We start from the raw sequence: 72,089 nt of genomic DNA on the forward strand, positions 1-72,089 counted from the left end.
TCTTTGTTGTGACTTATGTGTCTGACCAGGAAGGTGTTATTGCAGTTGATTATGTGTTAGGACTGGATTCTCTAGACACTGAGGTGGTAAGGATAACATTTTTGGGACAGAATCCAACTCCATGCACATGGCTCTTCAGGAGCATGTATCCAAGAGCATTTACATTTGTGAGCAGATGGCTGCTAAAAGACCAAAATACAGATGGTCTTTGACTTACAAAGTTCCAACTTCAGAGTTTTTAAGTTTATGATGTGTGAAAGTGATACACATTTAGTAGAAACCATACTTCAAAGTTCAAAGTTTGATCTTTTCCCAGGCTAGGATGTGGTGGGGTACTCTCTCAAGAAGCTGGGTGTCAACAGAGAACCAAAGTTCCCAGATGTCAAAGAGATCACAACACTACAGTATAAGGGGCTACTGAGTTCTGATAGTTGTGATATATGTGCAAAGTGTATCTTCACCTTCCCTATGACATTTCCAATGTGTGGTGAGTTATCAGGGCATAGCCCTCTGAATAAAATGGCATCTGCATGTGAGGAGACATGTGGGTGGGCAGTTGTGAGAACAATGGATCCTTTGAAGAAGAGGGGAAATGATAGGGTGGGGGTACTTGCAATGGAAAATCCAGGGTCAGGGACGAGGAACCTTACCATCATGGGATGCGTGATTTTTCCTGCAAGGTGCCTTTACTTTCTTAGGTGAGCTCTCGATTTTAAATCATGACTGGTCGTTACTCAGTTTCTTCTCTGCTGTGACTGAGTAGTTTGTATGTGGAGTCAGCGTGGCTGATCTCACCTCTCCATTGGCATCTTTTCTGTTTGGGTTCCTGCTAATTCTATGTTCTCCTCTCCTGTCCTGTCCTCTTCTCTCCCCTCTCTCTCTTTTCTCCTCTCTTCTCATTTCTATGCTTTGCCTTTCTTCTTTCTTCCTTCCCTTCCTTCCTTTCCTCCTTCTTTCTTTTCTTTCTTTCTTTCTTCCTTTCTTTCTCTTTTCACTTCTTTCTATTTTTTTTGAGATAAGATCTTTCCATGAAACTCTGGCAGCCTTGTAATTTCACATTTCAGAAAATAAAATTTTGTGTAAGCTACTTACCAGCCTACAAGTCAGTTTGGTCTTTGTTTATTTGCTTGCTTGTTTTTTCTTTTTCTTTTTGACTAGGAATTCAACATCTGGCCCTATCAATTAAGGCCTCTCTCTCTCTCTCTCTCTCTCTCTCTCTCTCTCTCTCTCTCTCTCTCTCTGTGTGTGTGTGTGTGTGTGTGTGTGTGTGTGCGCGATATGGGGTTGGTTATAGCTTCCTGTGTTTCTGTTCCATTAGCAGTGACCATAGCCTGGGCAGTCTTGTCAGAGCACTCAGGAACTAGAACTAAAAGCTGTAATATAGACTCAAGACTTGGGGTATATGCGTTGCGGTGGTCTTGGTGGATCCTGGGACTCTGACAGCAAAGGAGAGAAGAGAGAACTTTGGCGTCAGCTAAACCCATGACTCATGAGAAGGTGCTGGCAGAGCAGAGAGGAGTCCATGTTGTTGCTGAATTTTCTTGTCTAAGCCTGGTCCTGCCACCCTTGAGCCCCAAATTAAAGCACACGGACAATATATTAATTATAAACTGTTGGCCGGTGGCTAGGGCTTCTTATTGGTTAGCTCTGTTTTAATTATTAACCCATTTCTATCAATTTATGTATTTCTACATGGTCTTGGCTCCTTTTTCGATTACATGACAACTGCCTTTGGCAGGCTCTCTCTGCCTATCTTTCCCAGAATTCATCCTAGTCTTGCCTATCTTCCTGCCTCATTGGCCAGAAAGTGTTTTATTCATCAACCAATAAGAGAAACATGTATACAGAAGGACATCCCCCATCACCAAGTTGTGAGAAATGAGTTAACTTTGGCAAATGTTGCTTTGTAAAGAAGGCCTGTCTCACAGAGCAGAGTCCTTCTGTCCATTTCCCCTGTGACAGAGGCTTTTCCAGACCCTCAAGTCCTCATATTTCTTTGCATTGTGACCCTTAGCATTGCTTTTGTATGATGCTGCATTTTTCTGATTGTCTTCGTATAGTTTGTAGGCTTCTCTGGTGTTTTAAAATCCCTAAGGAAAAGATGAGCATGAACAGGTCTTCTCTGTTGCTTTCTTCCAGCATCATTCCAAGAAATGGCATGCCTGGAAGAATGCATGGAGTTAACACAGAAGATGGCACCTGGTGATGTCTACACCTAAGGTGAGACCCAGATTTGACATTGAAAAATATGCACGGAACTGGTGGAAATTCACTAGAGGCTGTAGCAATAGGTATTTTGAATACCTGTTCGGCTTTAGACAGAGAAGTTCCTCTAGAGGGCTTTGACATTGAAATCCATATGTGTCAGGAAGTGAGAGTCACCTTCGGTTCCATCGAAAGCCCAGCTCCAGCTTCTTGCTTGTGGTCACAGCGCTTGGCCTGCCTTCTTCTGCTAGCCTAACTTACCTGAAACAGGCTGTTATTCTTGATGCAAAGAAACCAAGCGAGGCAGATGCCTTAGCTTGCAAATTATCTTGCTACAAGTAGCTCTGGATGACAGGTGACTATTCTCCTTCTTCTGGGCTGTGCCTGTCTGGGGAAGTTACTTCTGGAAGTCCTTCCATCCCTTAAAGCCTCCATGATTCTCTTCCCACGAGGACCACTGAGCTCAGGAGCTGGAGAAGGAAGAAATGGTCAGACTTCACCTGGGATGTGAGCCATTCTCAATCTGTAGAGCAGTGTGGTGGTGCTGCAGGTACAGAAGTTGGATACACTTGTGCTGAGCCATGTGGTAGGAGCTCACAAGCAATCAGACACTTGTATCACTGATTTTTCTCACAAGGCAGAGGCTGTGGATGACAGAGCCTGTATGTCATTCTAAAGACACCAGCCAAGCCTGTGTTTTTCTCTGCAAATCCCAGGACTGCAGTAGGAAAGCTTTCTCTTGCTGAGCTTCAGCTGATGGAGGGGGAAAGAGGCTTTTGGACCAGTATTTTCCTTAGCGTTTGCAAGAATGATTCTAAACTTCCCTAAATATGAACTGCCTCTCCCACCTCTGGTTAAAATACAGGGCATAGAGTGTCATTGTCAGGGAAGAGAGAATCTGAAAGGGGCAAGGGCTCTTTCAGCCTGTGGACTACAGTGATGAGCAATGTGTGTAGAGCATCGTTTCTCTGTGCTGCCCCAACCCCCTCTCTTGCAGGTTATGGTCCAAAGCTGCATCCCTCTGTGAGCAGTTCAATGCAGTTTCTTGTATGTGGGTTCTGCTTGTTCTCTCCTGAAGGAGTTGCAAGGTGGCTGCATCTAGGTCATGGTACTGTGTGACTCAGTTTGTATTCCCAATGTCTTGACAGGACATTCTCTACTCTCCAGCAGGTGCCAAGGTCTGTTGAGATCTACTGATCCTATCAGTCTCCAATAGCGTTCTCGCTCATTCTGAAATGGCATTGTCCACATGTTATCCCCCGACCTGTCCCTCATGCTATCCTAGTCTTCAGAGTGTGCCTTATCTTTGAATCCTCTCATTGACTTTTTTCTATCACCTCTCCCCATCTTACATCTTTTAAAAATCCAGAAGTTTAAGAGAGATGTTATTGCTTTTAAAATCTAAAAATTAAAATTAAGAATATTAAGAAAAAATATATGAATGCACTGAAAGCAAGTTTTTTTTTTTTTTTTGTGTGTGTGTGTGTGTTTTCTTGGTGGTGGTGGTGGTGATAGGTGATATTTTTCCCCCAGAGCAGGAAAGAAGATAATAATTCATGAAGATTATCACTGAGAAGGTTTTGGAGGCAAGGGATTCTTCTGGGCTGTTGGTGTTTGAGTTAGTGGAAAAAGGCATTTTTAGAGCTGTTAATGGCCTCCACTCAAATCTTAGGTTTAGACAGCAGAAAGCAATCACCTCTAGATGGGTTTGGTTTCTGAGGGCAGAGGGGACACACAGCTCCCTACTTGAGGGGGCTGAGACATCTCAGCATTTTATGAACTGTACCAACGTGGCAGCCTCTGAAGTCCAGGCAGCAGAGACTGGTGAGTTCAGACTGAAAATAGAACCTGCATTAGACATCCTCCTCCTGTCTCTACCCTCCTTATCTGGCTCCTGAGGGCATGGTGCAGGGGTTTGTATAAGAAATGTCTTGTGTGAGCTCATGTATTTGAATACATGGTCCCAGGTTGGTGGCTGTGGTGATGCTATGGAACATTTGGGAGGTAGAGAATGGAGACAGTATATCACTAATGACAGGTTTTGAGGGTTTATTGCTTTACCTTATTTTATGTCCTCACTCTCCCTTCACTTCCTGTGTACAGATGAAAACATGACTAGCCAGCTTCCAGCTCCTGCTAGCATGTCTTGCCTTCCTCATTCTTACAGACTCGAGTCCTCAGGATTTATAAGCAAAACACACACTTTCTTCCTGAAGTTGTTTCTGATCCTGGGACTTTATCACACCCACAGATAAGTGACTAATACACAGGAGAAGATGGAAAAAACCTTGTGTCTCTTAGGGAGTCTAGAAGCTCAAAGCCCAGTGGATCAGGCTCTGTCCTGGGGCAGGTGCTGTCCTGCAGCCATCTCAAGTGTAAGGATGAATCAAGGGAGTGTGGGCAGAACTGAGAAGATCAACAGAGCAGTCAGGACAGAGGTGTGTACCGAGATCCTTTGGAGGAGAGAAATCTAAGCACTTACCTGGAAACCCAGTCTTTTACTAGGAAACAGATGATAAACAATAGATAAATCTATCACTTGATTATGAATTATGGTCACTGCTGTGAATCGTAAGAGTGTTTCATGACTATAAGGGTATCTCAAGCATCACATTGCTGGAGGAACAATGATGGTGGGGGGGGGGGTGCAGCCAACCAGGATGGTGCAGGGGATTCCGGGAGTCCCGAGTACAGGTGGGCTGGAAGGAACCGAGCATCTGAGCAGTGGAGTTTTGACAGGAGGCAGCTGAGGCAGGCCTTCCTTTTGACGCTGGAACTGAGTTTTCATGCCTTTTCTCAGTGCAATGGCAAGCTATCAGAAAGGTTTGAGGAAGTCTATGGCAGGGGGGGGTCTGCCTTTTGCAAGATTACTGTGCTGGCTCAGTGTAGCCCAGATAGTGAGGAGAGCAGAGAGAGGACCTATCCTACACAGGGACATACAGGTTTCCCTTCTTTTCACCCAATTGCCCTGGACATCTTTTCTGTTCCGGCTTTGACAAGGGACTGAGCTACCCCCAAAGTCTTCCAGGAGTTAGGTTCAATTCAATACAGTCATTAAAGAAGTGTGTGTGCTTATTCCCACTCTGCTGGGTTGTGTGTCCCGTAAGAGAAAGACGTGTAGCTGGCTGCTAAGAAAATACGTGCTGTTTCAATAATATGAGCAAAATTCTAGTTCCCGAGAAAGGGGAGCAAGGACTGGTGCTGTCTATACTACAAAGTGTTATTTATCATGTCAGTGTTTTTCTTTTTTTAATTTTATATTAATTTAATTTTAATTACTTAATAAGAGTATGTGTATATAAATAAAATGTTCCATAATGCCTTTGCCCTTACCTTTCATTTTTTTAAGTTATTTATTTATTATTTTACATGTCGATCCCAGTTCCCTCTTCCTCCAGTGTTTTTCTTCTGTAGAGCAATGAAGACATGGCATTAGATGTGTTAGTCTGAGGCCTTTGAGAAGTAGATGGGATGAGGCATCTAGTGAATTTTTAGGGGGGATTCCTTGAGAGACAGTGATGGTCAGGAGAGTTATTGGGTACAAATGTGACAGACATCTAAAATAGTTGGGTGGAAGCATTCTGGACAGCTGTGCAGGCTAAGGATGCTCAGCAAGACCTATGCAGAGTTCGGGAGGCAAATGAATGGAAAAGAAGCCCATGTTTTCCAGGATTTAGCATCCTGACATGCTGAGCCATTAGGTAGGGGCAGCCTGGGGGTATCATGGCCTCTGCAAACATAGATTTCTGAGAAAGCAGTTGGAGCCCTTGACTGGTAACTGCAGTTTGGACACTGGAGGACTCACTTCCATGGCTGCTTCCAGAGGGTGACTTTGGCAATGGAAAATTCCTATGCATATATTTAAAAGGCATATTTAGCCTCAAGAAGTCTCACGGGAGACTATTTTTAGCTGGTAACTTATTTGAATTTGTTTTTTGGTGTGCTATAATCCAGAGATACTGACAGGAAAGAAACAAATGGTATTTTTAAGTGGCTTTCAGTCTCCTGACATGCACTGTGATGGCCATTTGCACCTGTAACTCTAGAGCCTGGCTTGGTGGTGATGCTTATGATGACAATGCTCCCCAGTTCCGGGAGGCATGCGAGCTGAATTTTAATGACAACCTGCTTTAGTTAAAGGACTCCGCTAATACTGTGTGTGGGTGCACACATATGTTTATGCATGCCTAAGCAGGTCAGAGGTCAGCTTTAGATGTTACTACTCCTTGGGTAGAATATCTTTTGTTTTTTTTCCTATCTTCCCCTCCCTCCCTCCCTCCCTCCCTTCCTCCCTCCTTCTCTCTCTCTCTCTCTCTCTCTCTCTCTTTCTCTCTCTCTCTCTCTCTCAACTCTTATTGTCCTGGAATTTTCTGGGTAGGGTAGGGTGTTTCTGCCTCCCCAGTACTGGGCTTGTAAGTGGATATTAACATGCCCAACTTTTGGTGGTTTTCATTTGAGTTTTGCAGATCCAACTGAGAGCCTCATGCTTTTGTGGCAAGGATGTTACCTGCCAAGCTGCCCCCGCCCAGCTCTGGGCCCTGCTAATATTTAAGGAGGCATTAAAAAGCTGCCCCCACCCCCAGTTCTTGACCCTTCTAATATTCAAGGTATTGTATTTGGAATGACATTTAGTTTATATTTGAATAATATTTGGTTTGTTTTGGATCCGGTTTGTGGAAGATAGAGTTGGAACAAACACCATCAAACACTTTCTGATGAGCAGAGTTTTGCAAATGTGGGCTAGGTTTGGTTAGTGTTGCTGACACCTAGCTGGGAACCTGGCAACCAGGAGCAAAGGTCAAGCCAAAGCCAGGAAGGGTGGCTGTGGTTTTGGAGGGGGGGGGGTGTCTCAAGTCCTTGGGATTCTGTGACTCAAAGAAGACTTGCTTGTCTTACAGTATATATAGAAGGAAGTCACTCCAAGAAAGGGACCCGCAGGGAGTTTGTTCCCCTCAGTCCTCAGCTGTACCCTAGCCAGCAGTTTTCACTGATGGTGAAGACAAGTGAACCCATTTCTTGAAAGGGCTAATGTCATTGCCCAATGTGTAGCAGGCAATTAAAAGCCAAGAGTCCCAGCCTATGTGGCTCTTTCTCTGGCAGAGTGCAGAGCTTTCCATTATCATTCTCATGGCGCTTGCAAAGGAGGTGAGGCTATGGACATGCAGGGTGTCGTATCATTTCAGCAGAGGCCTCTCAGAGATTTCATCTTCCTGCAAAGGCCTCCCTAGAGGCTTGACAAGTATCTGAGAGGAAACACATGGCTAATTAGCAAAGAAATTAGATTACACACATTCTGACAATATCCATTCTTAATAAAGTCAGATACCAGTTGTTCAAATCTGATAGGAGAAGTCACAATCCAAGGCTGTATTCATTTCAGAAGAAAAACCAGAGGAGGCACTGCTGTGAGGGCTTCAGAAATGACTCAGAAGGCATTTAGTAATTACAGTGGCAAGGGTGATGTCTCAGCCCAGCTACTACTTGCTGTGTGATCTCGGGAAAAGGTGGATGTTTCTGGGCCTGTTTTCCTTACTTGTAAAACAAGAGTTAAGAGCCTATGCTTTCACCTGGTAGAGGTTAACTGCACTTGTCTCTGGGCTCTCCCTGCAGGTTTGAAACTGCAGGTGTGAATATTTGTTTGTTCTTCATGGTGAAGTCAAGAGCAAGGTCTGTCCTTTTTGTGTTTAAAGGCTCCTCAATGAAAGGTGCTCCCCTCAACAGAAAGGTTTGAGATACTGGCTGGCCAAGCACAAAACAAATGATAAACCACTACTATATAACTTCTTCAGAGTTTGTGGAATAGAGGAATATACGGGAAGGACTTCGTATGTACACTTCTCTGCAAATGTCAGGAATTGCTGGTGCTATAGTCATCATCCTACAGACTTCCTTCTCCCAGGGACACCTTGCCACGTATTTGATTCAGTTCACTTTTCGGGAGACTCTCTCAAGCCCTTTGCAACTGTCCCTCTCAGAGTCTAGCCTCCCTGCATTGCCTTGATGCTTCAGTTTCTCTGGTTAGACTTCAACAATGGAAGGAATCACTTGCACGGTTTTTGGAGTAGGTTCCACAGATGACAGGGTTTGGCCTCTGCAAGAGCTATTCAGGGGACAGGTATAGAGAAGACTGAAGGATGCTGCTGCTCACAGTATTGTCTGTCTATTACATAGGAGCCTGGGGGTAGCATGGCCCTTCACAGTTACCCTGTGGGAGGGCCAGGTTGGTCCAGGTTAGCCAGACCATTGTGTGCTGCATCCATTAGTCAATGAATGTGGACCACACAGGAAAGGGAGTGGCGCCTTGGCTGGAACATTTGCTGTAGCTGAAACAGTTCCCCCAAGACTGGCTAAGGCTCTTTTCTGCCCTGAGCCCTGGCAGGCATGACAAGCCCCTCCTTGAGGAGCAGTTTGGGTATGACATGGCAGTGCCTGGCACAGTATTTCCTATCCTGCTCTTCCATCCGGGTTCAGCACCACAAAGGCAATTTGGATGTGATCTGTTTCCCAGATGATGTTTTACACAGAATCCCATTGGAGAGATGAGTTCTCTTGTTAAAAACAAAATGAAACAAAATATTTAGACATCACTGCTCATGTCCAAACCTATTATACTTTAGATGGGAAACAGAGCATCTATGTTCCTGGTTCCTGACACTAGAATTTAGGTTATACATGGTGATGGCTTTATGTCTTGATTTTCTTCCTTTATATTTAATACCTCTTAGGTCAGACTGAATGTGGTAGACACTGCCAATTGCTGTGGCAACCTGTGTCTCTTCCATCTGACTAACCAAACCTGAATTTATGCTCACAGTAGTAGGGCCCTATAATAAAAATTTGTCTCTTGGGACAATCTGATGACCTTGGGGAAACTCTTACTTCTTTAATATCAATACTTTACATTCCCGTTAATCGTCTCTCTTCCTTAAAATTTAGGCACCATGGGTGGAAGTCTTGTGACTGTCCTGAGAGAATAAAGACAAGATCCATACTCTCTGACTTATAGGGCATTGTGCCTCAGCCTCATATAAACCACTGTTTACATCTGACTGCTCTGGATTTATGTTAAATCAGGGAAATCAAATCCCTATTGAGTTAGAATACTGCTATTTAGAATTCTGGGTTGTCAAACTCAACTATAAGTTAGTATTAGAAAGCCTGATGTGTTGAATTTGATACGTCCACATCAAAAATTGCCAGTTGTGATCTTGGAGCCACCGTTGGCTTCCTGTACAGAAACTTAGTAAAGAAAAAGGGTAAAAAATTTAGGAAACTGGTGCTTCATTCACAAGGTGGGCTAGCTACACAACTCAAATGCTTGTCTAGGAGACCTCCTAGGGGAGAGTTGGAGCGAACCCCACAGTTTCCCAACAGTGCCTCTGGCCACTCTTTCTCTTGTCCTCAGACAGAGTGTGCCCTGGGATAGATCCAAGGAGACACAGTTTTGGTAGGAAGTTATAAGTGGGATGTGACATGTGTCTCTGCTTCAAAAGATTGCTTCTTATAAGTATCATCCGGTTTACTAAGAATTTTCTTCATGTGAAATCTTTGTAATTTTCTGGGTTGATTATTGAGTTAATTAGTATAATTAAGCACAATTACAAAATGAGTCCAAGTCTGGATAATCAGGTACTAACAATGTGTAATTAAGTAACTACATCTTGCAATTAGAAGCTTGGAAACCACAGTGCCTTTTTAGAATATTCATTTTAGTTTATTAAAAAATTGTCCCAAATCTATACATGGATTGTTTCCAAGAGACTCACCTTTACCTACAGTGGAATGGGTGTTTTTATTTCTGTAAATTATTAACAACACTTTTTTTTGAGGTCTTTTGTTTTATCTTTTTTTAAAACACTTTTCTTAATTGATTCTTTGGGAATTTCACATCATGCACCCCAACCCTATCCATTTCCCAGTCCCTTCGTATCAGCCCTTCACCCTTTTAGTATAACCCTAGAAAGGAAAACTTAAAAAGAAATAAGAAAAACAAAATAAAAATAAGAAATAAAAAATTCAAACAAGCATATCAATTAAAAACAAACAAAAGAAAAGAAAAACCAAAACCCCCAAACAAACAAAGCAAACAAAAAACACACTTCACTCCTCCATCTTTCCCTCTTCCTCATGGCCTCTTCATTCACCTTAGGGCATTGGGAACTGCTGTGTATCATGCAGTATACCCTTTTGTCCAGACAGCTTTACTTTCAAATGTTCACTGTGCAGTGTGTTGCTGGTCAGGTTTAAGGCTCTGACTTCTGGTACACCATTAATACTGGATCCTCACCAAATCTCTTCTATGATATCCTGCAGTTACCTGGAGTCATGGAGACCCTCCAGCTATGGTTCCATAGGACCAGTCCCTTCACACTCTCCAGCAGGTCACAGATGGAACTGATGTTGAGGAGTGTCAACTCAAAGCCTTGGATGTGTGCCTGGGTGGTAGCTGAGTTGGTCAATCCAGTCTGCTGGAACCACCCCCTCAGGTGAGGGGTGGAGTCAGCTCTCCCACACCCCTGGTGAGGGGTGGGGCTAGCTCTCCCAATTGCATGGGCCAGCTCTCCTGTGAGGGGTCAGACCAGTTCAGCATCACCCTCTTACTTCAACACATGATTGAACTTATGGTTCATATGAGTCCCTGTGGTAACGCTGGCAACGGAAATCAACACAGATCCCAGCTATAAAAGGACAACAGACCCAGACATGGTCCTCAGCTGCAGCTCAGGTCTGCATGTCACCATAGCCCCAGGTGGCAGTGTAGGTTGCTCAGATCTGGATGGCCTTGGTGGTAGCATGGCCCTTGGGCATCAGCATGGCCTCAGGTGTCAGCTCATGGTCTTTGGTGGTAACAGGAGCCATGGAAATCAGCACTGATCACAGCTGCAGCAGGAACATGAACCCAGATATCACCTTTGGCAGTAGCCCAGGCTCAGATGCCATCGTGGCCCCAGGTGACATGCAGGCTACCCACAACAGTCATTTCCCACTACCTTCAGCTCTTCAAATCTGCCTGTCTCTACAGGACATGAACTATTCTGCCACTCTCTCCCATAACCCACCAGAAGATTGCTCACCATAATGGCACCTGTGGTTTCCTCTACTCACCCAGGGCAGGTGGTCCCTGGCAGGTTTCTGGATGTCCATCCCCCACCCAGTCCTAATGTTACCAGGCAGGCCAATCATACTACCTTTCTTGTTAGTGAGTTACAGCTACCTTTTTTTCTCAGATCAAACTTCTTTGGGTCAAAGAATTAAAATAAATATCTTTTATATTTTTTGTTTGTTTGTTTGAAAAAATAGTATATGACTCAAGAAATCAATTAGGGGGCTTGAAAAATGAACAGAGTCTTGGTTTCATTTCAGAGAATGTAAAATAGAAGGTGGCAGGCTTGAAAATGGTGATGCAGAGTTTGGAAAGGCAAGTCCAGTTGTCGCATTTCATGAATAATGTTGAAGTCACACCATCAGTCTTTGGAATTAGACTAATTTTCAAAGGTATTTTGGATCCAAATAAGTTTTCTCGTTTGACATGTTCATTATAAGGCTTCCCAGATGATTGGGACTACCCCATGTCTGTGAGGTCCCCATATTTTACATGGAGGAAACGCAAAGAGCACCCTTGGCTTTTTCCTCCCGTAGAGCCTAGCCTGTTGTTCTGTGAACAGGGCAAAGGCTGCATGTGTCTGCAGTACTGGGGAGTAGACAGCTGTGAAGAATGACTTAGCTTCAAGACTCATTGAGGCAACACAATCGGCTTCATATGCGTCCCATCCCTTTCTTAAAACTGAAGAGCAGCTTGCAAGAGAAGCAGCCCACTGTAAAATTGATGCCAGTTTTGTCATTAACCAGCAGTGGGATTTCCTGGCTTCTCTGCTGGGGTGTGTACTAAAAAGTATTTAGTTTATTTAGTTGTAAGGGTCACACGGGCAAAGGGTATGACAAAGTAAAAATAATAATAATAATAATAATAATAGTAGTAGTACATACAGCAGTATAGTTGTATAGATGTAATTTTCTGTTATTTTGGTGCCCTGCCATTTTCATTATGTAGATTACTATTTATTCTTGTATTATGACTTCAATTTTGAAAGCTGTCACAATATGTTTTTCCTTTTAGTTTTTTCTCCTTTCCCTTCCCCCTTCTCTCCCCCTTCCTTTCCTCTCCCCCCCTCTTACTTTCTTTCTTTCTTTGTAAGAGAGGGTCTCTATTCATAGCCTTGGCTGTCCTGGAACTATGTGGACAAGTCTGACCTCACAGAGATCCACCTGCCTCTGCCTCTTGAATGTTGAGATTAAAGGTGTCCTGCCATGGATTTTTGATGCAAGAATGTTGCAGGTGGAACTCAGGCCCAGAGGGTCCAGTGGCTTGTCTAAAGGTAAAAGTAAGCTAGCAACAGAGTCATTATTTGTCTATTTTGGGTTTCTCAATACAGAGTTTCTCTGTGCAGCTCCAGCTGTCCTGGAACTCATTGTGTAGACCAGGCTGGCCTTGAACTCAAAGAGCTCTGCCTGCCTCTGTCTCCCTAGAGTTGGGATTAAAGGCATTAGCCAGCACCACACATTTTAGATTGCAGATTTTGGGGGGATTTTCCAGTCAATGTTCATTTCTAATCATTGTTACATGTGGCTAGTGCTATCCTTGGTGGGGGGCTGTGGAATTGGGGACTCCATAAACCCTCATTGCTATCTCTCTAGGAGGATAGCATATTCATCCCCACATTGACATTTCTTCTCCAGAGAAGCTGCTCAGTAGCTCATTGTCCCCAAGGTTGGGAGGAACAAGCAATGCATTTGATGGATGCAGACAAAGCTTCCAGGAAGGAATGGTGAGAACCTGAGATGAAAAGGTATCACAGGTCTTGTCATCTCCATCTGCATCTGGGTTCTAGTTCGACTCAGTGTTTATGTATGGGTGTTTGCTTCTGTTTCCAACAGGTATTGGATGATGGCTCCATGGATAAGTTAGTTGTTGATCTCACTATCCAGATGCTGAAACACATAGAAACAGCTGACCTGAACAAGGAGGAGCTAACGAGCCACCAGACTGATAGCTGGGAAGCCAGCATGGGACTGACTCAGGGACTGACCCTGAATATGGGTCTCAGCCAGAAGGACTGAACAGTCTAAGGGACCTCAGACAGTGGAGCCAGGATGTATCCCTGGTGCACAAAAGGACCTTGCAAACACATCCCCCATGGAGGGATAACTGCCTTAATCTAGAGACAGGAGAGAAGCCCTAGTCCCTACTTCACATGACCTGTCAGATCTACATGACCCCAACTGGATGGCATTGCCCTACATATGGAATTGGGGTGGGGGGATGGGAGGGAGGGTGGTTAGGGTGCATGTGAGAGGGTAGAGAGGGTAAAAGTGAGTGAGTGAGTGAGGGAGGGAGAGGGAACTGGGGTCGACATGTAAAATAATAAATTATATAAAATAAAAAGAAAAAAGGTATCACAGGTGAACTTTTGTGTTATGTCTAGTCTGGGGGTTTGAAGAGAGAGAAGAAGGTGTGCAGGAGAGATGTTAGACACAAACTGCTTTCTACCCTCTCAAGTGAAGTTTGTTGGCTTTGTGTGTAGCAGGCTGACTGGGAGGTCTAGAGCTCTGGTCTTCCCGGGATGCTATGCCTTCTGTCTCAGCCTGTGATGGTTGCTCCTTGCTGGTTCCTAAGGGAGATGGCTGGGAATGTCTGTCTGTTTCAGGAGTCTTGGGATTCATGCAAAGAGTACTTTCCTTTCAGAATTTAATGAAGATAATAAAGAGATTCATTTTGGATGACTGAACTCACTCCACGGAATGGATGGATAATTCACTGAGGAGCTTACTCAAATGTAACTTATAGGCCGAGCTACAGCACTGCATTTCTCATTACCTTATCTCTCCTTACAAAGAAATGTGAAAAAATGTTAGTCTGGTTTCTGATTCACTTTGGTTTTCGTTCTTTCAGCACTGGTTTTTAATCTCTTGCCTGGGCTCACTGCAGTTCATGTCCCACCCCAAACTGTCTTAGAATGGCTTCATTGTTGAATGATAGACTTTAATATCAATTACAGGGACTGTGTAGCATGTTCAAAGTGATTACTCAAGTTCAGGCTTTATTTCTTAATGGACTACATCTTCAAAGCTCTAGCTGACTTAGTTCTCACTCCCCACTGTTTCATGTTAAGCTAAAACTTCTTTTTTACAATTTCTTTATGATAATATTTTTATTTAAATTTGAAACAAGCTTGTTTTACGTGTCAATCCCAGTTCCCTGACCCTCCCCCAACCTCCCCCCTACTCCCTTTCTGCTCCCCAGGGAGAATGAGGCTTTACATGGTTTCTTCAAAGTCTGTGATATGATTTGGAGCAGGGCTCAGGCTCAGGCCCTCCCCCATGTGTCTAGGCTGAGAGAGTATCCCTCTATGTGGAATGGGCTCCCAAAGTCCATTCATATACTAGGGAGAAATACTGATCCACTACCAGAGGCCCCATAGACTGCCCAGTCCTCCTAACTAACACCCATGTTCAGGGGTTTTGGGTCAGTCCTATGCTGGTTTCCCAGCTATTAGACTGGGCTGCATGAGCTACCCCTTGTTCAGGTCAGCTGTTTCTGTGGGTTTCTCTAGCCTGGTCTTGACCCCTTTGCTCATCACTCCTCCTTCCCTGCAACTGGATTCCAGGAGTTCAGCTCAGTGTTTAGCTGTGGGTGTCTGCTTTTACTTCCATCAGCTACTGGATGAAGGCTCTATGATGGCATATAAGGTATTCATCAATCTCATTATTGGGGAAGGGCATTTACGGTATAGGCTAAAACTTCTAATTCACCCTTGAAAAACTCACTTATCTGATTCCAAGGGAACCTGTGGGGTTTCCTGCCTGTGTAGGTTTGGACTGTTTAGACCTGTACTGTGCCAATAGGAGACAGTCCTAGACTTTGCTGGGCAAATGAAGGCAATGGCTGGGACGTTTGATTTTTGTCTGTAGCAGAGTGTCCAAATGTGAAAAATTCTTTTATCATTTGGCTTTGCTGAAGAATGACAGCACATATTTAGCCTATTATGGGTCAACACGTGTTTTCCACTTATTGCTTTAAGCCCATTGTATTATTAAGTTAGATATAGTGAAGGGTCTGGGTTTCTACTCAACAAGTAAGCTACCATGTTAGGCTGCAACTATGTGTACACACACACACACACCCACACCCACACACACACTCCACACAAACAAACAAACAAAAACCAACCAAACTAGAAATCTCTCAGTTGTAAAAAAAAAAAAAAAAAAAAAAAAAAAAAAAAAAAAAAAAAAAAAAAAAACAAAAACCAAAACAGCTCAGTTTTCCAGGCCCTCCTGACATGGAGAGGGCCAGATAACAGATAACTATATCCACACTAGCAGAGAAGAGAGAGAGAGAGAGAGAGAGAGAGAGAGAGAGAGAGAGAGAGAGAGAGAGAGAGAGAGAGCACACCTTTTTTTTTTTTGCTCTGAGATCCACTTTCTCCTAGGTGAAGCCTATCTTCACCACTCTGCCCTGACTACTCTGGAGGTCTTTGGAGACCCATAGAATAAAACCCAAGTTCTTAGGTTTGGCATTCAAGCCTCAACCGAGTTCATTTTTACAGTTTTGTGTCTCTGAACCTGTGCTTGGACACTTTGAGTTTCAAGGCCTAGAAGACAAGATGTGTGCACATATGTGAAAACTTCTGCAAAAGTGGTTTCCCCAGGAATCCAGGAAAGGAACTTACAGCTTCTGACCATATTACTGTCTTTAAGTTTCATCTCAGAGATAGGATTTTTTCTTTTACAACCAAGAAAACAGATTGCAGAGTAGGCCAGCCTCTTCCTGAAATAAATCGAAGTGTCATGTACTCATTTCCCCTTGTTGCAAATGTTAAGGCCACACTAGGCATTTTGGACCCAGTGACTAAGAAGTGGGGATAACACATTACTCTCAGCTGGGAGGTCCCAGGCCAAGCATGGCAAACATGGCGCCGGCAGGCTCCCCTCACTTCACTTTCTCTTGTTAAACCTTTAGATTCCCTTATTTAGGCATGCCCGTATTCCTGAAGCTAGCCACCAAGGTCTATTCCCTTATTTGACCACTTTCTTACGCATGACTCATCCCTGAGGCAGATCACCAAGGTCCAGCTATCAACACATCAAGGTCCAGCAACCAAGAATCCCCATTTAGCTACCTGACTAACATGTCCCATCAGAACTTATCATCTCATCCTAGCTAATTCTAGCAGACCTCCCCATTTCCCTCCTTAAATTATTCCTGCAAAGCTATCTGCTTCTGTCTCTGTCCAGTTTTGATTCAGCCACCGTGTCTCTTTGCCTTGCCTAATATACAGTCTCTTTGTGTTGGAAACTGGTGTCTGGGTCTGGGTGTGGTCTGTGCTTTATCTGGGGTTCAGAAGGGCACCCTGAAGTGCGTGGATTGTTTCAAAGAGGCCATCCAAGGCTATGTGGTTATGACCATCTAACTGTATGAACTCATGAACGGCTCACACTTCACGCCTTGTGGAGGCCAACACCTCACACTGAGAATCATGCTGAAAACTGCATAGTGCTTTTCATCCACTCTGCAGTTTTCTACGTTTCCCAGGCCATTTAATCCTCTTTAATTTCCAAAACCTAATAGCTTTTAAAGCCTTTCTCAGTATTTATTTATAGCTTTCCCGATTGGGGTGTTTAGCTTTTAACAAAATGGCATATACAGGTGGCCAGTGAAGGCCAGGAAAAAGAACACTTCTGGAGCTAGACCAAGTGCCACTCTTCCCTAGCTCACCCCAACCTGTCACCTCAAAACCCTTCCCCCAGTCACCTTGGGACTACCCTATGTTCTCATGGGTAGGCCCATCAGTGACTCACAGAGAAGGGACATCTGATGTTCTGTTTTCCACATGTGAGACTCCCAACCAGGGTTGTCAACTCCATGAAGGGCCCAGAGGGAAAGCAATGTGGTGGTGGTAGACTCTCAGGTGAGTCACATGACAGCTACTCAAGAGCCTCCTAAAAATATGACTTCTCAGCTTTACCCAGACACAGATGCCAGGGCTCTCTGAGTGAGCACGACCACACACACACTTTGTATTCAGAAAGGCATGTTTGCAGTGGTGACACAGCTAATTCTTTGACCATGATTCAGAAAGAATACTCTTGCCTCAGGTTGGCAGCTGGAGATAGATGTTATCACTACCCATCTTGGGGTTCTTGGGCACATCTTCAACCCACCCAAGTTCCCTGTTTCATAACCAGCAAATGAGAGGTGGGCTAGATAACCCACTGGCATCTTAGAGTTTTCATTCCTCCCACAGAGGTTCTGCTCTGGACCCAGAGAAATCTTGTACTGCCCTGAGAGTCACGCTCTGTCATGGTCCTGAGAGAAGACTTGGGTTGAGTCTTTGCTCATTCTTCCCTCCTCAGGTGAATACAGAACAGCTTCCTTTCAAAGCTTCTGCAGTCTTACATGGCTGGCATTTGTCTCTACCTCTAATGGTACTTTCAGGGGGTAATTTTTAATTGGCTTAATTCCCCCGAGCTCACACTGTCCCTGCATTCTGTCAGCGTTCAAGGGCTATATAACTCCTGTACATGTTGCTTGACAGTGGTTTCCTCTCTCTCTCTCTCTCTCTCTCTCTCTCTCTCTCTCTCTCTCTCTCTCTCTTTCTCTCTCTCCTCTCATTCAAAGAAACTTATGTGGGGAAAGGGAAGGGAGAGATCCTCTGGCGTAACATGACCTGAGACAATGCAACCATGCATACCTACATCATACGCTATCAATGTATCAATATAATCATTATAATCATACACACCCATGGGGTGTGAACACACCCAGAGGAAGAGCTCTTATTTCAGGGTTATAATCTAGGATAGTCGAGGACATTGTCAGGTCCTGGCCCTGTGCCAGCATGATTCCTGAATTGTCTGACTGTTTCACACCTGTTCACCATCTTTTCTATGAGCACACTGAACCCGCCAAGAGCAGGGAGAGACTGTCAAGCCACCATCATGTACTTCCTGGGTCTACACCAGTGCTTCTCAACCTTCCGAGTGCCAAGTCCCTTTAATATAATTCCTCGTGTTGTGGTGACCCCCTAACCATAAAATTATTTCATTGCTACTTCCTAACTTTAATTTGCTACTATTATGGATAATGATGTTAATATCTGATATTCAGAATATCTAATATGAGACACCTGTGGGGATTGTGACCCATGAGTTGAGACCCACACTGGTCTATATAGAGAAACTTGTGAATGTGGGCTGACAAAATTAATAGACGCCTCCCCCTTATCAGTCATCTCTCAACTCTAAAGGAAATAGAAGCCACAGGAGGAGATGAACTTGATTCAAAGCCAGAGACACCCTGGAAAGATGTCTTTGCTTAGGATATGGGAGCATGTGCTCAGCGTAGTGCAACCTAGCAGATGGAATGCAAGTCATGACGCTGTCTTCAGTTTTCTAGAAGCCACACTCCAAGGAGTATAATGAGGCTCTTGCCACTATTTTTCACTATGCTTTATTTCTTCTAGTACATTCAAAATAATACCATTTTGACAGATGATTAATGTTGTATTATTATAATATGAAAATTATTACTGAGGCCTTTTCACCAAATTTTTGAGATCAGGAATATATATTCCATCGTGTGTGTGTGTGTGTGTGTGTGTGTGTGTGTGTGTGTGTGTGTGTGTGTGTGAGAGAGAGAGAGAGAGAGAGAGAGAGACTCACTATATTACATAAACATGGCATGTATTGTGTGTGTGTGTACATGTGTTTGCCTGTGTGTCTGTGCATGTAGAGGCCAAAGGCCAATATCTGACATCTTCCTCTATCATGCTTCACCTTGTTGAGATTGAGTCTCTCTGAACTTAGAGCTAGAGTGGCTGGCCAGCAAGCTCCTTGTGTTTTCCCATCTCTGTCCCTGGTGCTGGGGTGTTGTTCTCCATATTATTATTGTTGTTGTTGTTGTTGTTGTTGTAACTAGCTATTATTATAATTATTATTATTTGAGACAGGATCTCTCATTGAACTTGGAACTCACTGGAGTCATTGACACAGGCTGATGCCCTTGGGTTTTATGTGGGAAATCAGGACATGAACACAGGTCCTCCTGTGTGAATGGTAAGTGCTTTCCACATTGAACCATCATACCCTGAGTCCATGTAGTCTGGAGTACATTTTTCAAGTGCAGCACATCTCAGCATGGACTAATCGAAGTCCCGGCCTTTGGTAATACGGAGGTTGGGTGGATGGGCAGAAGTGTGGGCTGCACCACCCTTAAGAGTCCTCTTAGGCAGATGAGATGCTGGAGGTCAGGAAGGTGCCTTAAGGAGGACTCCCTGCAGCTGCTCCTCTGGGAAGGAAAAGCCTGGGATTCAGGAAGCAGAGGGCTGCAGGAAAATGAGTAAAAAGAACTCGAAGCTCTAAGGAGTTAAATGACTCGGTGCAGGGAGGTGCCCACATTTTTGACACAAGAAACAAATTCTAAATGACTTTGGGAGCAAAGAGGCCCCAAATAGGAACTGTAGTTCTAGAGTAACGAGGGTCCTTAAAGCTGTCTGAATAGAAAATAAGGTTATCATTATGCCTTATCATTATAAGAGAGAAGAATATTAAAAGGACTCTGTTCGGCGTGAATAAAAAAGATAAATTTCGAGTAAACTGGCACACAGTTTATCCATGACTGGATTTGCTGTAATAAAGTCAGCTTGGGAATAAGCTGGGTGATTTACAGGGAGCTTGCTTCTGTAAAATTTACAAACTGCTGTGATAAAATGTCACCTTTTATGATGCATTCCACTTGGGCTGCATATATAAAGGGCACTGCAATGGAAAGAGTTGCAAAAACAAAGCAGCCGCCTGGCTCCCCAGCTGCCTTTGTCTGCTTTTCCAGCAGTATTGGGAATTTATGGAAAGATGACCTCCACACTTGCCTTTTACAGGGGCGGATTGCAAATGGCCAGGGAAATGGCATCCTTTCTGGTAGCCTGTGCTCTGTGACCCCAGAGGCTGCTTTGAGTAGCTTAGACTAGGAAAACTTGGGGTGAGTAAGGTAGGGAAATGTGGGGAGTGAAGAGAAGGCACCCATGCTGGAACTTCCAATCCATTGCAAAAGGCAAGCCCACCTGGGAGGGATTTGACATGGATTCAGCCAGGGTTTTGTGGTTATATGAGCCATGCCAGCCCTTTGGTTTCCTTCCTCAGCATTATCTGTTGGGTTCTCGGAGTTCCCTCTGGAGCTTTGCCAGAACACAGAAAAGTCCTGTTCCTTCACAGTGGCCCAAACTAGGAAGGAACAGGTTGTGGTCCTGCCATTTCAGTCTGTGCATTTGCCTTTTTTTTTTTTTTTTTTTTTTTTTTTTTTTTTTTTTGCCAGCACAGTGTTTGTGTAGACAGCTATCTTGTTCTTGTATCTGTCAGTCCTGATGCCCCTGGGGAAACCATGGACATTCCCATCTATTTTCCCTAGTGTGGTATGTGGTGGGATGTTTGATAGCATTGTGAAACTCCGAGACTGTATTGATAAAATTTACCTTGGATTGGGGCCAGGAGGCAGGGACAGGGGTAGATGTGGTGTCATGGCAACAACTAGTTGACAGAAATTAGCCATAGGGAATGCAGAGGAGCAGGGATGTGGATAGAGACACATGGGAAGGGGTGGCCCTTTCTGGTTTTGAATGGGTGGAGAGTTGCCATATTGCTGGGTCTCCAGCTAAAAAGAAGGTCAACTGGTTCCGGCTTCTCTGATGTGACAGATTTTTACCCTTACAATATCTGAGTACTGAGTCTTTATTGGTAATTAAAACAACATAAATAAAAAACAGAAGTGGTAGTTTGAATGTAATTCCCCCCCCCCAAGCTCATAGGGACTGGCACTTTTAGAAGGTGTGGCCTTGTTGGAGGAAGTGTGTCATTGTTGGGGCCGGCTTTGAGGTTTTCTATGCTCAAGCTACACCTAGTTCAGTTTGATGTCTGTTGCCTGTGGATCAAGATGTATTAACTCTTAACACCATATCTGCCTGCATGCTGGCATGCCCCACCATGATAATGGACTGAACCTCTGAAACTTTAAACCACCCCAATTAAATGTTTTCCTTTGTAAGAGTTGTCATGATCATGGTGTCTCTTCACAGCAACAGAACATTGACTAAGACACCAGTGATTATAGACTGCTCTCTAACCCTCCCCTGGAATCGTCACTCTACTATTGTGTTATCTGCAAGTGAGGGCAGACGCATGGCATGTTAAACTGTCTGAAAGAAACTCCAGCTGTCCTACAGCATGGTAACCTCCCACTCTGCCCCATGGCATTTATAGAAAATCCTTCCATCAGTGAACCCAGAATATTCTTCCTTTGAAGGTCTGAAACACATGTTTCTTTCTTTTGGAGTCTTTGTGTGTGTGTGTGTGTGTGTGTGTGTGTGTGTGTGTGTGTGTGTGTGTATGTGTGTGCATAAAGTGCCTCTACCCTAATGTGGGTCCTCAGTAATTGTTCTGTTTGTACTAAGCGGACAAGGCTAAATGCTATAATGGAGCACAGAAGCACAGCATTTCATGACACCAGGTGTGAGAGAGATCACTGTAAACCTGGGCACATAAGGGAGTCTGCATACAGAAGGGAGGGTTTGATCAGGGTTATGGAAGGAATAGGGAAGTTGCTTTATGGACAAGGTCATTGCAGGCTGAGGAGGCTTGAGCTGGGTGTGCAGTGGTGAGGTGGATCTGGGGAGAGAGGAACTGCATGAGGTGGGAAGGAGACTCTGTGAGAGGAGAGGCGGTGGAGCTGCTGTGTGGAGAGATGAGAGAGAGATTGGTGGCTGTTCTGTGGGGTGCTAAGAGGTGTAGAAAAAACTAGCTATGTCAAGTACTTAAGGTCATCCTTGGCAGTTCTCCAGTACTAGAAATAATTTGCCTCATAAAACTGGACATGTGGTGGCATTTAAGACAAGAATTTGTCCATAACATGCCAGTGCAAACTCCAGATGGTCATGCCACATAGGTTCTTGGAGAATTTTAACTGAAGCATGCTCTTTTATGTTGAGTTACCTTGGTTCAGTTCTCCACGCCTTAAGGTCCCAGGGCAGCGTACATCACTGAAAGGCCTTCCCAATCGCCTTTTCTCTGCACACTCCCTGTCACGGCTCCCTGTTGTGAAGGAACTAATGTCTGGTCTCTGCTGATCAGACAGGAGATGCTACCCCTCTCTCTGGGGATAGAACTCAAGGTAGGCTCCTAAGGGTGTAGTACTAGAGCATCTGGCATCTGGAAAGTGGGCTTGAGAGAACCTCAGAATAAGATAGTGGGATAACAGCTATGTAGTCAGTATAAGCTGAGGCTAGTCACCAAAGAAAGCAGCTCCTAAAATTGAGACAAAGAGCATTTAGAGCAAGTCAGTTGAGGGATGGAGTAGGGTAAGTGATAAAGACCCAAGGCTTTACTAGCAAGGGCATTTGAAAACTCTGGTGACCGGTTTCTGGGCACACACAATGCTAAGAGGGCTTGGAGCTTGTAAGAATTGCAGACCCAGGTGCTAGACAGAGAATGCAGCTGGCTGATTGGAACTTCTACCTACCCCGAGGGCTGAACCCCCTTTGTTGGAGGAGATTTCCTACTTCCTTGTTTCCTGGGTATTTGGTAAAAGCCCCCACTGTCTAGTCACATCTGGACAGTGTATCAAACCCAAATAGTTGGCTCAGCACTTCTTTGCCTTATCCAGCCCTCCGTGCTCCATTCCCAAGTCAAGTCAGCCTTTGGGAGCTGTCCATTAAAGATACCGTCGTCACTTACAAGAGATCTATCTACCAAATTAAGAGTTTAAATAGATTTCATTCTGGGAACTGAGCAAGAGGCAGCGATAATTTAGCTTATAAAACTGTAGTTTAATGAAAGTCTAAGACAATAGGCCTGGTAGAAGCTTTTTACTATCACGAGACGAGAGTTTCTATGGGCTGTTCCGACAGATTTACTGCTGTTTTAACTTAATAAGCTATTTCTGTTTTAGCGTTGTTATTGTTTCTGTGCTTATAGGACACTTTGTATTGTTTTTATTATATTATCCCTCCCCCACTCCGATTTATGGTGGCATTTTTCTCTTTGCTTAGCTTGTAAATACATGAATTTCCTCTGATCTTCTTAGCTCCTCCAGGCCTGTAGAAAGAGTAGTTTGTCAGCATGTGGCCTGGAATTTGCATTCCCTCCCTCCTCTCTTCACTCTGTCCCTTCTTCCCTTGCTCACTTCCTCTCTGCTTCATTCCTTTAAGGGCAGGCAGCTCCTGAAGCTTGTGCCCTCCTCCTATTTTGTTCACATTTTTCCTTCATGCCAACAAATAAAAGTAGCATTAATAACGTCTTATGCTTGTAAAGCATTTTTAGCTCTTACCCTGTTGCAGTCTTTATGTCTGCTTCGCAGTGGGCCAGGCATATTTATTGCCAACTTTTACATGCTGGGGGATGCAGCTCTAAGAGGATAAATAAGCTGCCCATAAGTATCTAACTGGTCAGTGGCATATTACAAACTAGAATTCAGTTTCCTGGATGGAGGTACAGATACTTCTGAGGCCAGCAGGGCTAGCATGAGCAAAGAGGAATTTTCTAAATGATAGGATACATCAATAAAAAGTCTATTGTGGGACTGAAGAGATGGTTCAGCTGGTAAGATCACATACTGTTCTCCCAGAGGACATGGGCTTGGTTCTCAGAACCAATGTTGGATTCTGGATGGCTCACAACCTGTAACTCTCCAGGGGATCCAACACCTTTGGTTTCTGAGGCCATTTGTACTCAGATTTATGTACACAGACACTCACTCTCCATTTACATCATTGAAAACAAAACAAAATAAATCTTAGAAAAACAAAGCCTGCTAGCTGTGGAATCTCCATGGACCTATGTACTATCACTTCAGTAGATATCCTTGATCCTGGATTCCTTTCATTACTCTCTCTCTTTTGTTCTCCTCAGTAGTCTCTGAGAATTGTATCTGGGATGGTAGTGTAAATTTACAACTGTCTCTTTCACTGCCAATGGACAATGATGGTTAAAATTTGATGAGCAACATGGTAATCAAAATTAAGAATTTAAGAACAGGATTTCTAATCTCCATCAGGAGGGTGTGTTTAGAAAAAAGAATTAATGTAATAGAAAAGAGATGGAGAAGAAATATTGGCATCTTCACTCATCTTTGTAACCATCCCGCAAGCTAGGCAGTCTCTCAGAAACCTGGGATTTGGAGTTGTGGATCAAGCACCTGGGCACGTTTTTGGGTCCAAATCTTCTTGCAAAGCCCACAGGCAGAAAACACAAACCTTTGGGCTGTACTTGAATTTTAGAGAAAACAGTGTCATCTGATCTTTAAGATTTGCCTCTCTTTGGAGTAGATCTAGGATAAAGAGAAGCATGACTTCTGTGCTTGGAGTCCCAGGCAGCAACAGAGGCTGGGTTCTCATGCTTCTCCATTGGAATCTATGTCATTGAGTTCCTGTCCTCCATTGCATCCACATTAGGGAGTTCCTATCCTCCTTCATTGGTACCCATGTCATCCTGTCCTTCTCCATTGGCATCCATGTCTGTGAGTTCCCATCCTCTTCCATTGGTACCCATGTTGTTAAATTTCCACACTTCTCCATTGGCATCTTTGTCATCAAGTTCCTGTTCTTCTCCAGTGGCATCCAGACCAGTGAGTTCCTGTCCTCCATTGGTGTCCATGTCAGTGAGTTCCCACCCTTCTCCATTGATACCCACATCAGTGAGTTTTGACATTTTTATATTACCACAATGGAAATAAACTAAGGTGATGCCTACCTGGGCCTGATTTCTGTCTCCTTTTGGGAGGGGCACATGGAGTTTACTCTTCGAGTCATCTCCTAGGGAAGGACTCAGCTAAAGATTCATGGTGTGGAGGCAAATGCAGTCTCAGGCTTCACATGCTCCATAATATCTTTTAGTATTCTTCTTCCCTTACATCACTTAAATTTAAGGTTTCTTGAGTTTGGGTTTAAGAATGATGGGGAGGGGGCACTTTTTTTTTGCTTTGTTGACCTGCAAAGCTCCATCACAGGTCCCTATTATCACATAATGTCAGCTAAGTGTTCTTTTCCATCTTCCTCATCTTTTCCTCCATCTTCCCATCTTTTTCCCATTCATTCACACATGTCTACTGAGCATTTTCTTTTGGGGTCCCTACCAGAGAGAGAGAGAGAGAGAGAGAGAGAGAGAGAGAGAGAGAGAGAGCTGAGCAGTAAGGGTCACAAGGAAAACCCTGGGAACCACTCAGATGCTTTTAGGGTCTATGCTCATTGTAGTTAAAAAATTCTGGAACTGCTAAGCTGGGGTTGCACTTCTCTAGTTCTTACATTCTAGGAGAATATTTGTACTATTATTAGTTGCCATCATTTTTTTTTATGCTTTCTTAGCACCAGCATTCCTAGCCTCCAGGTGACTCCCTGATTTATCGCCAGTATTTAAATTTTACCCAGTTCTGCTATTACTTTGAGCCCCAAGTCAGCATCCCAAATCTCAGCACCATAACTTTGAGCAGAAGGCACAGGGCCAGGACCTAGGCTCCAGTATGCCTGGTTTTAACTTACAGTAATTATGCTGTAAGCACCAAATTGAATTTGTACCAGAAATCCAGCCTCTGAAGCTAGCTATACAAACAGTTTTTGGCAATGACTGTGGGTCCTGGACCATGAGGAGCTGCAAGAGAATTTGAGACAGGAACAAGCAGAGTCTATGTACAAAAGTATTTAGTAGATTTTGAGATCCTTCAGGTCAGCAATTGTATGTGATCTATCTTGGAATCCCTAGTGCAGCCCTCGGGCCTGAGCATGCAGAGGTTTGCATATGTGAAGTAGCAGGAATGAATATAGATGTGTGAGGGTATGATTGCAAAGAGCAGAAATCAGACGTGGAAACTTCTCAAAGGGCTTTTGTAACAGTCAGATGAAGTGATATGGTGACTGATTCCATAAGGAGGGGAGAAAATAATAAGCTGATTTCATGATTATCATTACAACTTTGGAGAATAGAGACACTACATCTTTGGATGAGAGACAAAGACTGAGGTGGAGAGGGCAGGGGTCAGCACTCAGTAGGCATGTTGACAGTAAAGTCACACTTGGCATTGAGAAGAACACAGGGGATAGACAGCTACAGAGAGGAACGAGGTCAGGGCAGGGGTCAGCACTGGGGAGGAAATGCTGAAGTTACCTAGTAGTAGGTGATCTTTGCTGCGAGGGAAAAGTAGGTATCTGAGGGAGATGGTGTAGAGAGAGAGAAGAGCAGGAAAACATGATCTGATGAGAAATGAATTATATGGAGTTGGCAGGTTTGGGTTAACAGTTATAACAAAAGTATTTCTGATGTTAAATATCGACTTCTGATAGCCTCTATTTTAAAATGCTATCCTCTGATAACAGAGAGTACATTTTGCTATGTAGTATAGAGATTTGCCATCCATCCTCCTATCCATCCATTTATCCATCTACATTTATCTGCTTCTTCATCCATCATCCATCCATATGCTGCCCCCACAGCTATATACTCATGATATTGTCAACTGTCATTGAGTGACTCCTCTAGGATGACCATAGAACAGAGGCTTTTTAACATTGTTGATAAATTGAACAATAATATTAATTAACATTAAAGTGACATTTTATTTGGATCAAGATTGGTATATTACCTTAAACTTCATTGAAACATGAGCCCTCCCCAGACAACAGTTTTACTAATACCTTGATCTTAACCTCTCGAAACATAACTGAAAACTTTATTGGCCACCCAGTTAATGATATTTTGTTACAGTAGCTCAAACCAAGACAGAAGAGAAACCAATACACTGAATGAGAATTTGTTTGATGTGGTGTTTGTGTTGTGGGAATGTGACATACAGTTTTACATTTGCTATTCCAGCAGTTTGGTTTAGTCTTCCGATGATGTTCGTGGCTTAGCTACATGGAGCTCTGGACAAAAAGGTGTCTTTAGTTTTCAGTCATCAAGACATTACCCTTAGCAACAATGGACACCTTAGCTGAATAGGAAAATGTTTCATTATGTCTGGATTTCTACCCGGCAGTGGTGGCTGCTCTAAAAACCACTTTCAAACTGTCAATTGCTTAAAACCCTTGGAGCTTCTTTATCTTGGACTCACTGTGAGGTGTTCGTGTTGTCTGTGGCTGTTCTCTCCTTGCTCTGTTTAGAGACTGGGCTTCTCCATCTTGTGGCTCCCAGATCCCAGCAGGGCAGTGGTTTCCATCTGGGATGACCACTAGTGTCTCATAACAAAGCTTTAGTACTCACACCTGGATCTCACCCCAACTCTGACAGAACCTCTTAGACAAGTGATTCCACGTGACACGTGAGGTTTTCAAAGCCTTGGTGACTATAGCATGTGATGTTCAGAGTTAGCAGCGTGCCTTGGCATCCTCTTCTTTGGGCTCTCAGATAGTGAAAGTATCAGTGATGATGGTGAGTGTACTGCTTGAAAGATTCTCCCTACTTGTGATGAAGAATCACTGTCTCCTATTGGCTATGTGCATGGCTACCTAGGCTTCAAAGAAGTGTTGATGTGTAGTCCTGGATCCAGTGGTGTTTCCTGGGAGTGGGTCTCTGAGGGTCTAGAGAGGATATTTCAGTTGTTTGTACATTTGTGTTGCTGGGTTCTAAGGGCTCCCTCGGGGAGGGGGAGAGAAGGTATGGTGTCACCAGCACAGGAACTGGGAGTCAGGTAAAAGGCAAATAACAGATTCGTTTATTCAGCAGTGGGAAGAGCCTTATATACCCTCCTCCCAGCACCCAGGCTGCATTTGGATCCATTTGACATTTCATGGTTGCCCCTCACTGGCTGGGCATCATCAGGACTTCTGACAGCACCTGTTGCTAGGCCCTCAGGCAGACCCCAGGTTGGCTCATCTCTCTGTCTTATAGGGCTTATCTTCCTACACATTTGTACTTTAGGGCACAGCAGGTTGACTCCCCAAAATGTTATGGAAGCTGACTTCTGGCCAAGAAGCCTGAGTTAGCGTTTCAGATTTATTATTTTATGCCATATAGCTTAAATAGGTTGGTTGAAGAAGAAAATGTCCTCCCTGGGGGTATCATGTGATCACTCTGGGTTTGGGGAGCCATAGGTACCCCATATTTTCGCCTATCATCTGGTATTAAGGAGTAGTTTGTTGTAATAGCAGGCAAGCAAATTGTGTTAAAATCCTCACCCACTGTTTACTAAACTTGTTTCTGAAGATATGCTAAGTAACTTCCCTCTATTGTCCCCAACTGTAAACATGTATAGATATGCTGTTGCTGGAAGGCTTTATCATAATAACACAAAATATCTGTCTTGCCTTATGTAAGATGGTATCTTTTTGGTTCAGGAAGGGGGTTGTACAGGTCAGGGATTATTCTGAGCTCAACCAGGGTGTCCTGCTGGGATGGGAGGATGAGATGTTGCCTGGCTTGTTCACAGAGGAGGTGCTAGACTTAGTAGGCAATTCTCAGCAACAGGCCAGCAAACAGACAGCAGATATCACAACCTATCAGTGTCCAGCCTGGCTTTTTTTTTGCCACCCAACCATTCTGAATATGTCTAGTGTATGCATGGTGGGTGTATGTTCAGTGGCAGCAAGAGGAGCCTGAGACTGCAGTGGGTCTGGGGAACTGAAGGAGGACTTTGGAGGTTTCCCATTTTCCCCTCTCGATAAGCCACGTTCTTCAGTTACCCAGCACCCTTGGGTTCCTCACAGTCTTTGCCTTGAAGGATCCACAGAGAGGAGGAGGGGCTGGGGTTCTACAAGGGTCACTAAGTGATTATCTCCCAGGGTACAAGGATAGCAAAGATGAAGTCGCAGTTGCTCAGATACACCAGTCACACAGGTTAGTTTCTTTATATGGAGGGCGGCAGACAGCATCATCAAATTCCGCTGTGGAAGGCCTGCTTGTGGGTTATCCTGTGGGCTCTCTGAGCCCTTACTTTTTGTTTGTATTGGCAGCTAAGAGTCTTCAGGGAAAGCTTCTCCCATCCACATTGTTGAACATGCTACCAAGTACCTAGTATGTGCCAGGCACCATGCTTCACATTTTGTTTTAAAAATGACTCAGACTTCATCGCAGATATTCAGGGTATCTATTTTTATCCCAGTTTTTAAAGATGAAAAAGAAAATGGCCTCAAAGAAGGTAAGGCATGTGCCCAGGGTCATGTAGCTTGCTAGGAGGTGTGAAATACTGTGATTTCAAAGTTACCTCCTGCCTGTTCTGATCCCCAGCTGGTGGGCTAAAACATCTTTGCAGATGAACAATGAGTTGTTACATAGAAGGGATGGGATATGCTATTTTATGAGGCAGGATTCTGTAGTCCTGAATCAAAATGCATCCTCTGTTCTTTCAGAAAAAAATTATGGCCCTCTATCAGTATTTAGAAATTAAATTCTAAGACTCCAGTGTTCCCACTGTGTCTCTTTGGCCTAAGTGACACCCTGTTATTTTGGTACAATGCCCAGCAAGCTTGTTCTTTTTCCTTTCTCTCTTTCCCATGCCACCAATAGGAGACAATTTGACTCTTTATGTTTCCTAAACTATGAGATCTTGGCTGCTTTAACATGGTACCGAACCAAGATGATAGGGTGGTGTTATGTGTGCCCTCAGAAATGCTGGGGTCCATATTTATGGAAAACCTAAAGTTTCTAAAGTATATTCAACACCATAATTTCTTTGATATAGTCATGATGTGATAATGTTAAATAATATTTAAAGGCTGATTTAAAACTCACTGGGAGTGGTGGCTCACACCTCTAATCCCAGTACTCAGGAGGTGGAGGTAGGTGGATCTCTGTGAGTTTGAGGCCAGCATGGTCTATCAAGAGTTTCAGGATAGCCAGGGCTGTTACGCAGAGAAACCTAGTCTTGAGAAAATAAAAAAGCAAGAAAACAAAACTTATTGGAGCATCAAAACAGAGCATCTCAGTTTGGAGAAACATAGTAACTCAGCATGAGGTTGGAAGAGGAATATAAACTGCCCTGTATTTCTCAGAACACTTGAATTTAATGTGGCCATAACAAAGGCATGATGGGATTTTGACATGGTACAGGCCAGTGAGAGAGAGGAAGAGAAAGTGTTCCAGTCAGTGACCTCAAGTTAAATTCCATGGAGCCTGGTGACACTTGAATGTATCATAGTACATCCAAGTTCTTCACGCCCTCTGGCCTCTGGATCCTTGAACTTTGCTCTTGGAACTGTGGGTCTGTGGTCCCCTTGTGAGGACAGGTTTTGCCTAGAGTAGAGAAGGAACTCATTGGATCCTATTTTAAATTCTTCAGAACTTGGTTGAGGGTGCAGTTATTTTGTCTGTAACCACCGTGCGGAAGAAGCAGGGCTTGTGTGGGGAAGAGGTCAGCAGCTTTCTCACACTTAGATTAGTTCCATTTGAATCCTGTCCCTGGAAGAAAGTGTTAGCAGACTTTCACCCTCCCCGCAGGAAATAGTCTAGTGGATCTCATCAGCTGCACAGACCCAATTCAGGCATTAGAATGGCCAGTCTAAGGGATATATCAATATTCTTCAGTAGAGCCTCACATCCATGACTGGACTTCCCCACCCTGGAAGCCCTCGCAGGTGCTCACCCACTTTGTTTGCTGCTATGTCGATTCTTCGGGGACTGATTCTTTGGGAAGCAGGTCAGCAGCTTTTATTGGCTGGGGGAATAAGTGTTTTCTGGGCCTTAAACAGTGTTTAGAGAAAGGTCCTTTTCAGGGAGTCCTCTGGGGGCTCTTAGGGTTTTCTCTGCTTGGTTCTCCTTGCCCCACTCTCCCAAGCACTTGCTTAGGCTTTATTCCTCTAACTCGGGATGCTGGGCATTTCTGCAGCCTCTAGCAGGTACCCCTCTCGGGGCTCACTGTGACTTTTCCCGCCACCTCTCCTGTGAGGCTGGAAGGCAAGTTCCCGAATTCTTTAGGTGTGTGGTTTCATCTCTATAGTTGCTTTCCTCAGCTGTCACTGGGTAGCGGATCCATTTCTGGAATTTATTATGTCCTGGAAAGGAGTGAAACCTCAGTATACAGAGAGTCATCTTCCTCAGGCATGAGCTACGTACCAGTCCTTATTTCCCGCTATTGCACAAGTCGTGCAGTAGAGCATGCTAGGTGTTTACTTTGGAGTCTTTTTCTGGGAGAACTGTTAGAAGCAGCCCCTTCCAAGTTCTGAACAGAGTGTGATGAGGTGGCAGCCTTCAGCCTGTTCCTTCCACATCAGCTTCTCTTTACAATCCTTCTCTGGCCCATTTTTGCATGTTTACCCGGCTGGGACCGCATACCTTCCTTTTAAATTCTTATGCTGTGTCTATCTGCCTGGGAGGCCTGTCTCTTACGTCCTTTAGTACTGGGTCCATTGTTTCTGCCACTGAGCCGAAGCAGAAAGCCTTCTGCTCTCGTATTTTGCGGCACCTGATCTTGGCAACCATGCTCCTAGTAGATACACAGAAGACTTGACAACAATTGATGTGATGTAGAAAAGCCCAATATACCATTGGCAAAGCAGTGGGGCATGGGGGTGTCCTAGCTAAATAGGGCAAGGGAGCAGGGTTGATGAACAGAGAAATGGATATTGTTGTTGCCTGTGAGGATGAAATCTTTGGATGAGGTTGTGACTCCCGTGGGCTGTCAATAGTCTCACAATGGTAGCTTGTGGCCTTTGAACCCCAACCCACAGGCTTGCCACCAGGAACAGGAGGAGCTTTCTGTGATGTTAATGCTTTGGCTTTGTTTGTGCTTCCCTTCCTCATGCCCTGGCTCTAAGTCAGTGTTCTCTGAGCCCCTTGCTGAGTGGTAACTCTGTAATCTGCTGAAGTCAGCTATAAAGACTGGCTGAACTGCCCTGGCTGATGCAGGTCTCTAGCAGGGCTCAGGAAAGAGTATATAGTACAGCGTGCTTGACATGAGGTTCCTACCACCCAGAAACACCTCACCACATTGTAGGCATGCTGGCACCCTGCAGAGACTGGTGGGAATGGTGGGAAGGAAGAAGGAAGATGCCAGGCTGGACAGAGCTTGAGTGGACTCTTCTCTCTCTCTTTCTCTTTCTCTTTCTCTTTCTCTTTCTCTTCCTCTTCCTCTTCCTCTCTCTCTCTCTCTCTCTCTCTCTCTCTCTCTCTCTCTCTCTTTCTCTCTCTCTCTCGCCCTCTCTCTCTAAGACTGTTTCTCTGTAGCTTTGGAGGAGGCGGTCCTGGAATTCTCTTTGTAGACCAGGTTGGCCCCGAACTATCTCTGCCTCCAGAGTGCTGGGATTAAAAAGGTGTGCACTGCCACTGCCTGGCTCCTAAACCCTCTGATAATGCAGAGCTGTGGGCTCTTGTTTCTTTGAGGTGGGAATCACTATGTGGGGCTTAAGAAGCACTGTCCCTTCTGTGGGAGACACTTGGAGCTTTCATGGTTCCAGTTGTAACTTATGTAACTTGCAGCATGTTTTTCTGGGACTTAGTTTTCCCATCTGTAACATGGTAGTGATAGCAATGTGATTAGATGAGATAATCCATGTAAACAATGAGGCATATTTATCAGTATAGCTGTTACTCTCATTAAATTAATGCAATAACCCGTAGAAAACTAGGACATACTTGGTCCTCCACAAAAACACAGCTGCTGCCTCAGAGCTCAGTTCTTCCCCTCCTGTTTTCCCTTTGCTTTCCGATTTATCTTTTGCCTTTCACCTTCAAACCTCGTGCCAAAGGAGTTAGGTGAAATGATACCACTGAAATATTTGGATTCTTAAAAATTAATGAAAAAATAGCCTGTACTTTTACCTCAAAAGCAAGCAAACAAAAATATCAACAATGAATTTGTCTTAGTTAAGTTACTAGGCCTCAAAACATTTCATGAATGACCCAGAATCCATCTTCAGAATCAAACTTTCATTTAACAGTCGCAGAGTTAATAGTAATATTCACTCTTGTGTGGTTTCAGCATAATAAAACAATACCCCATCCCACCAGGGTACAGACTCTTCATTCCTTCTTGGAATTACATTTCTCTACAAGAAGCATGAATTAGCAAGCAGAGGTTGGTGACGAGAAATCTCATACAGGGTAGTCCTGTTTGGGAACCAGACAGGGTCACTAGTGTGTTTGGTTTCCTTTTTGTCGAGCCTCCATGCCATTTTGTTAATATTTATAGTTGTCATTTGCTGTTTCAGTTGACAAAACCAGAAGTGTTAATAAATTGCTTCATAAAGGAGACCCAGTTTAGGAAGTCTCATTCACAATGGATTTATTAGCTCTTCAGAACACTCTGGAAGTTCAGAGTTCCATTTTGACTTTGTGTTAGTTATCCGCAAAACCGGATGAATATTCTTACCTTGGAGACATCAGGCTACTTGGAGATAAGAGCTTTCCAGCTGCTAGCAACTTTTCTTTGGGCTTAAGGTCTCAACATTGTGGATGTGTATTTGGGGATGGGAGTTCTGTCTCCCCAGGGTATAGTCATACAATTGAGCTTTACCCTTACAGGTGGAGCCAGCAAATCCTAGGAATAGAGGTCATGGGTAGAGATGGGAAGGCTGTCTCTAAATACTCATCATCCATAGTGGAACAATGCAGAAAGGTCACACTTGAATTAAAGACCAGCAGAAGGCAACCTTGCTGGGGTGGTCTAAAGGGGTGGATGAGTGTCTGGAGCTAGGTGCCAGGAAGACAGGCTGGGGTGTGCTGGGTCAGGGAAGGCATGTGGTGATTGGATTTTTAACTGGGTCAGCAAGCTTGGGCCTTGTTCAGCCAGGCTTAGAGGAGGAGGAAGAACTTCAAATGAGGAGATGCAGAAGATCTTCCTGCCATTAAAAGGGACAGCTTTCAGGACAATGCTTGGATTTGCCTATGCCAGGAATTTGGAAATATAAGGAAAGAGGATGTTGGCTAGATCTCTGTACCTACTAGCCAAGATTTAGGGACAAGAGAATATAGGCTTAAGGGAAAACAGAAATAATATACACACATATACAGAAATGCATACACACCTATGTTACAATATCTATATACATATGCATACACACATATGTTACAACATGCATATATGTATACATATGCATTCACACATATTACAATATACATATGCATGCACACATATATACATATACATACATATATGTATAAAACAATATTCATATACAACCACTTTCAGGTATCCTTTGAATTTTGGGGGAGAATACTTCAGCAAACATCCACAAATCTGGAGGGCAGATCCAAAGGCTTCTGAGGATGGATCATCAGTGGCTGCAATGAACCCATGACTCTTCTCACTCTGCAGGAGACCACAGCCAGGGCAGCTTTTGGAGGAGTCTATTTTGAGTAACAGTTTTGTAAAAATTGAGGTTGCTGGAGAGGTAAAGCTTAGGGAGGAGTGAGGAACTGGGATGGAGGGAGGAAGCTCTGCTTAGGCTCAGGCTGACACCCTTTCTGAATGGAGCAAGAGGATTGTAGGGTCAGCAGAGAGAAGCAATCTTGCATCTCAATTATGATGGTGGGGTAGCATGAGAAAGCTAAAAGGTGTACAATTTATTCTGTGTAATTAGTTAAGAGAGAGAACTAGGAAGACTTCTCTAAAGCTTGGTCAAGGTTGTGGGCACATCAGAGGGCATTTTAGCTGGATACTCAGGGCTCCCTCTGTCCAGTGCTCTCAGATACCAAAATGGTCATTTTGCCACAAAGCTCTAGTGTGGTATTCTCATCCCATTTGTACATTGGAGAAACTGAGGACCAAAGATTTTAATTATTTGTTGTCACACTGTTGCAGAAGGATATGAGGATACTTGATATGACTTTTACAAGTCACATTTATGTAGAAACTTTTCTTGCTAATAATGTATATGGCAAAGGTACGGCTATTGTACTATGTGAGTTCTCCACCAGGGTGCCAGATAAACCCATTTGAGGTAAGGTACTGGACTGGGCTAATGTGAGGAGTCAATCCCATGTGCATCCTAATATTTAGTAAACTTGTTTTGCAAAGCTAGAGAAAGGATGAGATGCGGTCATTCATATTCAGTGCCTTTCACATCTTAAGAATTCAATAAATGCCATCTATCACAATGATAATGATGATGATAATGAAGATGATTAAACAGTCTCTTCCCAAAAGGATTTCCTCTGTCAGACTATTGATTTCTGCAAAAGAATCAGCCTTGTAGAATACAGATCGCCATCTCGGCATCATTAATTATGAAGATACTGGCTCTGGAGCCCAAAGCTTAACATGTTCTACTGTCTCCCAGTGGTGTGCTGCATGGCTCTGGTCCTATGTGACAGAAAATGAGATGTGCTTAGTCTTTGTTGTCATTCATTGGTGAGAATGTTAGGGTTCACTTGTTTTTAGAGCTATGACAACGTGTTACACAGGGAGCAAAAGCTTTTGTTAGGGGTGTGCCAAGTGTTTCCTCTGGTGAGGGGCAGGTGTTCTCTTAGTCACCAACTCACTTCTTTTGTGCATGTCCAAGGACATCTTCTCTCAACCAACCTCTCTGTTTCCTTTGTGAAGACAAAATTCTATGTCTTAGGAAGACTCCATTTAGGGCTGAGGGATGATCAAGTTTCATTTTTCAGCTTTGACTTCCACACAAGAATGCCAGGTGGGGAGGTGGTTACAAAATACTGAAAATAGTTCCTACTGGATGACAGAAGATGCCTGTTAGAATTTGTATCTGATTTAAGATCATTGTCACCAAGCCGGTGAGGTTTGGTATGGTTCTCAACACACATAAAAGCTAAGACACTACCTTTGAATCTCAGCTGTACCACATTTTTGCTGAATGATTTTGATGGATGTCTCCATCTTTCTGTGTCTCACTTTCTTCTTTGTTAAAATAGAGACATTAGCAATGCCTATTCATTTCATAGAGTCATCGCAAGGGTTAAATGACATCAGAGGTAGGAGAGTGAACTCAGGTCAGAATTTCCACCCCCTCCAGCCTCAGCAAAAGGCCTATCTACTTGCCTTTTACTGAAAACACAGCCAAGGGTAGAATGTTTCCCATGGATCTCCAGGAAGGCAGAACTGAGTGGCTCCCTGGGTGGCTGCAATCTGGTAAACATTTTTCTGAAGCGCTTAATTTGTTCTTTTGGAATATATTTGGCCTTTGGGAAATGCTGGCCCCAAGGGGGACATTTTCATTTCTTTTAGATACTGTATCTTTTGGAAGTTTAGGAGACTTGCCTCTTCAGTTGGCTTCATATTAAGTGCTGCTGGAGCCCAGTGTCACCTGAGGTGGCATCCTGTGCCCTCAATACTTACTAGGCATTTACTGATCATCTTCAACATGCCGTGTTTCTCTCTTTGTAGAATCACAATTTGATAGGCGATATGGCCAATGAAAGGGGCAATCACAGTGTGATGTGACAAAGACTGTCATGAGAGACCAGGAGACGCTTATGTGAGGGCATATGTGAGGAGGAACTATTCCAGTCCAGGACACTGGAAAGGGGAGGTGTCATGTCATGTAATTAGCCTAAGGCTGTGGGATTGGTGCTGGGCAAGCAGAGATGACATCTTCTTGAGAGGTTGTGCGGGCTCTGAGCTATGGGTACTAGTGTGTGTACACGTGTGTGTATTCTGAGTGGTATGGGGTGGGCAGCTAGAGGAGAAAGGGTGGGACAGGGCAGTCAAGAAAGATTAGATATGGGTTTCAGATAGGCATGCAATCTTGTAATATCCTATCAGCCAACTTGGGGTAAGTCATTTCACCTGTGCGGCTCTTAGTTTCTTCACCTGCAAAATGGAGATGACCCTAATATAGATTCATTCCATTTCCCAAAGCTATTTCACAATAATGGATCTGTAGGACTTTCCACTGTCACCTTATGACTTTGTTTAGGAAGGCTGAGAGCAACTTCTTTCACAAATTTGCCGTTTAAGGAGTATGGTAAAATGAATGACCGGGAATCTCCACCATGAATGATGTCTTTAACATCTCCCATGTCATTATTAAAGACAGCATTCTGCCTCTGGTTTTGGAGATGGGCACTGGAAGTCTGTTAGTAGACAGATTAAATTGTCATTGGTGCTGTTCCTTCCCTCTGGCCCCACAGCTGTTCCTGTCACCTCCACACCCTTAGGTATTGCGGTTAAATAAGGATCAGGATAAACAAATAGGCCGAATAGATGTTTATTCAGGGAGAAATAACTTACAACCTAGACAGATGAACACCAGCAGGCTCCACCGGATGCTCTCCTCATTGCGACCCTCCAGCAAGAGAGTGTTCCCCAGCTCCTCCTCAGACCATCTTCCACAGGTCATTTCTGCCGCTGGCCCCACCCCCCAATGGGCGTGGTCAGTGCCACAGAAGAAGACAAAATGAATATCCCTCTACACTTAGGCACAAATGTTCCAACTGACAGAATAACAGAATATTAGAAAACATAAAGCACTGGTTCCTGCTGTTACCTTTTTACTCCTGGTCTGCTATTACATTGGGGATTGTGGCTCCAATGAATACATCTGAAGGGGGACAATTCAGTCTGTATATCATGACATAAGAAGACATAGACCATTGAAAACGGAGGCTGGGACAGCTGTTTCTCCATATGCAACACTCCTGCTTTTGGGGGTTTTCTTTCTGGGGAGATTAGGATAGCTTTCATTATTGTTAGAACTCTGCTCCCTAACTCCAGGTCCCAGAGAGCTAGTCATAACTGGAAATGATGCTAGGTGAGACTGGATCACTTCCTCACATTTTCCAACCTCCAGTGACTGGCATTTCACTTAAGCCGAAGCCAGGAGTGAAGCATCAGAAATGCTATTCTATCAAGTACTATAGGGAATTCTTAAAATTATGTGGTTTGCATATTTTGAGTGGCTGGGTGTGGTTTTCTTTGTTCATACATTTAATTTCTGTTCAGGCATATATGTTTTTAAGAAGTTTTCCATTTATACTATTTTAGGGGTACCCTAAATCACCCTCATCCATTCTGTTTCAACATTTACAGATTTAAAAACATTGCAAAAATGTCCATATGATATTTCAAATGCGAAGCAAGCACTGGAATTAACTAGTGGAATTTTCAGCTAGGCATTATTTCTTTGTGAAGGTACAATGTGTCAGACTACTAGCAAGGTTTGCAGGGTAATTTGGGGACAATCTCAGGATAGGTGCTATCACATAAAATTGCCAAGTAGGTGGATTTCCCTTCCTACTATGGTTTATTTGTTGCAAGCCAAGAGGGATGAGAATGCAAGTGGTATGGGTAGAGGTTGAGGGAATGAGACATAGAGAAGAGGAGCAGAAGAAAGAGGAGGAGGAAGAGGAGGAAGAGTTACATTTGGAGATTAGTGGACATGAGCTTGTCATTTATCAGCTCTGTGAACCTGGATGACTCTCAAATTTTCTAAACAGCAGATATATTACCTGTAATATGAATAGTGATGACATTTGAGTTTCTCTATCAGGGCACCTTTGGTTGTTGCAAGAAATCCTACAATTCCAGCAGCTCAACACAAAGGGAATACAGTTAAAATATTTCTGCTGACATTTTTCCTTTTAAAAGGATTTTATGGTTAAAATATGGCATGAAAGCTAAAAAAAGGTGCAAACCCAAAGCTTTGTAGGTCAACTAGGCTATAAGAAAGTGAACATCTCTGGAATTAGCAACCCTACACCTTCTAAAGTCCTGTTGCTCTTCTCCAAATTGCTCAAGGCAAACCCCATTTTAACTTCTCATAGCAGACCTTGATTTTATCCCTTTCTATGTTTCATGCAAATGGAACCAGAATGTGTACAGCTTTGTGTCTGGCCCTGGAGAGTGACAAGGTGGTGAGAATCCTACTTGTTGCATGAGGCAGCAGTCCTCTGACGTTGATGCAGTATGGTTTCTGTCTTAACACAGATTTAACTGACCCCTGCTTATGGGTATTTCAGTGACCGTGAAAGACCCTCTTCAGTGCACTCACTTGTACTCTTTTTGGTGTGTATGTTTTTACCTGCATATGTGTTTTCATTACTGTTCATTTAGGAATTTACTGCTGGAAAATGCTCTCAGTTTTGCAACATGACTGAACAAGTACTTGCTTCCATTATCAGGATCCTCGGAGTAATTCTTTATCATGTGTGTCTGTGTGTGTGTGTGTGTGTGTGTGTGTGTGTGTGTGTGTGTGTGTGATGTGTGGGACCATGACAGCACACATGTGGTCAGAGACAACCTGTGGAAGACAGTTCTCTTCCTCTATGTGGATTCAGGGATTGAACAGGGGCCCCCAGGCTTGGCTGCAAGCTCCTTTATCCACTCACTCACTGAGTTGTCTTGCCAGCCCTTGATCTCTATTTATCCAGTTTTGGGCTGAGTGTTCCAAGGTCTCCCCTCTCTGAACATTGTCCAGTCGTGGGTCTTTGTGTACGTTCCCAATTGCAGCAGGAGGAACTTTCTCCAATGATGGCCGAGATATGAATATAGCAGAGTGTCATCAGGAGTCATCTTATTGCTATGCTCCTGCAGCAGAACAGCAGTGTTTGGCTTTCCCCTAGGTCCCTGGCCTATCTAGTCACAGTTCTTGGCCACCCAAGCAGGGTCAGGTTTGTGTTTCACCTCAAGGAATGGGCCTTAAATTAAATCAGACAGTGGTTGGCTACTCCCACAGGCTTTGTGCCACTACCACACCAGTGTGTCTTGCAGGAAGGTCACCATTGTAGCTCGAGGGGTTTGTAGCTGGGTAGGTGTTTACCTTTTTGTTTTGGTAGTGTGCAGAGTATCTTCCAGTCTCAAGGTGTAAAGACTCTAGGCTGGGAACACCTTGATGATTTCATGTTCAATGAGTTATATAGGTTATGTCTTTGGCAAGAATGCCTTATTATCACTTTGTAGAAAACAACCAATAGCCTTGGCAATAGCCTGGGTTATTTTGGGGTTCCAGTGGTACTTCTTTAGCCAACAACTTGATTATATGTAATCCATTTCTGGTACTGAAAATTCATTTAGTGATAAGAGATCTCCAGTTGAGACTCTGCCTCTCTGTTATTAGGGGATTTCATTTAGATCTCTTTCATATGTGTATATAATTTAGGAAGCTTTTACTGTATTAAATTTCTATATGACCCCTAAAATGGCCCTTAGTTTTAGCTGTCTGTCCCATATTCCCTCCCTCACTCCCTCTTCCGTTCTCCTCCCTGTTTGACCTTCCCATTTCACTCACCCCACACCCTATCATCTATATGTTCCTTTTCTATTTCTTGTTCTGAGGGGGATCCATCTCTCCACCCATTCCCTCACTCTACTCAACCTCTGCGGTTATATGGATTGTAGCTTGCTTACCAATTACTTAACAATTACTATAGCTGTCTTTCTGGGTCTAGGTTACCTCACTCAGGATGATTTTTTTTTTCTGGCTCTAAAAATGGTTTTGAGTTGCATTTCTCTGATGATGTGGAACATTTCTGCATGTGTTTCTTAGCAATTTGAGATTCCTCTTTTGAAAATTCTGTTTTAGATATGTACTACATCTTTTAACTGAGTTAATTTTTTATGGTGCCCAGTTTTTTTTGAGTTCTTTATATATTTTGTATATTAGTCCTCTAATTGGATGTGTAGTTGATAAAAATATTTTCCCATTCTGTAGGCTGCTGCTTTGTCTGAATGATGGCATTCTTTACTGGGCAGAAGCTTTTCAGTTTCATGAGGTCCCATTTATTAATTGTTGATATTAGTGCCTGTGCTATTGGTGTTCTGTTCAGAAGGGCTTTTTCTGTGCTAATGTGTTCAAGGCTTTTTTCTTTTATCAGACTCAGTGTATCTGATTTGGGGTTGAAGTCTTTGATCCATATGGAGTTGAGTTTTGTTCAGGGGAGAAGTATGGATATATGTGGATTCTTCAACATGCAGATGCCAGTTTGACTAGCACCCTATGTTAAAGATGCTGTCTTTTTCCCAGTGTATATTTCTTGCTTCTTTACCAAAAATCAGGTGTCCATATGTAAGAGGATTTATGTCTTTGTATTCAATTTGATTACTACAGGTACAATTTGAGATAAGAAGTCATTTTATCAATCAGGATTGTTTTTGCAACCTTTTTTTTTTTTTTAATGTTTTCATATGAAACTGAAAACTGCCCTTTCGAAATCTGGGTAGAATTGTGTTGCAATTTTGATAAATATTGCATTGAATTTGTAGCTTGCTTTTGGTAGCACATCCATTTTTATTGTATAAATCCTATGAGCATCTGCTATTATTCCGTATTCTGATATCGTCTTCAATTTCTTCAGTGTCTTAAAATTTTTATTATACAAGTTATCCACTTGCTTTATATTGTTTGAGGCTATTGCAAAATATGTTTCCTTGATTTCTTTTTCAGCCCATTTGTATATAAGAATGCTACTGATGTTTATGTAGTAATTTTGTATTTTGCTACTTGGCTGAAAGTGTTTATCAGTTGTAGGAGTTGCCTACAGTTGTAGGAGTTGTAGGATTTGGTCACTTATGTATATTATCATATCATCAGCAAAGATACTTAGAATTCCCTTCTTATTTGTGTACTTTCTATCCTCTTCATTGTCTTATTGCTCTAAGACTTGAAGTAGTATATTGAATAAGTGTGGAGGGAATGGACAGCTATGTCTTGTTCCTGATTTTAGTAGAATTGATTTGTATTTCTCACCATTTAAGGTGATGTAGGCTATGGGCTGTCTGTAACTTGCTTTTGTTATGTTGAAATATGCTCTTAGTATCCCTAATACTCCCAGAACTTTTATTGTAAATGGGTGTTGGATTTTATCAAAGGCTTTTCTGCATCTAATGAGATGGTCATGTGGTTTTTGTCTTTCAGTTTGCTTATATAGCATGGTGCATTTATTGATTTACATATGTCAAACTATCCCCAAATCTATGGGATGAATCCTACTTGAGCATGGTGGATGATCTTTTTGATGTGTGCTTAGATTTGCTTTGCAAGTATTTTATTGAGAGTCTTTTGTATCTATGTTTGTATGAGCACTCTTCCCGCCAGCCTGTCCCACAGCCGCATCAGTCCCAAGTGAACACTTAAAGACTTATATTAATTATGTAATTGTAAGCCAATGGTTTGGCTTCTTATTGGCTAGCTCTTCTTAATTATTAACACATATCTATTAATCTATGTATTTCTATATGGTCTTATCTTACTGGAGATGCCTGACTCACAGGCATTTCATCCCAGGATCACATTTCTACCCCACCTCTGCCTATACTTCCCAGAATCTTCCTTGTCTCCTACTCCCACCTATCTCCCTGCCTCATTGGCTGACAGTGTTTTATTCATTAACCAATAAGAGGAACATATACTGGGCCAGCTCTGGCAGCATATGGGCCTCGTTCCTGTGGTGTGGTCTGGAGCTTCTGGCAGCATCAGAGGCTCCTCCTGCTGCCTGTGGCCAGGCCAAGGCGAGCGGAGCTCCGGTAAAGCAGACTCAGAGGGTGAGGGCAAAGGCCTCCCAGGCCCTGAAACTATGGAACTCAGCGAAGGGAAAGGTGCCTAAGTCCGCACTAGCTGAGTACCAGAAACAACAGTGTCAAGACCACCTCAAAGTAAATCTGAACTTTATGACCAGCGTGAGAAGCACTGTGCCAGAGGTTCTGCAGCAGAACCAGGGCCTCAAAGCTTGTGATCGGGTAGTGGCCAAGACGTCAAAGAAGGCTGAGGACACTGTGTTCACAAAGAAGACTTCCAGAAATTCCAGAGGGAATATTTTGGTAGCTAGGTTTCCTGGAGGAATAGTGGGGACACAAGGCACTAATCTCCCTTGATTGCCATACCTCTGCTGTCTCTGTGCCATGGGTGACCAGCATGTGACAGTGCAATCTAGCCTGGCTCAGGAAGCCCTAGAGCTAGTATCCCAGGGACACTGGAACAGAGCTGCAAGCCCGGGGGCAAATTTGCCCCCAAATTGAAATGGACTTGTGTTGGTTTGGTTGGAGCCATCCGTGCCCTCCCAGAAAAAATTCTGACCTGTAACCTTTGACCAGTACAGGACCCCAGGGCTCTTTGCTGTAAAAATGGGCCAGGTATCTGGCCCTCTCAGACCATACCTCCGAGAGAGAGAGAGAGAGAGAGAGAGAGAGAGAGAGAGAGAGAGAGAGAGAGAGACAGAGAGAGAGAGACAGAGACAGACAGAGAGAGAGACAGAGAGAGAGACACACACAGAATGACATCTCCCATCATATGTTTATAAGGGAAATTGATCTGTAACTGTAGCCTTGTAAAAAAGAACTGGAAAACTTCTCTTTTTTCTACTTTGTAGAAAAAATTTGGACTATTGCTGTTCTTTTTTCTTTGAAATTGGTATAATTTTCCTCTAAAACCATCCTGTCCTGGATTTTTGTTTGTTTGTTTGTTTGTTTTTTTGTTTTTGTTTGGTTGTTAGACTTTTAATTACTGCTTCTTTTTCACTACAGGTTATAAGTTTAAGTTGATTATCTGATCTTGATTTTACTTTAGAAAGTGGTATATATCAAGAAAATTATTCATTCCTTTTAGATTTTCCAATTTGGTTGAGTGCAGGTTTTTAAAGTATATCCTTATGATCCTCTGGATTTCCTCAGTGTCAGCTGTTGTGTTACCCCTTTGTCTCTGAGTTTGTTGGTTTGGATAGTCTCTCTCTGCTTTTTAGTTAATTTGGATGTAAGTTTGTCAATCCTGTTAATTTTCTCAAAGAATGTTTAGTTAACTGATTATTTGTATTTTTTCTATTTTATTGATTTCATCTGAGTCTAGCCTCAGAATCTTTCTGCCTCTGCCTCTGTGTGTGTGTGTGTGTGTGTGTGTGTGTGTGTGTGTGTGTGTGTGTGTCCTTCTCTTTCAAGGAGCACCTGTATTACCTCAGAACATCTGGAAGTTTCAGGAGGAACATATCCTAGAATTTCTCTCCCTGGCTTCTTCTAGAATGCTTCCTGCTCACTTATAACTGTTGTATGCAGCCTCTGTATTTCTGTAGGGGGCAGGGTGAATGTCTTAATCCAAGGGAACCACTATAGGAAAATACTTAACACTGAATGGTGCATGATTAGTAGACATTTATATCTTAAAGTTCTAGAGGTGCAGTCTGGGGTCTGGTGAGTGGACTGTTTGTACATTCAAGATGGTTCTTGGATGTTGTGTCCACAGGCTGTCAAAGGGAAAGAAGGCCTACTTCTTCCATTTGTAGACACCTGTGTAAAAGAGCTAATTTCCCTCTTGGCCTAATCAACTGCCAAATGGCTCACCTCTGGCGATAAAGTTCAACAAGAGTTTTGAAGGGACATAAACACTCAATGTAAAAAAGTAGAGATTTGAGATTTTAATGATCTAATTTTACCAAAAATACAGACCTGTTCTTTTTTATTTCTTTTCATTTTGCTACTTTTGGATAAGTTTAGGTATTTAAAAAAATGATGAGGAAATATTGATTCTTTACCATCGTGTTCAAATTAGCATTTCAAGGCTGCACCATGGAGGCTCAGGGAACAGTGGCATAGGGATAGTGACCAGGGATGTCTCAGCATGGCTGCTTTGAAAGAAGGGAGCCCACATATTCAAGGCCATGCCCATCTATTTTTCAGCTGCTCCGCTCCGCTCTTCAGCTGTCATCCCCAAAGCGACATCAGTAGTTTTTCTTTTATATAAATAATAATCAGATGTAGGAATTATGTGTCATTTTCCTAGGAAAACTAAATGTAACTTTTCACTGTCAAACGCTATAAAGCAGACTGCAACCTAGTGTTTGAGGGAGAAGTTCCATAATAAAGTTTAAACTTCATGCACAAGTAATTGTAGCATGATGATGGAGAGATCTGTAATTTCCCCTTGGATTGACTTTTCATAAGAACCATCCTAGATAGGATCTTACAAGAGAGATGAAGAGAAAGAGATGAAAGTTGTCTCTTGGATGTAAATTTTGAGACGATTTCTAAAGTTCTCCACTACATCCTCCCCAGGGAACAATGTGTCCTCTGTGGGCTTTCTTCTTTCTTAAGTTTATAAGCGTTAGGGCAATCCCTCTGGAGCCTGCTCCTACAGCCTTCTTCCAGAATCCTCCATGTCAGGTAATACCTCAAGGACAAATCTAAGCAGTGCCTAGCTGGCTAGACCATCCCTTTACACAAGCGAGTCTCACAGCAGTACTTTAAAGAACTTTCTGAATATCTCCTGCCTTTCCCTGTCTGGGTGACAGCCATTTGGTTGATTTTAGACTAGTGAATGGAGCTATAGCCCCAAGTACAGCAATGGTGGTAGCTTGGTTACTTCTGCCTCTCACTTTCCTTGGCAGCTCTGGGATTTCAGGCACAAACCCCTGCTGCTGGGGTTATTGTTCACTGCCCAAGACTTTGATTAGTTCACAAAGGGGCCGAGGTTAATTACACCTAAAAAGGGTCAGACCTCCATTCTAACCATCTTCTCATAAGCTCAGCCATTTCTCTCCTTCCCAGTAGACAGCTATGAGTATCTCAGTGGCAACATTTAGAAATGAGAGGGGGCAGGTAAACAGGAGACCTTGATGAACTCATCCTTTAATCAGAGCTACGTTCCAATCATGCCTGTGTGGCCATCAATAAAACAGTACGTTGGTTTCCACTCAGCACTCTTCTCTGTAAACACCCATCTAGAACTTTGCTGGGAGGGGATGGCATAATTAACTAGAAGGATTAGGCCCTTCTTTGGTCTTTAGCCACAACCTCATTATAATAGTATCTGCTATTCTGATTTTCTCTTTGAGAGTTACCTCCTTGAGATGCTGCATAGATAACAGGCAGAGAACACTGCAGGTATGGGGAAGGCCACCCAGCTGAATGACTCCTGGACCAAGGGGGCTTTGGGAGTAGATGAATGTGTGTGAGGGTTGAGGTTGTGGCAGCAGAGAATGGAAGTTAAAAAAAAAAAAAACAAAATAGTGAATATCATAAGAATGAGTCTACAAATATTGTTTGTTTACAGCCCTTCCTTTCACAGCCTCTCCATTACTTGTTCTGGAGATAAAATTAAAAATTTTTCACACAGAAACCTTGACTGGATGTAGACCTTACATCTTGTGTTGGCTGTTACAGTAGCAAACCCAGATAATTGTAAAGAGAAAGACTTACTTACTTTGGCTTTGGGGAGGTTTCAGTCCAGGCTCATTATGTGGGCCTGTGGTGTGTGGTATGGATCAGACCATCATAGTGTTGTGATATTTTGTTTGTGTTCTGACAAATAAAGCTTGCCTGAAGATCAGAGGGTAGAGCTAGCCACTAGTTAACTATAGAGGTCTGCAGGTCTGTGCAGAGAGGGACGGGAGTGACAACATTGGGTGTAGACAGGAAGTGATAAGGCCAGATGTAGACAGGATGTTGGCCCTTCCTGTCTGAGGATGCTGAGAGGTAAGATGTGACCGTGACTACTCCTTTGTGTCTATGATCTTTCTGCTTGTACCCGATATCTGACTTAAGATTTTTTTTATTAACAAGACCAATAAGGATCACACTCCAGCATGGCATATATTAGTGACTTTTGTATCACTGTGGTCACATACCTGATGGTAGCTACTTAAGAAAGGAAATGATACTTGGCTGTTGGCTGTTGATACTTGAATTTTCCACAGTGGGGAAGGCATGACATAGTTTATGATGGCAGTTGCTGTTCATATAACCACTATAACCTACTGGCAGACAAGGATACATAAAGTGGCAAAAACAAGGGGCCAGCCTGTGAACTTTAAAGACCTGCCCCTGGTGACCTATTTCTATCAGTGGATGTCCTACTTCCTAAGAATTCCACAACCTTCTGAAATACTGCCACCTAATTGGAAACAAGTATTCAAAACAGGAACCTCTGGGGACATTTCACTTTCAAACTCCATTATGCAGCTGCTTCCATAGGCTTATGTCTATCTAATAGTGCAAACACTTATTTAGTCTAACCTTAAAAGTCCCCAAAGTCTTAACAGTTCCAGTGTTATTCAAAAGTCCAAAATATTTTCTGATATTATTGAAGGCAAACTCTTAACATCAAAATAAAAGAAATAAAAAAGAAAGTTACAAATTTTCAATGTACAAAGAACACACACACACACACACACACACACACACACACACACACACACACATCACAAGGAAAGACTGGACAAAAACAAGACTAGCCTGGCAGGGTGATGACTGGGTCATGGGTGTCATGAAGTGTGCTCCAATGGTCTCAGTCAACCACACTGCTATGGTGGTGTCAGCTGAAGCATAGAATCTTTCATGACCAACTCTGCTTGTTACCTGCAGGTTTCCTGTGGAGATGCTTCACATTTCTATATCCGCAGCATCCTGGATTCTCTGTCTCTGTTGCAACTATAGAGTTACCTTCTCAGTTTCATGCCAAGCCTGCTGAGGCTCCCTGGAGGGCATCTGTTATACATCACCTGACTCTGCAGTCTTTTCTCTGAAATCGTTAGTGGAAATCTCCTCTAGTATTTTGCATTCATGGGAAACCAGCACATATAAATGAGGCCAAGTTCTACTACTACCTTGAGACATATCCAGGTCGTGTTAAAATATTGATATCCATAGAGGAATAAGAATTGAAAACAGATATTTCTAATTCAAACTATAAGATGGGAGGAGCAGATCTCATGATCTCTCACTGGCACACCCCAAATGACTAGTCCCATCATTGAAAGTTTCCATTACCTCCCAATAGCACCAGCTGAGGGCAAAGTCTTTAATCCATTGATTGATTGATTTAATCCATTGATTTGGGTGCCTTTCCTTACCTGATTCCCAGGAATAGTAACTCTCAATTTCTTGGGTCAAGGACATTTCCTACTGACCAAGGGCCTTTCATTACTTGTACCGTTTCTTCTGTGAACGTTTAACTCAGCTGGTGGCTACTTTCTCATCTAATATGCCCTTGCTTAACCTTAAGAAAGTAAAGCAGATATCTGCTTAACTCAGGGGTGTGATAGGATATGGTTGATGTTTTACACGTCAATCATCCTACCTTAAAGACTTTGTCTAATGGTAGAAAACCCAGCAATTTTGTTAATTCATTAAATCCTATCAATTGCAATATTTTTTTTCTGTCATTTTGAGTTAAATTTACCCAGTTTTGGATATTTCACCCTACCTTCCAGTCTCCAAGTACCTAAGGTGTGGGTGTGTATGCCTGTTGTCAGGGTGCCTGGGAGACTGTCCTTGGTCTCTGTGTTTGTGGCTATGGCTACTTTTGGCTGATTTTCCATCATGGCCCTTGTCTGGATTTGATCAAGACTTGATACCTTGTCTCACAGTGTGGGGAGGGTGTCAACAAGAAATACAACTACTTTCTACACCACTGTAGCAAGGCAATCTGCCACTCAGCTTCTGCTAAATGCCAATGTGTGACTTATCATTGGGGTCTGTGGTCATTTCATTCCCCATTGCTGTGATAAAATGCCCTGACAAAAGCCATTTATGGGAAAAAGGGTTTATTTTATCTCGCAAATTCAGTTTGAAGTTCATTGTTTCAGGATATTAATACAGCAAGAACTTGAAGCAAGCCGGGTGGTGGTGCATGCCTTTAATCCCAACATTTAGGAGACAGAGGCAGGTAGATTTCTGTGAGTTTGAGGTCAGCCTGGTTTATCGAGTGAGTTCCAGGATAGCCAAGGAACCATGTCTTAAGAAACCAAAAAAAAAAAAAAAAAAAAAAAAAAAAAAAAGGTACTTGAAGCATCTAGTCATGTATCGTCACAGACAAGAGCAGAAAGCAATGAATTAGTTCATCTATGCTCACCTCAGTTTCCCCATCACTTACCTAAGGCATAGTGTTGCCCGCGGTGGTCAGGGCTCCCCACCCCAATTAATGTAATGAAGATAATCCCCCCCCTGACATTCCATTTCTGAAGGCCAATTGATTGAGGCAATCCCTTGCTGAAACTCTTTCCACATGATTATATATCACATGTCAAGTTCTATGTTATATGTCAAATCCATAATCAGGGTCTCAGATATAGTCAGGTTGACAACCAGGAATAGCTATCACACCAAGTGAAAGCCTTACAACTTTGCTTATCCAAATGTGCCCCATCATGCAGGGCACACTACATCTGGAATTAACTAAAGTCTAAGCTGCTGGGCACGTGTGTAAGGGAATTTTTATTAATTAAATTATTTCAGGTAGGAAGATCCACCTTTAATCTGGGACACAGCCTTCTGGTGGCAGCCTATATAAAGGACATGGAAGAAAGAAGTTCTTGCTTTTTGCCTGCTTTTCCTTGCTCTCATTGGCAAGTCAATGCCTTCACTGGCATTAGAGCCTACTTTTTTGGGATTTCAGCATGTACTGAAGACAAGCTTAGGCAACCAGTCTCATGAACTGAACAGACTGAACAACTACTGGATCTTTGAACTTTCCATTGGCAGGCAGCCATTGCTGGAGTAGCTGGACTACAACCTGAAGCCATTCTAATAAATCTGCTTTATACATAAAAGAGAAAAACACCAAAATGCGCAGTGTCATTTTCTTCCTCTTTGCTAATGCCTAGACCATGTAAATATGCAAACGAACTCTTCAATTTTCCTTATCATTCAGATTCCCGAGTCCCTGATTCTTTCAAAGCTTTCTGGTTGACACTTGGGCTTTTAGAATCCCATTAGCTCTTATTTCTTAGGAAGGGCAGTATTCCCCAATGAAGGCTCTGGCTTTCAAGCCAGTTTGCTCTGATAGCAGATTGAAAAGCCTGTTTGAAATTCAAAAGCTTCAAATGGGCTGGGTATTTTTCCCCCTCTTTTTATTCTTGCTATAAAAGTCATTTCTTTTTTGAGCATCAAATGTTCTTAACCGTAGAGGAGATAGTCACAACAAGAAATAGGGGGATGTGAAGAGAAGCATTCTTTATGGCAGGATCAGATTAGGTGCCACCGTGGGAGTGACACGTGAAAGCCACTCGTGTCTCTGTCAGTGGAGAACCTTGCATGCTCTGGGTCTCCGGTGAGACTGGAAACTGTCAGCCTGCCTTATGACCCAAACTCAAAGCCTTAGTGCCGACATCAGCAGGTATCCTACAGATTTTCACTAGTGCTTGAATAATCTGAGGAGACATTGAGGCAGCAAGAAAGAAGGGTCCTAGGACACAGGGGTGAGAGACAAACAGCATGGCTACCCCTTAGTTCTCTCTGATGAATGTGCAATACTTATAGGATTCCCTGAGGGTTTGGATATTGCCATGGTACCCCTTAGTCCAGAATTCTTTGTCCTTTATATAGATTTCAGGTACAAATAGGGTAAAATAAAAAGATCATTGGCAGGGAGGCGGTACTATCTGCTTTGGAGTGTGGAAGTTCTCTTACAAGACTCAGTTTTCCCCAGACAAGGAGTGACCATAATTCTGGCTCATTGCAGAAGGGGCTCTGTGTTGCTATGGTGAGGAGAGGGCTCTGAGAAGCCTGGGCTGTTATATATGGCATTGAGGTCAGAAGTTCCCTGTGGAACAGGCCAGCTTGACTAAAGAAAACAAATAAGTTAAAAATAACAAGCTGGTAATTCACTTTCTCGCTTTATCAGGTTGTCAGGAAATTTGTGTGTTTTTATAATTTGAAGCATATCTGGATCTTTCTTGTCAAAATTGATTATTTTGGGACTCCAACGGTAATACACTCCATCAGGCAGCCAAACTGTGGCAATCCCTGACTTGAAAGCAGATGGCAAGATTCGTACTCATTTGGCTCCCAGGGAAGCCTGGCATATCGTTGGTGCTCTAGAGACTGGGTTAATGTCATTAGGGTACTGTGTCAATTTATTCTTCTCAGAGAAGGACACGAGAGAAAACTGTACATCAGGCTTAACTAAGTCTGTTCTCAGCCCAGGCTGATGGTGTGGTGTGGCATCTGGAGCTTGATATCATGGAGAAAGCCTTTGTAAGTGAATTTAGCAAGCGTAGGGGGATGGGGGTTGGAGGGGTGGGGGGGAGAGATAAAGACCAGCGATCCATTTGACTTCACAGTGAGGAAGCCAAGATCTGGAGAAAAGTGAAGTGACTTGCTTAAATGACGTAGCTGCCTAAAGCCTAGTAGACCTGAAACTCTGATTTGAGAACCATGGCTTCTCCAAAATTTATTTTCATGCAAAACAAATGAGGATGGGTGTTAAAATGTAGGTTCCCACTTAGGAGAGTGGAGGCATGGCCCGGGGAAGTGCATTCCTAGTGTATTCCCTTGTATTGTATTGTTTTATGTCCCTGTTCTTTGGGAAGCACTCTTTTTTATTATTTAAATTTAAGTTAGGTAGCAAGAACCTTGTAGCTAGTTTCTTATATTTTTGGTTGTGATATTTTTGGTTCTTATAGTTAATTGTTGAGCCATCTCTCCAGTTCTTGTAGTTAGTTTCTTAGTACTGAAGATTTGGGGGTAAAGAATGGCAAGCATTGAGTAGGATTACTTTATTACAAATTTCTTACTTCTCTCCTTGCTCAGGGTTTAAGAAAAATAACAAAAGATTTTGCAGTGGTGAGAGAGGGAGGCAGGGAGGGGGAGAGACAGACAGGCAGATAGACAGACACACAGACAGACAGGCAGATAGACAGACACACAGACAGACAGACAGACACACACACACACACACACACACACACAGAGACTACAAAGTATTATTCTAGTCATTGTCTAGAATGTCTACCTGGATTATTTTATTCGTGGCTAATTTAAGAAATTTCAAGTTATTTTCTGGGTGTGGAACATGTGCTGTGACATGCACTTGGAAGTCAGACGACAACTTGTAGGAGTCGATTCTCTCCTTCCACTATTGGTTCAGGGAAGGAACTTAGTTCACTAGGCTTAAGAAACATCTTTAACTTCCAGGTCTTCTTGTAAGCACTGGTGGTTCCTTTTCTAACTGTCCTTTAGTCTCTGAAAGTTGAAGACCCCTATGTGTAATGCATGTGGTTGGTTCCTGCCTGTTGAAATGCAAATAGTTTGCCCTATGAAATCCAAGTGATTATTGCTAGATAATTCATCTCAGGCCTGGGGTGTGTATGTGTTTTGAATTTTCTTTGGAATACATTATAGTATCTTGTGGATTCTCATGTTAATTAATGGGCTGATAAAATATTTAGCACATATTCATTTTATATTTAATTTTTGCTCAAGAGTTTTAGATGTTCTCTTGAAAAAAAAAATCATTTTTGAGAATAACTTCAATTATTTGGCTACATAGCTTGTCCCTGAGGAGATGAGATCGACACTGCTCTTTAATGTGAAAACTTACGATCTTAATTTTTATCATTTACTTAATATTTATGCCAGAGGATTTTGAGGAGCTTTGAGAGAATCCTGAGTTAATGAGGAAGCAACTGAATCTCAGGGAACTGAAGATATTTGCTTAGAGGCATGTGGACAGGATGTAGTAGAGCAAGGCCACTCTCCATTTCCTCATCTATCCTCTTAATTCTTTGCAAGTTTGAATGACTCAAGTCATTGATGTAATTATGAATTGATCAGTGATGGAGAACAGACACCTAAGGAGGGGCCTGCAGAAGTGGTGCTGTTTGCCTGTTTGATGGAGCATTCCATGCGGAGATTGGGGAACACATTAAAGCTTTTGCTGTGTGTGGGCAGAGTTGACTCTGTGAGGCTTCTTTGTAGATAACCTGCTCATGTCACTACAAGAGATACGGCCATGGGGACAACGGTGCTGGTGATAAAGGTCTTGGCAAGAGAGTGTTTCAGACTCAGACTGACTCCAGTTTTAATTATGCTCTGTCACTGACAAATTATGCATATTTTGAGGAACTGTTTGACTTCCTTGGAGTGAAGAAGTCTGTGCAACTGGGCAGTGTGATCTCATGGTATCACAACTGAAATGCACCATGTCGCTCTGAGGAACTATTCATCAAGTAGTATTTCCTCTTTCTTTTCTTTCTCCCTTAGAAAGGGAAGCATCATTTATAGCCTGTTCCATTTACCTAGAAGAGGGTCAGTGCTTAGCGATCTTTATTTAATACTTAGGCAACCATTCCATTTGGGAGCAGTGGGGTTTCTGGAAATGGATACACCCTGACTGCCATTTCAAGAACACTGTAGTGAATATATCTGAGCAAATCAAAACACGGGTGTGCTGTGGTAAATGTGTGGAGAAGTGAGGATTGGCGAAGGTGATTTGCGCATGGTAGGAACAGAGATGAGGCAGTGGGACAGGAGTTGGGATGTTGAGAAGACACAGAGGAAGACAACACTGATCTGTAGAAGTCTTTAGCTAATATTCTAAATAGCTGAACCTGGTTTGGTGGAACAGCAAGCAGCTATCTTAGGTGTGGGAAGGTTTGAGTGGAGAAACAAATCATGAGCTATGTGTGTTATGAACTTTCATGGGGCCCTACTTCTTGCCCACGAGTTCCCTGTATCTGTCATAGAGGACAGACATCCCTGGCCACCACAGAACCCATTCAGAACTGGCTTTGGGGAATGGAGGAAGCTTCCTTATGGGAAAAGATGACATTCAAAGAGGACTTTGTCCCTTGCACACTGCATGTCATTCTCTGATGGTCTACACTTCTGATGCTGGGAACAAGATGTTACTGAACTTTTGTCATCCACCTTTATTATTATTGTTGTTGTTGCTACTATATTTTGTTATCTGGGGCCTCAATTTAATGAAAATATATGTTTGATTGAGTGCTAGAAAGTTAGGCTTTGCTCTTCTAATCTATACATTTCATCAGTACTGTCATTTCTAAACAAGTCTGTTCATAGTAGAACTGTGTATAAAGGTGTTGAAAACTTTCATTAGAAGCAGTGTGATTTCAATAGACTTTGGCCAAGCACCATGAGGCCCAGAAGGAAGGTGAAGGAAGGTGAAGGAAGGTGAAGGAAGGTGAAGGAAGGTGAAGGAAGGTGAAGGAAGGTGAAGGAAGGTGAAGGAAAGTGAGGGAAGGGAAAGGAAGGTAAGGAAGAGTAAGGGGGGGGGGAAGGAGGGAAAGGAAGGCGTGTGAACAGTTTCCTTATATGGATATATACCTTCCAAGCATTAGCACCTGTGCAGGTAGATGACCATGCTGATGTCCTCATATCCATTAGTGGTTGAGGTGGGAGAGCCTGAGTGTCAGAGCAAGAGGAGATAGGTAACATACCCGCCAGCCACCTAGTGGAGGAGATGAAAGGTCGGTTTCCAGAGATGAGATGCAGAATACAGGTGACAAGCTACTCTGATGCGAGGAAGCCCAGGGCAGCTTACAATGCGGTTGGTGACCACAATGAAGATGAAAATAAAAATAACAGATACCCTTGCAGAGGCTTTTACATACATTATTTCATTTTTATCTCCACGGCAACCTTGAAAGGTCAATATTATGAATTTAATTCATAATGGCAGATCTCAAATTAAAATCCTGGTCTTTCTGTGGTTGACAGCCGAGCTCATTGTAGCACTGCACTGCTTGCTAGGGACCCATTCCTGTGGAAACTTCACTGTGTGAGGTCCCTTGTCATCACTCTGTGATGTGGATGACTCGAGAGACAGGGGCTGTATGCTGTCAATACTCTCTTCCCAGGAGTTAGCGCTGAGAGGCCCTGGGAAGGAAACCCCTCTAGATGAAAGAGAAAGTCCAGTAGGGGTTATCCTTCCAGCTAAGATGGAGGACTGACTGGGAGTACTGCTGTGAGAGACTCCCAGGACATCCTCTAATCTAGTCCGCTTGGGATGACATCCTTTACCAGGATACCAGGAATCACGGTGACTTTGGCAGGGCTCCACCTAGATATTAGGGCTGGAATCAAAACCAAGTGAACAGTGTCACCCAGGCTACCTTAAAATGATGAGGGAGACAATGAATTTGGGTTTGGACTGGGAGAAGGATTTTCAGAAAGGCTTGGGTCAGTGAAGTATTCTGGACTGGATGAGTAAGGGAAGGGAAACCCATGAGTTGTCTTTCCTTTAAGGATAAGTGAGGTTATTTTAATGTATTTAGGCTTTCTGGAATGTTCCCTTAACTGATTTTCCCGAGATGTTTGCTGGCCAGCTATGCTTTTGTAATTTTTTTTTAAATTTTATTTTCAGGATATTTTATTACTTATACTTAGCATGTATTTCTGCTGTAAATTTTTTCTTTTTAAATTTAAATTAGAAACAATCTTGTTTTACATGTCAATCCCAGTTCCCTCTCCCTCCCATCCTCTCAAGGCCCCCTCCTGCCCCCCCGCCCACTGACTCCCTATCCCATACCCTTTCTGCTTCCCAGGGAGGATGAGACCTTCCGTGGGGAAATCTTCAAAGTCTGTCACATCATTTGGAGCAGGTCCTATGTCCATGCCCCATTTGTCTAGCCTGAAAGAGTATCCCTCTATGTGGAATGGGCTCCCAAAATCCATTCGTATACTAGGGATAAATATTGATCCACTACCAGAGGCCCCATAGACTGCCCAGGTCTCCTAACTGACACCCATGTTCAGGGGGTCTGACTTGGTCCTATGCTGGTTTCCCAGCTATCATACTGAGGTCCATGACCTCCCCTTTGTTTAGGTCAGCTGATTCTATGGGTTTCTCTGGCCTGGTCTTGACCCCTTTGATTGTCACTCCTTGCTGTCTGCAACTGGATTCCAGGAGTTAGGCTCAGTTCTTAGCTGTGGGTGTCTGCTTCTGATTCCATCAGCTACTGGATGAAGGCTCTAGGATGGCATATAAGGTAGTCATCAATCTCACGATAGGGGAAGGGCATTTCAGGTAGCCTCTTCACTATTACTTAGATTCTTAGTTGGAGTCATCATTGTAGATCTCTGGACATTTCCCTAGTGCCAGATTTCTCTTTATACCTATAAAGGCTCCTTCTATTATGGTATCTCTTTTCTTGCTCTCTATTCTTCCTCAGACTCAATTTTTTTGCTCCATCATGTCCTCTCTCCCCTCCTGCTTTTGCAGTTTTAAATCAAGAACTTTAATATTGGCCATGATAACTTTTAAGATGACATGGCTATAGTACAGTTTAGAATAAACAAGCATCTTAAAATTTTTCATGTATCTTTTTCCTTTTATCATATATTTGATCATATTCTTTCTCCCCTAAATCCCTTCAAATCTCCCCCATCCACCCAATGTTCTCTCTCTAAAACTACAACCAACCAACAAACCAACCAACCAACCAAACAAACAAACAAAAAACTAGGAAAAACAACAAAAGCCCCAAAAACCAAAACTAAAAAAGGAAATCAGTAAGACAAAAATAATAAACAAACAAACAAACAAGGCATGGAGTCCATTTTGTGTTGGCCAACTACTCTTGAGTGTGGGCCCTGCTTTGGAGTGTAGTTTGTATACCTAGTGACACTCCATCAGAGAAAACTGATTTTTTTTCTAATTGGCTTGAACCTATTCAGGGCTTCTGCATGCTGATATAGTCTCTGTGAGTTCATATGTACAGCAGTCCAACCATGTCTATAAGATACTGTTTCTGTGGGGTCATCTGTCACCTGTAGGTGTTACAATCTTTCTTCATCATCTTCTGCATAGCTCTCTGAGCCTTGAGGGAAGTGGTTTGATGAAAATATCCCATTTAGGACCGAGTGCTACAAAGTCTCTCACTTTGCCCATTGTCCAGTTGTGGGTTTGTGTATTAATTTCATCTATTGCAAGGAGAGGCTCCCTTGTTATGAACTTGGAGGTGTTCTGTTCTACGGGTATAGCAGTATGTCATTAGGAGCCATTTTATTGCTATTGCACAGGAATTTTATTTTTAAACTAAGAAAATGAATGAGTTCAGTTATTTAAAAGGCGGAGAAAAGAAACCTCAGCAAAATGTGGAACACTGAATACTTGTTTTCTTTTTTCATTTCTTTGTGCCTAATTTCCCATTTTCTCATTCTTTATAGTGATGCTACTTGGTGTTATAATGCAAAAGCAAATTGCATATGTTTGCTGTTGCCCAAGTTCATCTAAATGATGATTTCACCACACAATACCTGCTAAGGAGGGAGACAGGACAGTTTTGTTCTTTTGTTGGACCAACTAAGAATGAATGACTGAGACTAATATCCTCTCTAAACGCCATCTAAATATCCCAGGCCCATAGAAAATATAACGTTAGTTCAAATAGAAAAATTTCGAAGTGAAGCTGGAATAAATTATCCCTAGGCCATCATTCCATCAGGACACTGACATCCATACCTCCTGACTTGACTGTACTCTGGGGTCTACCAGGACATTAGCATCTAAGCCTTCTAACTTGAAGTACATCAGAGTCCATTAGGATACCTGCATCTAGTTTTCTTGACTTCATTGGGGTTCATCAGGACGTTGGTATTGATGCCTCCTGACTTGATCGCACATCTGATTCCATTAGGTCATAGCATCCATACCTCCTGCTTTCATTGAGATATCAGTATCCATGTCTCCTGACCTCATTGGGGTTCATTCAGATACTAATATACATGGTTCCCAACTTCACTGGGGTCCATCATGACATCAGCACCCATGCCTCCTGACTTAACTGAACATCAGGGTCATAAGTCACACCTTTTGCAAATAATGGCACATCTAAAGTAGTAATAGATTTTGGCAGTTACCAAATGTGACTAACTCTTCCTATGATAGGAAGCATTTCTATTCTGCCATATCCTTGTAATAGTAATTAAATGTGTAATTTGTATAATCTAATCTCCCTAGATCTCAACTTGTTTATCTGTGGTGCTTCTGGCCCAAGCCCTGAAACTCCTGTGTCATTCAGAATTTGCATCATTGGTTTCTTCTAAGATTTCTATGTAAGGACACCCAACTGCTCACATTTATCTCAACTCTTTAGCAGAAAAGGATATGGTCATGAAGATAGGACAGGGCAAAGTCAGTAGAATTTAGTAGAATGACAGTGGAGGGTGAGACCTGATGTGGGTCCATATTGCATGGGTCCTTTTCATGGTGAGTATGGAGTATTGAGGGAAAATTATGATTTAAAGATAGTACTGTACCACAGGGAACCCAGAGTGGGAGCCTAGGCAATGCAGAACTTCAGTAAGAATGTAGAAAAACGTGCTTTAGGTGATAACCTGCCTCTCTGACTTCTCAGAGAACACAGTTATTAGAAACCAATGGTCCGGGACATTGTTGAGTACAACTGGTCTACCCCAGGATGGCTCTACCTACACTAACTCTGGGAACAAGACCAGCCCTAGATCATCATAAGCAGGTTGACACAACTTTTCTTCCAAAGCTGCCCAGTAGTCACTAAAAACTCTCATCCCGACTCTGAGATGTGTAAATGTCTAAAAACTAACACTTATTTCCTGGTGAGAAAAGAATTATCTTTCTTTCATTACTGTTTCTTCAACTCCAACTTACAAAAGGGCTCAGGTTTCAAAGCACATTGGGAAATTGCCTGCTCCAGTAATGAAGAGGTTATGTTCTCTTCTGTTGTGATGGCAACTGGGCATTTTAGGAACTCTGGTGTCCCTATGGCTTCCCCACCTGCAAAGTGTTTGTTGGAGGAGGAATTTGGGACCTGTTTCTTTGTTCATTGTGTAACACGAAACTCCCCTGTAAGGTTCCTAAGTAACTTTGGTGGAGGGTCAACATCCAGAACTAACATATCTACAGATGCGAGGTTGCCCTGCTTCTGCCCAAGGGCTTTCTCAAGCCACTCTTTGAGAGTCAGGGTTTAACTGTCCATCTTAGTTCAGGATTTCAGAAACATTTGCCTCTCCCTTCAATCTTATTCTTTCTGTTCATTTCTCTATATGGAAGGATCTGGTCTTCTCTGGGCATGTTATTTTTCATTCTGTCTTGTCTGCCTTTCTGGGGATACCCTGAATTACTGTCAGGCCTGGAGACTCTTTGTAGATACCTTTTGCCACCAAGAATAAGTGGCTGGGGGGAACTGGCAAGTGTCTTCTCTTTGTAGTCCCCTCTCTTCAAGGTATATCACAGAATAGAAAGCTGTTGTAGGCTGTCCACTTTTTGTCTATTGTTAGGTACCATTACACAGGGATAATGGGAAAATCAGGAAATCCCAACTGAATAAGGACATGCGGTGCCACTCTCATAGACCATGCATTCTTAGGCTTTCAGCCTTTGTGTGTACAATTCATGCTGTCCAGATATTCCAGTGTCTTATTTCAGTTAGCTTCAGCAGATATGAAAGTAAAGAGGGCTGGGCAGTGGTGGAGCTTGCCTTTAATCCCAACACTCAGGAGGCAGAAGCAGGTGGATCTCTGTGAGTTCAAGATCAGTCTGCTCTACAGAGTGACTTCCAGTACAGTCAGGCCTGTTAGATAGAGAAACTCTGTCTAGAAAAACAAAACAAAAATTTGTTAACCTTTTATTGGTGCTGGAGAGATGGTCCAGAGGTTTAGAGCACTGACTGCTCTTCTAGAGGTCCCGAGTTTAATTCCCAGCAACCGCATGGTGGCTTACAACCATCTGTAATGAGATATGGTGCCCTCCTCTGACCTGCAGCCATACATGCAGAAAGAACACTGTATGCATAATAAATAAATAAATAAATAAATAAATAAATAAATAAATAAATCTTTAAAAAAAGAGAATAATGCAATATGTGATATAATGAATGCACCTATCACCCAGTTCTGACAATTATCAAAACAAAGCAAAAGCAAATCTTATTTTGACCTCTCCCATTATATTCTTTAAATGCATGGTAATACTGGGTCTAACTCTGTTTCAAACATCATTTAATATAACAGGGGAACCTTTTAATCTGTAACAAGCTACACTCTGATTGGGTTCTTGATATTTTTCACAGCAAATTTTGGTTTTTCAGTTATATAGCATGTGTGTATATGTGTGTTTATATGGGGGAGGTACTGTGTGTGTATGCATGTGCTTGTGGAATGTATGTGCATGTGTGTGTGCGTGTGTGTGTGTGTGTGTGTGTGCTTATGGAGTGTATGTGCATGTGTGTGTGTGTTTGTGTGTGTTTGAGGCCATGAAGGCTAGAGGTCAAAGTTGAGTGCAAACTTAGGAGCTGTCCTTATTTTGTTTGTTTTTTTGAGCTAAGGCTGCTCACTAAATGCTCCATGGGGTTTTTAGCCAGAAACCTCAGACACAAGCTTGTCTTTACCTCCCAGCACTGGAATTATAGGCATTTATGCCACCCCACTTGGCTTTTTATGTTTGTCAGAGAATCAGCCGCAAGTCTTCAGGCTTGCATGACAAGCATTTTAAAACTGAGCTATCATTCAGACTTCATGCCACACAGATATTTTCAAATTCTGCTATTTTATATCAACTTGGCAAATTTTTGTATTTTCAAAAGTGAGCTTGTTTTGTACAGTTTGAGTACCATCAATTACCCCTGTGAGCCAGGGATCCAGACTTATGCTCCAAATGCTTTCTGCTTTCTGAAGCCTGTGGTATTCCCATCTTGGTGGTACAAGGTAGACTAGCACAACATGGAATTGAGTGGAGCACTCAAAATGCAGAAGGCCACGTGCAGCATGCAGCAGGTGGGTTAGCACATGTAGATTTGTGTGGAGTATTTAAAATGCAGAAGCCCATGCACAGCATGCATCGTGTAGCATGCAGCCTGCAGCTTGGTGCTCACAGTTTACAGGCAACAAGACAAAAAGCTCCATAACTGATGACTTACCCAATGCCACACTGCTTGGTTACAACCGAGCAGGACCTTAGACTCCTTATTCTGAATTCAACATTAACCAGAAGATAACATGGAGTAAAAGCCTGTACTGTGTCCCTGGGTGCTGCTTCTCCTTGTTTTGGTTCTATTACTCTGAAGAGACACCACGATCAAGTCAGCTCTTATAAGAGAAACCATTTAACTGGGGGCTTGCTTAGAGTTTTAGAGGCTTAGTCTATGGTCATCATAGTGGGGAGTATGGCAGCATGCAAGCAGACCCATCCCCAATGACACACTTCCTCTAACAAGGCCATATCTACTCCAACGAGGCTGCACCTCCTAACTTGTTGGAAGACATTGCTGGCTGATTATAGGTCACAGCTTGCTGGAAGCCTAGCAGCTTTCTCTAAGCTTGGCAATATGAAACTCCCTGCCTCCTCAGCAAGGTTTCCTGTGCTCTACCTGTCCTTATCTGGAGAATGTTCCTGGGCCTGGAGGACTGAACTCATCTAAAAGCTCTCTAAACCAGAAGCCTGATTCTTCTTTAGCTTGACCCTTGGCACAGATCTGCGCTGAGAAGACTTGTGCTAGGAGCTCTGCTATAGGAACCTACTGCCACATACAAAGCCTTGTGATAGGAACGTGCCACTTAATGCAATTTAGGGTTTGTCCCCAGGTCCCCACCCTATATATTCATGCCTTATAATCTGGGATCAAGTTGAGTTGATTAACTGAAATCTGTCTCTGGGAGGGGAAGGCTGTCTCCATTTGTGTTCATGGGCCGAGTACAAAGCTTTCTAGGGCCTCTTCCACCTTTCTCCTCTTGACCTGGTGGCTTACACTAGTTCTTCTAATCCTTTCAAATAGTGCCACTCCTTGGTACTAAGACTGTAAATATATGAGCCTATGGGTGCCATTCTTATTCAAACCCCCACATTCCCCCTTATAGTCCCTCTGCTGTGGGCTCTACTAGCTTACTTTGCTTCCGATTGGCTATTAACGAAGCCTTGGCCAAGACACGGAAGCAATTAAAACAGCAACATCAACAGACAATATCATGGCTCTCAGAGGAAGTGCTGTGAGCACAGCAAAGGCTTGGGTACAAAAGTGGCTCTCAGGAGCTGAGGAATGAATGAGCCAGGCTTTTCCTTCAGTGGTGCTTCCTTTGCACAGTGTCTTTCTCTCTATCTGGCTCAGACCAGGCTCTGTGCACAGAAGCCTGCATCCCTTCCTCCTTCCACCTACCTACATACAAGCACTGCATGCTGTAATTGATTAGGAGCCTCTTGTAGCTAACTGCAGGATCCCAAGCAGCTCTTCTACTACAGCTGTGGTATTCTGCTGAGTTTGAGTTTAACCTTCAACTCAAGCTGCTTCCTCTTTCTCTGGTTTCCTGTGTCATCAGAGAATGGATTAGTGACTGAACCCTCTTGTGTGCTGAGTGAGCCCCAATCTGCTCATCCTATGCAGTTAAAATATCAATCAGATCGTGATGCATCTCTCACTGCCATGAAAAGGTCACCATGTTCTACTGGAACAAAGGCCAACTTCTCTGCTACCCACAAGCCCCTCCCTGCAGGATGGGCCCTGCTAGGTTCTCCACTCTGCAATCATTCACTCTCTTTACCATGTGCTTCTTAGCAACTGAAGGCTGTCTCCACCTCAACAGCTTCTCATGTACTCATTCTCTGTCCCAGACACTGCTTTCTTGACTTTTTTTGATGGCTTGGTAATAATCCTATGGGGAAGCATTCTATACTAGACCCAAGTTTGATCTGTCTTTATTGAGACTGTGTAACATGTGCTCCCTTCTTTGATACTCACCATATGTAGGCTTGTTTGTGTTCTTGCTGACTTAATATCCCACCCCCACCCCACACATTGTTGGTACCATGAAGACAAAGTTCATGACTGATAACTAAGTACCTAAATCCACCACTGTGTTTACTAGATACACAAGGTGAAACCAGTAAATATTATCTTACTCTATTTTTCTAATGCCCCATGTCTATCATCTCTCTCTTTCTCTTTCTCTATCTACCTAATTATCTATCTATCTATCTATCTATCTATCTATCTATCTATCTATCAATCAATCTAGCTATCATTTATGCATCCACCCATTAATCTATCTTTTCATCTATCTGTCACCTATCCATCCATCTATACATCTTTCTATCCATCCATCTATCTACATTTTGTCCCATTATCAAGAGTGTTCCATACTCTTTGCATTTATGAATTGGGACTGCTATGTCTGCTGTTTGCAGATTGAGCCATGCATAGAGATCCTTTAACTGCTCACTGTAGCCCTGTTTTCACTATGTAGAGAAGGGAACTTCAGGGTCATGGTTCAGGGACAAGATGTTCCTCTAATTCTAAAGTTTTCCTGTTTAGGATACAAGGGAGTCTAAAAAGTAGATTGATTGATGTAGGTTCTTTTTCTTTAGCCTACTCTGCTCTGGAACTAATAACCTCCTGCCTTAAGCTCGCTCTCCATTGCTGAGATCTCATGCCTGAAGCAGCCTTTTATAAAATGAACTTTTATCACACACACACACACACACACACACACACACACACACACCCTAAATATTTAGAATGTAGTTAGGGGTTCTGCTGGTTTAGTAAAGAGGCAGCTATAGGTTATGCTCCAAGATCAATAACTTTACTAGCTCTGGATAGTTGGCTAGATTTCCAGTACTAGGCATAATTTTCCTCTTGTTGATATACAAATAACATTAGGTAGACTGATGGGCTGTATTTATATATTTAGAAGTACGCACCCACATTCACACACACCACAATTAAAGAAAAAGATGCCATGAAGTTGCAAGGGGAAAATATATGGGGGCAGGGGGAGAGGAAAGGGGGAAGTGATTACATTATAATCTCAAACAAAATATTATATTATTATTTTTAAAGTAACTCATGGCCAGTTAGATTGGAATCTGAGTGCCCATTTCTCCTTCAGGGGAGTCAGGCTCACAGTGGTATTATAGTATTTTTTTTCTTTATCCCCCTGTTGCCTCAGAGACATTCCAGTTATAACTAATAATTACTTGCTATGGGCGGAGTCTGTGCCGCCCTTTCCTGATATGCCCTGTGTCTTACTTCCTCTCCTGTTTTGACTGTGACTCATACAGTGGTGATGCTGTGTTATCTCCAACACTTTTGGAGGAAATAGTATCATAAAGTAACCCACAAAGCAAATCTTTTCTAGCAGTGCCACATGCTCTGTGCCAAATTTATCCCTCCATTTGTTGCTGTGGTAACCACACAAAATAGTCAAAGACCAGATAACACAAACGGGCAAGCAGAATTTTGTTTTAATAAATTCCTGGCTGCTGCAGAAAACCAGGCACACTCATGGTATGTTAATTTAAGGCCTTGGAGGAATTGTGGAATGGTTATCTGTTTGGAGTCGACTCGTGCATATGTCTGCCCATATTGTACATATGATCTTTGGCCGTTTGAGTACATGTCCAACAAGCTGGGATGGGAAGCTGTCTGACATCTGTTCATTTTGTGAAAGTGTGCCACTGTGTTGATAATTGTGAGCATTTGAGAGCAGGTTCATTCTCTCTCTCTCTCTCTCTCTCTCTCTCTCTCTCTCTCTCTCTCTCTCTCTTTCTCGTCTGGTTTGGAGGGCTCTTCAATTTCCATGTGTTGGAATTTGCTTCAGCGGGTAATGTCACTTTGGGAGCATGCCTTTCTGTCTGTCTGTCTGTTCTCCAACCCCAGTGGAAGCATTCACAAAACTCTAAACCCAAACCAATCATCTTTGTTTGGTGAAGGCTGTCTGGCTCCCACCTGCCCTGTTCCAAATAACCTTCCATATAGCACTCCATCTGAATTTCTATTTAGACTTCTTACCTCTTAGGATTGCACATAGTCTTGTTATACTAGAAGGCAGATTTATTGAGGAAAATTAAGACATAATGTTTCTATACTCCGAAATCCACTCATGCCTGGCCCGTAGGGGACTATTGTGTAAACAATCAGTGAGAAAGAATGAATTGATCAACCAATCAATCAATCAACCATCAATCAGTCAATCATCAATCAATCAATTATATAAAGACTTAAAGATCAGTGATTAATATTGAGACTGTGAATAAGCAGAATACTTACTGATTGCTTTTTAGGCTCCATAAGCATCAAGTTGATGAGCTAATTCTTCCAAGTATAATAAGCATAATTTAAAGTTTTAGATTTCTAGCAAATGATCAAAACAGGGACGCATTGCTAATTTGCCTCCTGGTAACAAAAGCTGCTTTTGTTTCACGGTTTTAGCTATGGCAAGTCACACACGTACCATTTTTGTTTTGCCTAATTAATTCTCTTCCTCCTAAAAAGTTTAGGAGTTGTTAATTTATGAAAATTAACTTTGAAAAGTTAAGTAAAGCCCTAGGTTGTGGAAAACAAATAGGTATTTGCCATTGTTTCATTTGAAATCGACCTGTGTCAAACTTCTCTCAGAGTTTCTGAGTTTTGCTGTAATTTGCTTCCTGGGTATCGTGGAATCTTCCTTCCTTCCTCTCTCTTTTTCTTCCTTCCTTCCTTCCTTCCTTCCTTCCTTCCTTCCTTCCTTCCTTCCTTCCTTTCTTCCTTCCTTCCTTCCTCTCTTCCTTCCTTTCTCTCTCATCTTTCTTCCTTCCCTTTATTCTCTCTCTCTCCCCTTTTTAAACATCCATTTTTATTTCTCCCCTTGCAAGTCCTGGCTTTTTAAAAAACCCTGTTGTCTTGATGATCTCTGTCACTACCTGAGGACCCAGTTAGTACTTGGCACATGAAAGACTCCCACAAAACATTGAGAACAAATACTGGGAACTGTGGTCATATTGGAAGAGAAGGGGGCACTGGATCACTGTAGTGATGGGAGGGGTGGGAGATGGGTGGGATGATGAGGTCTGGCTAGAGGTGCTGGGGGGTAGGCTAGAGGCACTGCTGAGTGTGAGTTTGGACATGAATGAAGGGAAGTGGGGTTTGGAAGTGAAGTTACTCGTCTCTGGTTTAGACACAATGACTGGGAAGCTGTAGAGGGTTATGTATGCTGGGGAATTAGAAATGTGAAAAGAGCCTAGAGAAGTTTCTCACAGTTGAGTGTTTTGTGAGAATGTTTCCTGACCAGAAGCAAGGTTGCTAGAGGACTGTTTGAATACTATTGGGAACAGATGGGTGGGCTCTTTGTAGAAGCCATCTGTCCCACTGAGAGAACTGTATAAGTCTTCCTGTAGACAGAGTGGAAGACATGATAGTTGGAAGTGGAAAGAAAAGGGCTCTATGCACTGTGTGGTGTGTACTTGGTTCATGTGTGCAGACTCCATGTGCATACAGGTGTGAGTCTGTCCCACTGGGAGAACTGTTTGAGTCCTCCTGCAGACACAGTGGAAGAAGGGAAGGTTGGGATTGGAGAGGAAAGAGCCCTTCTCACTGTTGTGGTGTGCCCATGGTACCTGTACATGTATCCACACAGGTGTGATGCACATGTATCTGCATATGTGTGGACACAGGTGTGAATTCACAGAAGGCAGAGGAATAGGAAATGTCCATCATCACTAAGATTACCTTAATGGTAGTGATCAGCCACCATCTTCATGCTGTTTTTGTAATACAATGTCCTTATTTATAGAGTTCCACATATGCATACAATGTATTTTGATGACATCCACTTCTTTCTTCTCCAGCCCTTCCCAGACCCCCTTCACATGGCCCTCCCAAGTTCTTGTCTTCTTCCATTTACTAATAACCCACAACATCCAGTTACTGCTGCTCATCTGTGCACCGGTGTAGGGCCAATAAACTGGAACATGGCTGATTACCAGGGCCCACAGCTTTGAAGAAAAATGACCTTCCCTAGCAGCCATCAACTTCCCATAGCTGTGAACCCCTTCCTGTGCATGCTGGGGTGTTGACTGGCTCAGTCTTGTGTGAACCTTATGCAGGCAGCTGTAACCATTGTTAGTTCATGAATGCGCTATTCCCATTGCATCCACAAGGCACTGTTTTCCAACAGTCTTCCCAACTTCTGGCTCCTATAGTCTTTCTGTACTGCTTCTCACTCTGTGTGTGTGTGTGTGTGTGTGTGTGTGTGTGTGTGTGTGTGTGTGTGCCCGCGCATGTGCATGCAAACAAATAATCATAATGGTCTGTACCCTGTAGTAAGTATTCGGTAAACACTTGTTTGAGAGAAGAGCCAGATCTCATATATTTTACAAGCAGCTATTTTCCACCTGACATGCATTTCCCAGGATCTTGCTAATGTTGACTCTAGAGCCACTTTAATGGAAGCTGACTAACATTTACCTACAGATTTCACTTGCTGCTGTTATCTGCCGCATGGTCTATCTGGAAGCATGAGGCTGAGAAGAACTGTTATAGTCTGCTGGCAGGGAAAGAAGCGTCCTGGCTTAGTCGACGCCTACATTTAAAAATAATTTAAACTTACTTCATATCTTATATAATAGGAAAAATCTTGATTAGCCTGGAAAATTATTTTTGGAAATTTGCTGAAAATAAGCTGTCTGGGATAAGTGCATTTAGGGATGGAACTAGGTGGTGCACAGAAGCTAGGACATGCAGGGTAACCTGCACTTACTGCATTGACCACTAGATGGTGACCTTGTACTTGTTTGGTGATCTGCCCACTGACAAAGGATGGCACAGTCAACTATAGATAGTTGCAACCCAGGAGAGTGAAATTAGGAAGCTTTATTGGAGTCGTGAAATGAGATGGTTGATGAGATTTGAAGTGGTAAAACTTGAGGGATTTTAGTGTCTTTCTGACCTGTTCATACTGGAGATAATGCATTGAGAATATATGAGCATTGGTTAAAAGCCTATGGTATGGAAAACAGGGTTTCAGAAGCATAAAACCCACATTCTAGTTCATCTACTCACACTTGCTTGTGGTAGATTTGGCAAAGCATAGAACTTCGCAGGATATTGATAGCTTCACCTGCAAAACTGGGAATGATAAGACTGAACTCATTAAGGTCTGGGCCAGTTTTCCCCCCACAATCCTTCTTTGTTCTATCTGTGGTTGAGAAAGGTTGTTTGGTTTGAGGGCACCAAATATTCTCAGTCGGTCCTTGTCCATGTTACATCACTTTCCAGGTCAGGTAGACAGAGTTTTTGTAAAAGACTTCTTTTCATTTGGGAGAAGTGTAGGTATGGGTGTTTGGCATAGGCAGAGAGCAGAGAAGGAGATGGGTAAATTGAGAATAAGTCCTATGTGATATGTGCATTTGTACATGTGTGTACATTCAGGTCTACGACCATGGGAAAAGTCCTGTGTAATATGTGCATGTCTACATTCCAATGTGATATGTGCACGTGTACATGTGTCTATGACCATGGGAAAGTGGAAAGTAGGAAATGCCCATGATTGCTAGGCATTGTCTTAATATTGTTGCTTGATCAGCCTTTATTGCCCTTAAGCCCTCAGAACAACTCACGATGGTCTTACATCTCAGAGAGACTTAGTGTAGGTGCCACCTACACTACTCAGTGTGATCAGCGTGAGCAGTGATTTTCAGTATGATCAGTGTGAGCTGTGATTTTAATTTCACACTTAATCCAAGGGCCTTGCATTTACCCATAAACGATTTGCCTTAAACATTGATGCTGTCTTACTAAAAGAAAACAATATTCCTAGAAGGGCAAAATGAGTCTGAGGAAATGCCAAGGCTCTGTTGGCACAGAAGAGATTTGGTTCTTTCTTCTCCAATCCAGAATTTCCCTAAGTGAGTCAGAAGTATCTTGCCTTATCTTAGAGCAATTACTGATCACTCAGAATTCCCCGAAGCAATTGAAGTACAGCTTTTCTGGTAGAACTTATCCAAGTGTCTTACCCTACTGTTGCCTGTGTCCTTTATACTTGCACAGAGAAGATAAAATGATAGCAGGGAGGAGCTGATGTTTTAGAGAAGGGAAGGTGGAGGAAGAGAGAGAAGGAAAGAGGGAGGAGGGAGAGAGAAACAGAATGTGTGGGGTGACCTGAGAGAAAAAGTGAAGGGGTGGGAGAGATAACTTAGCTCTTTAGAGTACCTTGGTCTTGTAGAGAGCTCAGGGTTACCTCCCAGCACCCACTTCTGTAACTCCAGTTCCAGGGCATCTGACTCCCTCTTCTGACCTCTACAGACACTGCATAACATGCAAACAAAACACTCATGCACATACGTAACTAAATAAGAGGAGAATGGGAATTGTGTCCATCAGGGTGTGTGCCTATGATTACATATTCAGTTCCCCTGGGGTTTGGTGCTTCTGAATAACTGTCAAAAGTAGTCAAATATTCTCTCTCTAGTGAGTTTTGTGAGTGTCAATTAAATGAAAGACTCTGAAAGTCTCTCTTTGGTTTGAGGATGGTCATGAAAGATTTGCAGCCTGAGTTGAGAGCCTTCACATGATCTAACTCCACCTGGTCACATCCCTGCTCTCTTGTAATTTAATTTAAGAATTCTCGACTAAGTATTCGTTGTATAACATCAGTGTTTCAAAGTAACATAAGCCTCAATCTTGGCTCAGTCCTTGCCTGGTATTGATTTTCTTTTTCAGAACCTGATGATGAAGATTTTCATTAACTAGCAAAAACGTAAGCATCCTCAGAGACATGTTTGGATGAGGGACATGTCAGACAGGAGATTGGGAAGTCAGGGGCATGCAGAGATGGGCTGAGACAGTTTCCTATCATGTTCCTTCTTTCCCCTGGATTACTTATGGGTGTTGCCTGTTGCATGGGAAGGAAAGCAACAGTACCAGGATGCAGTGTTTGGGGCACCAGGGAGCAGTCCAGCCCAGAGGAGAGGCCAGCATCAAGATGGCTGAACGACCCTGAGCATTCTGTTATTTTGCTGTCCCCTTCCAGTCAATACCTGTGTTCACAGAGTCTGCCTGTATTTGTGAGAGCCCTAGAATATGTCAATAGGAGGCCAAGGCAGTGCTGGACAGTGCTAGGTTGGGAATAGCATTATTATACCTTTGTGACCTTGGATCATCTTCCTTCAATTCACCTGAAGAAGAAACATAGTCAAAGCCCTGCCCTTCTCCAAGGCAGATGTTACTTTGAAAAGCAATTGGTAGTCCTAGAGAAATAAAAGATTAGCTAATAATAATAATAGTAATATAAATAAATTAGCTAGACACACACGGAGGAGGGATTCTTTGGGAGAAATACATTAAAATAAACAAGGTAAACCAGAGGAAACAGAATGAATGTAATTAAAAAATAAGCCTAGCAATTATCTTTAAAGAGATAAGGGACCATTGAAAAACAAAGCAAAGAGAAGCATATACAAAGAGAAGCCGGATGGAGCCACTGGGTAGCTCCAAATAATTTGCACATTGAAGAACTCCGTGGATGGGCTGCCCATCAGAACAATGACAGTCAACGAATATGCTGACAGTTTAAAATTCTGGAACAAGAAACTTTTTTTAGAAGGCCCCGGAGAAGGACACAGAAATGCAAGGAGTATGGTGAGCATATATGGAGGGTTGAAGTAGCTAAAATATCCATCTAAGAAGATCACAGAAGGAGAAAAGGGATCCTGTACTGAAAGGACACAGAGAGTGCTGAGCAGGGGAGGTGACCTCACACAGAGACATTCTTCAGCAACATTAAAGGATATCAAAGGAACACAGGAACATTTACGAGCTTTCGAAGATAAAAAGCATATTACCCAAAGGAATGAGAAGATCAGATTACAATCCTCCTTTACAAAGCGGCACTCGATGTGGTAAAGCAGTGAATTAATATCTTCAAAGTATCCAGGAAGCAGACAGTAAACCCAGAATTTTACAGTGAGGAAAATTGTTATGTACAATATTGGAGCTTTCTTGATGTTCCCGGGGCATCCAGGGCAAGCTTCTACCTTTTCTTATTGCCATGAAAAATACTTGAAACAATTCAAGGGAAGAGGCGTTCATTTTGGCTTACAGTTTTAGGGCACACAGTCTTTTGTGGTGGGGACGGCGTGGTGCTGCTGGAGGGAGGCATTTGGTGGCACTGTACCTGCCATCAGGAAGCAAAGAAAGACAAATATTGGTGTTCAATTTGCTTTCTCGGTTTTATCTAGTTCCAGGCCCCAGCCCGGGATGGTTTTACCCACAGTTACAGTGGATCTTCTCAGCTCAGTTCACTTAAACTAGAAACTACCCCCACAGAGATTTGTCTCCTAGGTAACTCTAGATCCTATCTCCTGGACAGTACTAACCATCTCAATCTCTGAGTCCACAGAAAGATTATTATTCTAATGTGGGGGTTGAAACAGGCATTTGGGAGGCATACGTGGCCTCACATGCATTTACTAACACTTGGAGAATGTCTGAAGGTTGTATTCCAGAAAGTAGGGAAGTGAGAATTGTGGGATGCAATTATACAATTATACAATTATTCAATGATTCCAGGACTAAAAGTGGATGAAGGATAAACACAGAATGTGAATTGTTTGAGTACATAAAGATTGCTTTAAGAACATCGACTGTGAGATTAGCTTGCAAAGGATTTATCATTACATTCTAAAGATCCAACCCTGTCCAGACCAGTTCACCAATTATAAAACGGTTCAGTCCTCATACACAATTAAAAGCAACTTATGAATTTATTGATGTTTTACAATAGCATGGCTAGGCATGCTGATGTGCCCTGTAATTGTCCTGTAATTCTAGCATTTGGGAGGCAGAGACAGGAGGATCACAAATTAAATGTCAGCCCATATAGCATAATGAAATTCTCCCCCTACCCTCAAAAATCAAGGAATATAGCCTACCAGTAGAGCTGTTGTCTAACATATGCAAACACAGACTACTTTAGAGATTGATTTAAAAAACCCCATAATGAATATATAAATAAATACCTCATTGTCTAAACATACTGCCATTCCTTCACTCACTTTCTGATGGTCATTTACAATTTGGGAATTTTAGAAATATGAATGCTATATTCATATCTGTTTTGTGATGTATTTAAAAAGTTTCCTTGTGTAAACTGTAGGTGGGGTTTCTGGATCAAATGGTAGATGGGGTTGCCCTCCCTTTATGTGTGTATTTTTAAAAATAATGAATTTAATTTACATACATACATACATTCATACATACATACAACACACAGGTGCTTACTGAGGCCAGGAGAGGGTGTCATATCCCTTGGAACTGGAATCATAAGCAGTTGTGAGTTGCCTGATGTGGGTGCTGGGAACTGAACTGAGGTCCCCCAGAAGAGCAATGAGGGTCCTTACCTGCTGAGTGACCCCTGAAGTCCCTGTCACACATTCTTCAATATTCCGTTGTAGGCATACTTTATGTGTCCTGGATATGAGGTCACTGTCAGATATGCATCTTGAGAAAACCTTTCCTAGCTTGCCTTTTATTTTTGTAAATGTGTCTACTGGAGAGCAGACATGTTGAATTTTTAT

General features: G+C 42.8%; 1 pseudogene; it reads left to right on the forward strand.

The window, feature by feature from the left end:
• Positions 1-11,017: 11,017 nt before the first annotated feature.
• Positions 11,018-43,013, forward strand: LOC127214937 (active regulator of SIRT1-like; annotated as a pseudogene).
• The last annotated feature ends 29,076 nt before the right edge of the window (positions 43,014-72,089 follow it).

This window comes from Phodopus roborovskii, unplaced genomic scaffold (assembly GCF_943737965.1).
Source record: "Phodopus roborovskii unplaced genomic scaffold, PHOROB, whole genome shotgun sequence".
Taxonomy (NCBI): domain Eukaryota; kingdom Metazoa; phylum Chordata; class Mammalia; order Rodentia; family Cricetidae; genus Phodopus; species Phodopus roborovskii.